This window comes from Neolamprologus brichardi, chromosome 13 (genome assembly GCF_056152115.1).
Source record: "Neolamprologus brichardi isolate AB-2024 chromosome 13, ASM5615211v1, whole genome shotgun sequence".
NCBI lineage: Eukaryota > Metazoa > Chordata > Actinopteri > Cichliformes > Cichlidae > Neolamprologus > Neolamprologus brichardi.
This window is the reverse complement of record NC_142116.1, coordinates 1,571,072-1,632,116: the sequence shown is the minus strand read 5'-3', so window position 1 is coordinate 1,632,116 and position 61,045 is coordinate 1,571,072. Positions and strand designations below refer to the sequence as shown.

General features: G+C 42.4%; 7 protein-coding genes, 1 long non-coding RNA gene and 1 pseudogene across 9 annotated transcripts; 1 reads left to right on the top strand and 8 right to left on the bottom strand.

The window, feature by feature from the left end:
• Positions 1-2,506: 2,506 nt before the first annotated feature.
• LOC148099867 (uncharacterized) lies at positions 2,507-3,133 on the bottom strand (annotated as a pseudogene).
• Positions 3,134-7,407: 4,274 nt separating this feature from the next.
• LOC102789262 (CD48 antigen-like) lies at positions 7,408-8,239 on the bottom strand. The gene has a single exon (XM_087849664.1). The coding sequence runs from the start codon at positions 8,237-8,239 to the stop codon at positions 7,463-7,465; it is 777 nt and encodes a 258-aa protein (XP_087705790.1). The 3' UTR covers positions 7,408-7,462.
• A 5,885-nt stretch (positions 8,240-14,124) lies between these two features.
• LOC102788963 (SLAM family member 5-like) lies at positions 14,125-14,847 on the bottom strand. Its single transcript, XM_006783934.3, has one exon. The coding sequence runs from the start codon at positions 14,845-14,847 to the stop codon at positions 14,125-14,127; it is 723 nt and encodes a 240-aa protein (XP_006783997.3).
• Positions 14,848-20,033: 5,186 nt separating this feature from the next.
• On the top strand, positions 20,034-22,699 carry LOC148099866 (uncharacterized). The gene is made up of 4 exons (XR_015719888.1): positions 20,034-20,496; positions 20,872-21,024; positions 21,397-21,486; positions 22,085-22,699. It is a non-coding gene; the product is annotated as an uncharacterized LOC148099866 (long non-coding RNA).
• A 2,265-nt stretch (positions 22,700-24,964) lies between these two features.
• On the bottom strand, positions 24,965-25,693 carry LOC148099865 (pregnancy-specific beta-1-glycoprotein 8-like). Its single transcript, XM_087849663.1, has one exon. It carries the CDS (start codon positions 25,691-25,693, stop codon positions 24,965-24,967), a length of 729 nt encoding a protein of 242 aa, XP_087705789.1.
• A 3,455-nt stretch (positions 25,694-29,148) lies between these two features.
• On the bottom strand, positions 29,149-30,466 carry LOC102788392 (uncharacterized). The gene has a single exon (XM_035904756.2). The coding sequence runs from the start codon at positions 30,208-30,210 to the stop codon at positions 29,416-29,418; it is 795 nt and encodes a 264-aa protein (XP_035760649.2). The 5' UTR covers positions 30,211-30,466; the 3' UTR covers positions 29,149-29,415.
• Positions 30,467-30,579: 113 nt separating this feature from the next.
• slc22a15 (solute carrier family 22 member 15) lies at positions 30,580-49,049 on the bottom strand. Of its 2 annotated transcripts, XM_087849954.1 has the most exons (13): positions 48,908-49,049; positions 47,647-47,793; positions 47,425-47,557; positions 46,149-46,313; positions 45,921-46,050; positions 45,180-45,240; positions 44,437-44,603; positions 39,278-39,418; positions 37,910-37,995; positions 37,098-37,206; positions 35,627-35,699; positions 32,716-32,874; positions 30,580-32,571 (listed from the first exon to the last, which is right to left on the bottom strand). In XM_087849954.1, the coding sequence occupies exons 1-13, from the start codon at positions 49,007-49,009 to the stop codon at positions 32,527-32,529; spliced, it is 1,518 nt and encodes a 505-aa protein (XP_087706080.1). In that variant the 5' UTR covers positions 49,010-49,049; the 3' UTR covers positions 30,580-32,526. The 2 variants fall into 2 exon arrangements, 1 of the variants encoding a protein (XP_087706080.1); XR_015719906.1 differs by lacking the exon at positions 30,580-32,571 and having other exon boundaries at positions 32,754-32,874; positions 35,499-35,699.
• Positions 49,050-50,204: 1,155 nt separating this feature from the next.
• LOC102795916 (uncharacterized) lies at positions 50,205-51,271 on the bottom strand. The gene has a single exon (XM_006783499.3). The coding sequence runs from the start codon at positions 51,087-51,089 to the stop codon at positions 50,205-50,207; it is 885 nt and encodes a 294-aa protein (XP_006783562.2). The 5' UTR covers positions 51,090-51,271.
• A 4,058-nt stretch (positions 51,272-55,329) lies between these two features.
• Positions 55,330-56,368, bottom strand: LOC148099864 (CD48 antigen-like). The gene has a single exon (XM_087849662.1). The coding sequence runs from the start codon at positions 56,366-56,368 to the stop codon at positions 55,547-55,549; it is 822 nt and encodes a 273-aa protein (XP_087705788.1). The 3' UTR covers positions 55,330-55,546.
• Positions 56,369-61,045: the final 4,677 nt, after the last annotated feature.

Genomic DNA, 61,045 nt, shown 5'->3' with positions numbered 1-61,045 from the left:
TAATCAGATGATCACCATTTGAGCAAGCGCCTGGCAGAACTATGCTCTGTGTGCTTTTAACAATCTAGAAAAAAAATAACTGAAATTATACTATTCGAGAAATCACCTGAGCTTTTGTCATTGTGGTCAAATTTATCACGCCAGAAATCACAAGGAGGATCCAGTCCTGACAAATACACTCGGCATTACTCACACAAACTAAATGTTTTGGAACAATAAAAACTAAACTGATATGAGCAACTATCTGAAACAAAAATAATGATGCTGTCCTGATCTTTCATAGTTCATCAGTCAAATCTGATTGTTTATTCTTAATGTCTGCTGGCATATTGACCAGGTCACTCTTGCAGAGAGATCAAACTTTATTCTTAAGTTTTATTCAGGGTAGTGCAGGTCAAAGAGATTCACAGATAAGATGGCAGAAAAAAGTAATCAAAAACAGAAAAAGCCTGAAAAAGATCAGCGTTTGAAGACTGATATTTGATATATGACACATGATTAACACTGAAAATAAAGCAAAAACTTGCATTTCCTTTTCAAACACTGGATTTTTCTGCCCCAAGCCATCGCAGGACTCCCAGGGATATCATAAGGCTGGATTTAGAAGAGATGCCTGTTTATTCTCTGTGGAAAACATTATTGATGGATTCCTGGGTTCTTCACCTCCAGGAAAACATTTCCACACGCTTTGCTTCCTCATCATCACTCTCCGTCATCCTTCGTCCATGTTTGGGGATTCTGGGGGAATCCGTTTTCTTTTAGTGCTTTGGAGTGCTGTGCAAAAGTCTTGAGCCAAAGTTAACACGCTTTGAGATAAAATAACACTTTTGCACCAACACACATTTACAAAGGTGTGCACCACGTTGTTAAAAAATCTGAGGAAACTGGACAAAAGAAGAAGTGTGAGGTCTAAAAACTTTCTACAGCAGATGAGCAGCGAAGGTCACGTCTTTAAGAAAGAGGAAAGCATCCAGCAAAGACCTGACACAGGACCTGAGAGACTTAGAGCGAAATTGGGTAGCTGGACCACAAAGGTGCAAAAGTAAAGAAGAGAAAACATATATGTGAGTGAAATATACACATGGTGTATGTGTAAGAAACACTGAAACAGAAACATTGTGGGGCTGCAGTCAAAGGCAGTTAATATATATATATATATATATATATATATATATATATATATAATATAATAAATAAATAATTAAGTCCAGTGAGGACAGCCGATCAGCTTCTCTGCAGTTCTGATGACCCTCTGTAGTCTCTTCTTGTCAGCTGTTGTGCAACCAGCGTACCACACAGGGAAGAATTCAAAATGAAGCAAAACTAATGAAAAAATCCAAACTATAATGATGCTGTCCCGATCTTTCATAGTTCATCAGTCAAATCTGATTGTTTATTCTTAATGTCTGTAGTTACACCAATGGTGTTCTTGGTGTTCAAGGTGAGGTTATTGTAGTTACACCAATCTGACAGATCTCATCTCTGTAGGTGGTGTCATCATCGTTGGTGATGAGAGGATCTGGACCTTCAGCTGATCGTCTGCTGTTCACTGAAGCCTCATCAGAAACGTCTCAGTGAAGGACGGCTGTCAACTGAAGATCAGAGGAGCAGGTCTGACGGAGAGATGAATCCACATCAGTATGGCTGTTGGAGATATGAATTATTAACACAGAAAGTTCCAGCAAACACACTTCAGTGCAGTGAAAGCACACGTGGACATAATAACACACCGCAGGACACCATCAGTCATGGAAGGGCCTCCACAGAGCCGACCTCAGCGTGACTGAAGCAGCGTGGGATCATCCTGACAGAGACCAGAACAAAGAAGAAGCCTGGAGACGTCATCCCGAGGATGCTGACAGAGCTGCTCATGACAAAGATTCACTTTCAAGCTTGTTAGACTTGTACAAACTCGTTCACCTTATGTGCTGCACTTCTGCGTTTGTACATTTCACTGAATCATTGCAGCATTTTCAAATTTTGACTCAATCATAGTACTTTTTCTGCTCTGTATCACAGTTATTTGGTACTTCTGTGTTTTGTTTTTCAGTTTTAATTCAAATAAATTCAGACAAACACAACAGACTCGTACTTGGAGGATGCAGAGCTGTAACTAAGCTGCCGTCTGCAGTGAGAGCAGCACCGGGTCTGTATGCATCTTTATATTTTGCAAACATTTCTGGTTTGTTTGAAATTGTTTCTAAATTGTTTTTCATTGATTTAAATACTTTGTTTTGCCAGTGAAGCTGTTTGAACCTGTATGTGTGATCTAGAGTGGAGCTGTTCTCTCTGTGGACACTGCTGCAGGAGAGGACTCTGTGTATAACAGCTGACTCCTCGATGAAGCCACACCAAGCTGTTACAACAGAAACCTGAGCTTATAAAAACAACCACAGCAAACAGACTTTATCTGATAACTATTTTGCTTTAAAAAGCAAAATATTCACTTTTATCTACACCAGAAATAAGGGCGGTGCTTCAGCTTCAGCTGTGTGTGTTTCTGCATTTACGAAGAGTCTTTCGTTTGTCCACAAACACACACGGAGCCAGGATCGCCAAGGATCTCATCACAGCACCTGAAAGTGTGACACAGAGTCCACAGTCGGGGTTTTTCTCCTGGTAGATTATCGATGGGCTCGCTGTCGCTCTCACTCACCAGGTTCTTCATCCTGCAGGAGAAAGTTTTCACACGCTGTTTCCTCATCATTTAGGATCTCCATCTTCTTTCCTGACTGCTCCCACTCTCCATCATCCTTCTTCCAGAAGTTCTCAACAGGCCCATTTTGATCAGTGTCTCCATCACAGCTCAGTCCTCTGAGTTCACGCCACACGCTGGCGGCTGCACGCTCACCTCAGGCTGGGGCACGTCTTTGATCTCCAGTCTGATAAACCCGACACTGGACCTGGTTGCTGATCTCCACTGAATACACTCCAGTATCCGCTGCAGTCATGTTGTGGATTTCCAACACCCCGCTGGTCGTGTTCAGGTCTGAGCCTGAATCGAGCCTTTCACCCACTCAGCCAGCAGGTTTTTACCGTGGGCCGAGGCAGGACTGAGGACCAGTGTGCCACCAACCTTGAAGTATGAGAGAAAAATCTGGGCTCCAGAAGAGTTCAGTGCAGCTAACAGCATGTCCACCAATCAGCACTGAAGTGACAGATGTATGCAAGGGCTTGAACCGCTCTCTGCACTGCTGTGTTTCCCTTCAGTGACTGCGGTGAGACGTGACGAAAACTGGAAAGAAGTCAAACCCCCAATTCAAATAGTTATTTTGTTTCTGCTTCAGGGAAACTTTGATGTGCAGCAAAACCTCAAGCTTCCTGGCCAAGCACCCCCTCACACTGAGCCCCACTGACGCTGCAGCATGCAACAACCTTAGCAAGAAAACGTAAACATTTTCACTTAAGACAATTCAATGCGCAAAAGGAGCTGACTGAGTTTGCACACTTGTACTCGGGTTTTCACCACTGCATGGCAGCGATTTACCAGAAACAGTTGCCTCAGTAAGATATAAGAAGGTGCAGTGTTCGGCTGAGATGCAGAGCTGCTGTGCACAGCACTGTTACCTTACAGGAGGAAGGGTCACTGTTCAAACTTCCTGCCGACCTTCCTGTGGAGCATGCACGTTCTTCCACTGTTCAAACACTCACGTAGGCTCACTGCAGAGTCTAGATGTCCCACTGATGACAGATCGAGATCCTCCACCCACAGCTTGGGTGATGCTGATCAGTCACAGTGGCAGAGGCTTCATTATAAAGCAAGCTGGCTTCACTTTTCAGACCAAGAAGCAAAGTCCACCTTTTATGTTGTGTGTGACGTGACGGCATCATGACTCACTGCCCTCTGGCTGGTATAACTTCTTCATGGTGGATTTGGGAAATAAACGGGCTTTTACATGCTGTGTGTGGACAAATAAGTGGCTCCCACAGCCCAGTACCACATAATTGGCTTTAAAACCTGTGGACTGGCTTCAGTAATCAAGTGCATGTTTGCTCCCCTCAACATCAGCAGTAACGGGACTTTGAGGTTTCCAGTCTGACAAACTTTTTGTTTTCCAGCAGTGAAAACTTGGTCTCATCTGGGACTTCAGCACTTTTAGACCGTTTGCTGTCCTCTTCCAACCAAGGTTATTATCGTTAACGAAATAACGAAAACTAGAAGTGAAAAAACATTTTCGATAACGGAAATAAAAATAAAAACAAAAAAAGGAAAACTAACTAAAACTATAATGAGTGTTCACAAAACTAACTAAAATTAACTGAATTTATAGCAAAAATGTGTTTAGTTTTCATTGATGTGTGCGTGTCATACAAGAGTCAAGGGTGAAAATGAAGTTTAGTTTACAGATTTTTTTCTTGCTGTGCCTCATTATGCCAGCAGGTGGCAGCACGTTAGTCGAGTCGTCTGTGTCGCTGCTCCGTCCACGCGCAGAATCTTGTCAGGAAAAGTCGGGAGCCAGAGTCCAATTTGGGATTACTTTGAATATGACTGTGTTTTGGATAAAGCAAGTGTCTTGTAGTGGAAAGACACAAATTATGAGGGACATTTCTAAACGGAAAAAAATCCCACAAACCTTAAAGTGCACTTGAAAAGCTCACACAAGAAGGCTAACCTAGCTTAGCTTGAGAAGGTAAGGGAGCACACTCAACCCTCATCCCCAGAAAACAGAAGCTAACCCCAGGCAAGGCAGCGTGATGCATCCCGAGACAACAGGACGGGGATATCTACACAACTGTGTGAGTCAATTACCTTCAAAAAGTTTATCAATTCACTTGAACCAAAATTACGAACACCCGGTGCTGCGAGAGTTAATAGTCTCATTGGGGCCAAGATATACATTTTATAGTTGCCTGGTATCAATGGTTGTTCATCTGCCTTTATTTATTTAAAGAACCCATAGGTGGGAATGTGAGTCTGTCTCTGCGTGTTAGCCCTGCGACAGACAGGCGACCTGTCCAGGGTGCAGTATGGTAGCTGGAATAGCAACATACCCAAGGATGAGCAGAATGACTGATATGATGAAACTGGGATTTTGTTACACTTAATTATTGCAAACACAACTAAAACTATAACTGAAACTAATCAAAACTAAACTGAAACTAAGGATTTTCAAAAAAATAAAAACTAAACTAAACTAGCAAAAAATTGGTAAAAACTAATTAAAACTGATATAAAATTGAAAATCTGAAGTCAAAACTAAATAAAAATAAAAACTAATGAAAATTGCAAAACTATTAAAACCCTGCTTCCAACACTGGGTTCACAGCGCCACCCTGTGGTATTAGATGATATTACACAGCAGTAGATGGTGAATGGTTGGCTTTTCTACTCTGAGCACTTGTAGCGCTTTGCCCAACGTGCCTCATTCACCCATTCACACCCGTTTTCTGTCTGTGTTTTCTATGTAAGTACTTTCTATGTCACATACATGCACAGTATGCAGCATCACAGCTGCTGGTAGCATTCTCCTGTAAACTACTTTGCAGTGAGTATCTTATAACATACCTGTCTATTCTAATACGTCTTATTTTGGAGGGTTTTCATGTGGTGTTTTTTAAAGCTGTGTCTGTACGCGTCTTTTTCCACATTTTACTGAACACTAAATGCAGTTTATAATTGAACACTCTAATATTAGCCATCCAAGCTGAAATATAAAGAGTGCACACAGCTGTGCATGGCGTTGTGATGACACGTCAGGAGCCTTTGTCTCGTATGTGCTGTAGGTCTTTGTAGTCCTGCAGTAAAGCTGCTTTGAGCCCACGTCCTGCTAATCGGGTCCTAATCCTGCCTCCCTCACACAGCTACAGCTGCTCTGGCTTTTGCTCTCCCAACATTTCAGAATTAGAGCAGATAAACAGATAAAGTTAAATGTGCAGCCACTCTTCCCTGGAATAATCTGCAAAGGAGCTGAAAGTCTTCAGGGTTACTTTAGGGTTCAGTTTTAAAGGTCTTGGTCAGTATGTGTGGCTTTGAATGGGTTTCAACTCTGAAATATGTTTTCGTTGGTACTGTGCATGGTGGTGTTTGTAAGTAGGTCGCTCTAAGCAAAACAGACGAATCAAACTTTATTTGTACAACAGGTTTCGTGCAGTTTAAACAGTTTCACAGATAAATGACGAGCTGATATATTATAATACATTTAAGTAAACCATCTGTTAAGAGGCATCAGATGCTTGTGCTGCAGCCTGCTGAATCTAAACTGAAAAACAGCAAAATGCTAAGAAGTGAGCGATAGCTGGAGATGTTTGCACAGTGCTGAACTTTTAGTTATTGTAATGTTTATAGCCTCAGTTTTGTGGACACAGCGCGTCTGAACAGATTATTGTGATAACATAACTGACAACATGAATGTGATTTCTCTTTCCTGAAACAGCAGAGCGAGTTTAAACGGTCGCTGCTCGTCTTTCTGTTTGCGTGTTTGTGACCCTGAGCCGCTCAGCTGGTTACAGGATTTCCCAGAGAAGCTTCCCAATAACACACACACACACACACACACACACACACACACACACACACACACACACACACTTGTGTTTCTGCTGCTGAATCTGCTTTGAAAATGCAAGAAGGCTCACAGGCAGCTCGTCAAACGAGAAAACGGAAAAGACGAGACACTTTCAAAATAAAACAGGAAACATGAAAAACACAGAGAAGTCTAAACACAACAAACGATTAATTATTTACAAGTCAACTCAAAAACAGGACCCAGAACCACAACAGCTTTAAAACTACAAACGAGCCACCATAGCTCACCCCCTGCTTGTATCCATCATCACCCAGAGCTCGTGACTACAGGTGAGGGTCGGATCAACAGGTATCTTTTTCTCTTCAGTGCTTCCTGTGGTTTCCTTCAGTAGATGTGCGGTGAGCCTCATCATGAAAACATTTGTGAAGGAGAAGTCCCAAAAACCTTTTTATCGTCCATCTGAATCAGCCTGTTCTCATTTTCTCAGACGCTGTCTTCTTCTTCCGTTGATGGCGCCGCCTTGACTGACCGCCATGAGATAACAGCCCCACTTTAAAGACCCACATTAGGAAGTTTGAGCAGTGGTGGAGACAGAAGTCACAGCTTTGTCACCTCAAACAGGAAATAGACTGGTTGCAAATGTTTCCAGGTGTTGCTTTAGTCAAATTTTTAAAAACCCATAATGATGTTAGACTGCATCACCAAGCATTTCTCTTTATTCTGTTTGATGAAGCAAAGACGCTGGAGGCAGAGACGACAAACAAACGTCAGCTTTTAATACTCACTTATTGAAAGAGGGGAAACAGACAAATGCAAATACTGTAAAAGGCACAAGAACAGAGAAAACTACAAACATGGCAGACCATGGCCATGACAGCCTGGTGATTATCATTGCTATAGAAAATAAGCAGAACAATTTTATGAGCAAATAAATGTGAACTTTCAGGACTGACGTGCTTTAGTCTTCACCAGGAAACCAAAGTTCATGGTCAACATTAAACTGCATTATTATGACCTTTTCTGTGTTTACAGACACAGACAGCGAGAAGTTTCTGGCACAAAAAGTAGACGACGGCAACAAAGAGCGCCACGATCGCCAGAGATCTCATCACAGCACCTAAAACTATGATCCAGTGTCCACAGTCTGCAGGTTTTATTTGGAAGAGTGGATTAAAGAGAGGTTTGCTGGCTCTCTCACTCACTGGGTTCTTCATCCTGCAGGTGAAATTCGTAACACGCTCATTATTGATGATCTCCATGTTCGTTCCTGACTGCTTCCACTCTCCGTCTCCGATCCTCCAGAAATACTCGACAGGCTCAGCAGCGCTGACGTCTCCGTCACAGCTCAGTGTGCAGCTCTCTGAGGTTGAGTTACACAACAGCGGCGTCACATTCACCTCAGGCTTGGGCACAGCTTCGATCACCACAATCTTATGAACCCAACTCTGGAGCTGGTTGTTGATCTCCACTGAATACACTCCACTGTCCGCTACAGTCATGTTCCTGATCTCCAACACTCCTGTGTCAGCGTTCAGAGTGGTCCGGGGAATAAACTTGTTGGAATATATCAGAGGAATCTGGTCTTTTATCCACTCAGCCAGCAGGGTCCTGTCGTATTTCCACAGGACTCTGTAGATCCGTTCAGAGACCGGCTGAGGGCTGAGCTGAAGTGTGTCACCAACCCTGATGTACTTCACAGTCTGATCCTGAGAGAAGCTGGTTGCAGCTAAGAGCAGCACAGCGAGGAGCCAGAAACCAGCCGACGTCTCCATGTTCACACATCAGTGCAGGAGTGAGTCTTTGCAGCAGTCTTAAAGCTTCCTTTTCTCTAATCTTTGTGGTTTTCCTTTGTGGTAAGCATGATCATGGAAACAGTTGTGATAAGGAAGTCAGCCCAGTGCACAACACACATGAGGACATGAATATCGTGTCTGTGATTATATGAAGAAGTAGACTGAGTAGTCTGACTGCCCCACTGTAAATGTTCCTGTCTGGTGCCAATCCCGAACACACAAACCAGATTAAGTTCTACTGGTTGTAAAAGTGGATAGAAGGTAATTTGATGTTTGTTGCATGTTCCTTTACATCAGTATGTTTGTGGTGGGGTGTGACTTTTGGCTCTTTGGTACTACAGTGTTTTTAAACTCCAGGAAATCCCAATCCTGAGGGCTGTTCAAACAAACACAGCAGGAGTTATTAGATCAGCTCTTGGTCGAGTCGTGTTCAGATAACAACTTCCAGATTCGATCCAGAGATGTTTGGCATGAAGCAGTGTTCACGGTTTCAGAATAAGCTGTGAGTAACCTTGAAGAGCTGCTGGAGTTAACCAGGCGTTTGAACAAACGTCTAATAAAATATTTTATTCCTGTGCTCGGAGCAGGCAGCAGGCCAGATACACAGACAAATGCTGGTGGTCAGTCCAGAGATACTGAGAGGTTTGAGGACCACAGTGTCGCCAACCTTACAGCACTTCTTTACAGACTGAGAGAAGCTGGTTAAGCTGATGTCTCCGTGTTCACAGTGCAGAAGTAACAGCAGCGTCAGAGGTCCCGCACCCTGTTCCTGTTTTTTAAGCCAGGAAGAGACGACGCTCCTAAATAAAAACCAGTTCATGAGCAAATCTGTTCCCAGGAAACACATTATACGTCCAGCTGTTTATCCTTTCCAGGTTCGCAGGGAGACACAGACAGACACTCACACACAGTTTCTAACTGCATGCGTGTCTGGAGTACCCGGAGAGAACCCACGCAAACACGGGGAGAACATGCAAAGTCCACATAGAAAGATCCTGGCCTGGTGGAGGACTTGAACTCAGGACCTTCTTGCTGTGAGGCAACAGTGCTAACACCCATACACTGTTAATTACATTATTCAGGATCTCCATCTGCTTTCCTGACTGATCCCACTCTCCATCATCCTTCTTCCAGAAGTACTCGACAGGCCCGGCTTCGTTAATGACTCCCTCACACACCAGTTTACATCTCTCTGAGGTTGAATTACACAACAGCGGCTGGTGGCACTGCTTCGATCTCCACAATCTGATATACCTGACTCTGGACCTGGTTGTTGATCTCCAGTGAATACAGTCTAGTGTCCGCTGCAGTCATGTCCCTGATCTCCAACACTCCTGTGTCAGTGTTCAGAGTGGTTCGTCCTTTAAACTTGCTGTAATATGTCAGAGGAATCGAGTGTTGAGGTGTCCACGTTTTACAAGCTGAACTGTGCTGTAGTCCACAGGAATCATCCTGTTTAGTCCATATTTATGTCTTGTAGAGGTGGGAATCACCATACATCCCACGATACGATATTATCATAATACTTAACGCACGATACGATATTATTGCAATTTTTTAAAATATTTTGCGATATTCAGATTCTGTACATAAAGGTAAACTTTATCAATATTCATTTTCTCTAATATCAAAGTCTCACACTCAGTCTTTCTCTCATTTCAGTTTGATTGTTGACAAACTGAACGGTTTGTATTACAGTCTAGTCCAACTTAACTGAATCAACCATCTGGTACAATTATAGCTATTCTGAACTATGCAGTTTATGAAAACTATGCAGCCCCTTCAGCAACTGAAGAATTTGAAAGTAAATTAAAACAAAATATAATTTTACATTAAATAAAAAAGTTTTAAACTTAGTTAAAATAAAACATGTCTTAAATTAAAATAAGTAAACTGTCATGTTTATTGCTGCCATAAACAAGTTAAACACATTTGGACAGTGAAGGAATGTCAGGATTCTTGCTCAGAAAAAGGATCAACATGCTCTGAAGTCAGAGCACAAAAACCTTTTTGTAACAAAATATCGATTTCTGCTGTCCCTGTATCCATACATTATTAGCAAACAAAATATCACCATGCTACACAGTATCCATTTTTTCCCCCACCCCTAATGTCTTGTACACACATTTAACACAACTTGTGACACAAAGCTTGCCTGCTACTGTCACAGCTAAAAAGACATGCAAAGATTTACAAAACTAATAAAGGAGTGTGAAAAAGAAACGAATGAATCACTGCAGGCTGGATCATCCACTAACTCAGGTAACTGTGATCCAGCACAGAAAAACACAACTTCCACTTGCATCACGTTATTTTTTTTTAACTTACTTTGAGATTTAATATTACTTAATCTAGCTAGCAGGTCTATGGAGTGCAAAGAGTGCCAAAATCAAAGTAAATGCATTATTAAAAAAATGAATTACAGGTCTCAATAAATAATTAAAATAGGAGTCAAATATTCAATCATATATTTAATAATAATAATATTTAATTTCATATATAAGTAATCAATTCCATAAACCTGTAATCAATTAATACAAATAGTATTTGTTATGTTTAATTATTTCACTAATATTTCATGGTTCATGGCTACGGGTTATTACCATCTGATAGTTTATCCTGCACAGCATATTAAGACAGACTGATCCCAGGTAATAGACTGATGCGAGGGACTCGGAGCAGCAGGAATGTATTTAGAATGAAATCATAACTGTCTGTGACGGAGCAAAACACCCAAAACTGCAAGAAAAATTTGAAACTGTCCATTTCTGGGTCACCAAATACTCAATTTATTTATATATCGCCAAATCACAACAACAGTTGCCTCAAGGATTTTTATATTGTACGTGTTACACCGCTGAAATGATGGGAAACTCATCTCCCATGCAACATATTTAATTTTACAGAAAACTGTAAAGACAGAAAAATGTCTGATTAATCAGTTCTTTCAGCAGGCCGTACGCTGCCTCTTCACCACTGACACACTTCTTCTAGTGTCGACAACATTACTTTATACAAGTAACTTATACAGTTTCATATTCATATGCACCACTTCTGTAAACTGCTTAAATCACAAAAATACATTTTACTATACGCATGAATAACATAGTGAACTCTCATTAGTTTTATCTTGTTTTTACTACTGTTTTAATCTATTTATGAACCTGTCTTCTTAACTGTATTTAATAAACTAGATATTTTTCTTAACATATTTTTATAGCATTCACTCTTCATGAACTAAACATAAAGCAATTCACATTTTCTCTTATTGTGCAAAACATATATATTGCGACTTTAACCCAAAAATACCTGCACCGAGCTCACAACCTTTCGGTACAGTCTAACACTTGGATCGGCACAGGCTAACCACTGGACCAACTTGGAAATTAGCTCTTTAGCTTAACATTCGCCACACACAAGACATTTATCATTAATCGCCACTGCTGTCTGTCACTTTTATAACATCTGTTTATATTATCAACCACCCAGCTTACCTGTAAAGACAGAAAAATGTCTGATTAATCAGTTATTTCAGCGCGCGGGCCGTACGCTGCCTCTTCACCGCTGACACTACTTCTTCTAGTGTAGCGTCAGCTACCGATGCGTACAGGACTGAGCGCCCTCTGCTGGTGGAACTTATACAACAGTAAAACTGACATTACAGCGGCCTTACTAAAAGAAAATGTCTCTGAGCGTCAAATAAAATGGGGGGCTACTATTTTCATGTCTCTGTCTTTAACATAGTGCCACATATGGTCAAAACCGTACAATGAGACAAAAAAAACAGAGAAAACACCAAGAATCATGTGTTCATGCTCAAATGCACTTTTAAGGTTTGCTTAGGCGAGAGTCTGGTGGTGTAATCATCAAACATCTGGTCAGTTTGTCAAGACAGAGCTGCAAAAGTGCTCGGATGTTCCCCAGATGTCAGGTCCCGTCAGCCGAACAACCAGCGATCAGCTGACCGGCGGTCAGAGCTCACGAGACCCTCTGTGAACAGCTGGCTCCCAGCACACTGACCCTCACCTCTCAGTGGAGGTAAACACAGGACATGATTCACTGAGGTGAAGCAGGTGATGTTTAGTTTACTTCAGGGTTTATTTGTTCCAGTTTGGCTGAGACTGAAGTCGCTTCATTCGTTCAAATATTTACAGCTGAAATATCTCGAATGTAGCTGACTAACGTGAGGAAATCTCTTCTAACATGTTTATGGTCACTTATAAAACTTTAAATTGGAATTTAATTAGAGGATCATCAGGGGGTCCTTTTGTCCCTCTGTGGGGGGAAACTCCCACTAGGTTTAAATCTGGGACTCTCCACCATTTGACCTTAGAACTGAAGAAGCTTCTCGGATGAAGGTGAAACGTCTTCAAGTAACTTAAAGAAGTCCAGACGCTTTTCTTTGCAAGCTCCTTTGACTACAATGACCTGGATGACTGAGAACCTTCACAGACATTTAAATTGGAAATGCTCACACAATCCAGAGTTTTTCTGTAAATCTCTTTAAATATTTTTATCCAGTAAAGTCAGAAATAAAAATCTTCTATTAAAGAGATTAAAATATATATATATATATATATATATATATATATATATATATACATATATATATATATATATATATTTATATATATATATATATATATATATACATATACATATACATATGTATATATATGTATATGTATATATATATATATATATATATACATATACATATACATATACATATATATACATATATATACATATGTATATGTATATGTATATATATATATATATAAATATATATATATATATATATATATGTATATATATATATATATATATACATATATATATATATATATATGTATATGTATATGTATGTATATGTATATGTATATATATGTATATGTATATGTATATGTATATGTATATATATATATATATATATATACATATACATATACATATATATATATATATATATATATATACATATACATATACATATACATATACATATATATACATATACATATACATACATATACATATACATATATATATATATATATATATATAGGCTTTTATAGCCCGTCAGGACATTAAAAGTTTGCTGAACATTTATTTTAAAAACATGAAATGATCATTAAATTGCTGGAAAAACATTTTTTTATTAAACTGAGATGAGGCTGTTGTTATCTTGGTCACTGATGTCACAGATCTGTAAACTTTGCCTGATCTCTCACCATATTTGTGTCTCCGTGACAGGTTACAGATGAATAATTACTTTCCAAACACGATCTGTATAACAGTCGCAGGAAGAAAGGACACTTCAGGCAGGTGAAGGTGAGTTTTAAATGCAAAGTTCAAAGAAATAAAAAATCATGGAAAATATTGAACCCTGAAGGCACTTCACAGAAAATATAAATAAGTACAGAGATGAAAAAAACAGTCTGACAAAAGAAAGTCAGACGTATAAAACCACAGACCTGAGGGGGCGAAACTAAGTGGGCGCTACGAACACGAAGGACGGAAAACTGACAAAAACAGGAAGTGAAAACATCAAAGGTGCAGAAAAACCAAATCACCATAATGAGTAATGATGAAAGAGGAACTAATATATCAATGACAAGTGCGGACAAAGGAGATACAAAAACTCTAAAAAAGACAAGAAAGGAAAAACTACAAACATGGCCGACCATGATGATCATTAGTGTGGAAATAAAGCAGAAACGTTTTACAAGCTAACAAACAGCTTTAATCTTCATCATCATCATCACTTTTACTACATTTACAGACGTGGCGCGTCTCTCGTTTCTGCCTCAACAGGTGGACGACCACCACAAAGACCCCCGCGACCCCAGAGGTCACAGCGCCTAAACTCCATTTGTAATCTGGGCCTTTGTTAGCGGTTCGCTCTCTGTATCGTCACTGACCGTCGTCGCTGATGATGAAGATGGAAAGCGAGGCATTTGGAAGAGTGGGTTAGGGAGAGGTTTGCTGTCTCTCGCACTCACTGGGTTCTTCATCCTGCAGGTGAAATTCGTAACACGCTGCGTTTCCTCATTATTGATGATCTCCATGTTCGTTCCTGACTGCTTCCACTCTCCGTCTCCGATCCTCCAGGAATACTCGACAGGCCCAGCAGCGCTGACGTCTCCGTCACAGCTCAGCGTGCAGCTCTTTGAGTTTGAGTTGCACAACAGCGGCGTCACACTCACCTCAGGCTGAGGCGCTGCTTTAATCCTCACAGCCTGATGAACCCGACTCTGGACCTGGTTGTTGATCTCCACTGAATACACCCCAGTGTCCGCTGCAGTCATGTTCCTGATCTCCAACACTCCCGTGTCAGTGATCAGAGTGGCTCGGCCTTTAAACGAGATGTGATCTCGCAGCTCAATCAAGTCTTTCACCCACTCAGCCAGCAGGTATTCATCACAATACCACACGATGCTGGTGATCTGTTCAGAGACCGTCTGAGGGCTGAGCTGAAGCGTGTCGCCATCCTCAAAGTACTTCTTTACAATCTGATCATGAGAGAAGCTGGATGCAGCCAAGAGCAGCACAGCGAGGAGCCAGAAACCAGCCGAGATCTTCATGTTCACAGATCAGTGCAGGAGTGACAGCAAACCACGTGTCAGAGCTTTCAAACCCTTTTCCACTTCCGTACAGCCTGTGGTTTCCTTCAGCGAGCGCAGTGCGTCTCGTCGTGACATTTTTAAAAGAGAAGGCAGTCTCAGTCTTTGCTGATTCCAGGATGTTCCTCCCACAGTTTCACCAAAATGACCCAAATGCAGCGAGCAGACAAAATAAACACAACGAAGTTTTAATTAAAGTGAATCTAAAACAAACTCCTGAACAGACAACAACAAATAAAAGAAGTAAACAAAGAGCAAAGCACAACAGGAAGTGACTGAACAGCAGAGCACAGAACCAAAGACATCGACTTAATGATGAGAGATAAGAAGACACCAGGAAGGCCGATGAAGTCTAAACACAATACTCTCTGTTAGAGAACTCCCAATAATCAGTTAGATATGTGATGACACATGGATACATATGAATATTACTGTTAATCTAGAATAATCATAGAAACAAATGATAACAAAACTCAGAAAAACAAACTCCGAACTCTCCAGAAGTTTATCAACAACTTCATGTCTAATTAATTTATGTTTTTGCTCCAAATAAAGATAGAAAACATTAAATATCTATGACGTGGTAGCCAAACACATGTACATTAGATATAACTGAGTCTGATCAGCAGCCAGGCAGCTGCTGCTGGTCGCTCTTCATCGTTGTTTCAGAGCCAGAGTTCAGTTAGAGAGATTATTCTGAGCAACACCTGCTCGGCAGCGTTCCTGGAGCTGTCAGTAAAGACTGCAGAGTGCAGGCGTCAACTTTAACTCGTGTTTGATGTTTCTGGTCGAGACAAAGTTTCATCATCGAGTTCGTCGTCACTTCCTCCTCTCCCTTATGAAGCGCCTTGAGGCGACATTTGTTGTGATTTGGCGCTATATAAAAAAATTGAATTGAATCCTTTAGCAGCTGTCTCCATCACTCAAAGCTTCTCTGAAGTTCACTCGTTTGCTGTCCCGGTGATCAGGATGTCCTCTCCTTACACCGACTCACTGCTTCATCATGTGGTACAACATGCTGTTAATACATGAACAGGAGCAGTGACATGAAATGGGAGCTGAAACTCCCCCAAATCATGCAAACCAAAAGCAACGAGCCTGCTTTGAATATCACTGATAGCCTCACTTCTATCACTGAAGGCTGATGTTAAATCAAATTGGAAATGCTCACACCGGGAACATCAGAGTTTTCCTGTAAATCTCATTAAGTATTTTTATCCAGTAAAGACAGAAATGATAAATGAGGCTCTTATAGCCCAGCAGGACATTAAAGGTTTACTGAACAATTATTTTAAAAACAGGAAACGATCATTAAATTGCTGAAATAGGGTGGATCCATCACAAAGCTGTTCTCTCAAACCTGTTCCATGTCAGGTTACTACGGAGCCCCGCAGGGGACATGGGAGAAAAAAAATTAAGACGGACTTTTGCAAGATCTCGCAAAAGTTTTGCAAACGTTTTGCAAGATCTCGCAAAAGTTTTAGCCGCATTCTTCCCATTAATTCAATTCAATTCAATTCAATTCAATTTTATTTATATAGCGCCAAATCACAACAAAAGTCGCCTCAAGGCGCTTCATAGATACAGAGAAAAGCCCAACAATCATATGACCCCCTATGAGCAGCACTTTGGCGACAGTGGGAAGGAAAAACTCCCTTTTAACAGGAAGAAACCTCCAACAGAACCAGGCTCAGGGAGGGGCGGGGCCATCTGCTGTGATTGGTTGGGGTGAGAGAAGGAAGACAGGATAAAGACATGCTGTGGAAGAGAGACAGAGGTTAATAACAGATATGATTCAATGCAGAGAGGTCTGTTAACACATAGTGAGTGAGAAAGGTGACTGGAAAGGAAAAACTCAATGCATCATGGGAATCCCCGGCAGCCTACGTCTATTGCAGCATAACTAAGGGAGGATTCAGGGTCACCTGGTCCAGCCCTAACTATATGCTTTAGCAAAAAGGAAAGTTTGAAGCCTAATCTTGAAAGTGGAGATAGTGTCTGTCTCCTGAATCCAAACTGGAAGCTGGTTCCACAGAAGAGGGGCCTGAAAACTGAAGGCTCTCCCTCCCATTCTACTTTTAAATACTCTAGGAACAACAAGTAGGCCTGCAGAGCGGGAGCGAAGTGCTCTAATAGGGTGATATGGTACTACAAGGTCATTAAGATAAGATGGGGCCTGATTATTTAAGACCTTGTATGTGAGGAGCAGGATTTTGAATTCTGGATTTAACAGGAAGCCAAAACAGGAGAAATATGCTCTCTCTTTCTAGTCCCTGTCAGGACTCTTGCTGCAGCATTTTGGATTAGCTGAAGGCTTTTCAGGGAGTTTTTAGGACTTCCTGATAATAATGAATTACAGTAGTCCAGCCTGGAAGTAATAAATGCATGAACTAGTTTTTCAGCGTCACTCTGAGACAGGACTCCAAAATGACTCCAAGGTTCCTCACAGTGTTACTGGAGGCCAAGGTAATGCCATCCAGAGTAAGAATCTGGTTAGATACCATATTTCTAAGCTAGCAACCTCGACCTCCCGTTAGCTCGAAGCTAACGGGAGGTCGAGACCTACTACAGCCGGGAGGAACACCGCTTTCCCGGCACATCGTGCCTCGACCTCCCGGTCGGCTTCAAGCCAGCGTCCGAAGAATGCGGCTAAAACGTTTGCGAGATCTCACAAAAGTTTACGGCAAAAGCTTACGGAGCCCCGCAGGGGACATGGGAGAAAAAAAAATTAAGACGGATTTTTGCGAGATCTCGCAAAACTAACTCGGGATCTGGTGACGAGCAGCGCCACTGAGTGACAGCGAGGTGCACAGTCTGCACCTCTGTAACCTCACAGCTGGGCGTCCTTCATACTGAGATACGGCTTAGAGAGCAAAGCCGAGTGCAGCTGAGAGCAGCAGTGCCAGGAGCTGAACGGCAGCCGACGTGTTCACAGATCAGTGCAGAAGAGATCAGAGATCTTAAAGCTTTTCTTCTTTTGAACACTTTGTGGTTTCCTTCAGTGAGTGTGGTGAGCTTATGGTGAAAGCAATGAAAAAGGAAGTCGGCCCTATTGAAGCAGCGTGTTCACATCCACAGACGTCACACTTTGTGATTTCTTCAGATGCCGTCTGGATCTCATTGTTTGTAGTTCATCTTTAAAGAACTACAGCTCCCAGATTACTCTGCTGCTTCTGTTTGATCGCGTTTAAGACCCTGATATGTTAGTAGTTGTCTTTACTCGCTTAGCCGGGTGCAGGTGGTTCGGCTGAGATCAGCTGTTCTGTCTCACAGTATAAGACTCAACTGTAGACTCTACTATTTTATTCTTTATCATGCTGCTGTAACACAACAACTTTACTCATGGGATCAATAAAGAATCGATTTATCTAGAAAATACACTCTTAGTGAGCAGAATTATATTCATTCCTATTAACATGAAGCTAACACAGAGAGAACTGGCATATGTTGGTTTTAACACTGTGACATCATAGCAACAAGGTCTGTGGTTCGAATCTTAGCCGGACTGGAACAGGTCGCAGCGTCTCCTCAGGTGAACTCCACTGTTGTACGTCCAGCTTTTTTATTCCTGTCACTGTGCATGTCAGTGTGCAACCTGTTCTCTGGACATTTATTCAGCTGCAAATCACAACCAGGCGCTTCATATTGTAAGGTGAAGCATTTAACCCGAGGAAATCAGCGCCCAGTTCAAAATGGTCATTTTCATCCAGCATCCAGTCAGAGCCCGCCAACGTTTCCTTACATGCCCTGTGGTGTGTCGTATGTGTCTTTAAATCCAAGCAGAAACCATCCAACATACGATTAACATGTTAAACTGTTTAAATCTCTACGTCCACCTCTGTCACAAAAATGGAGCCAGACTGAAACTCTGAAGCTTCAGCAGATGTTCTATGGGGCGCCGTTTGTAAAGTGAAACATGCTGAAATTAACGGCAACATTTTTCCACATTTAGCTCAAAACCTTACAAAAACATGTTTTTTCAAGTAATTTTTTACAACATTTAGTAAAGTATTTGTAACTTTTCATCAAATGTTAAATGTTAAATCTAAATATTTAGGCTAACATGCAAATTTATTGTACGGATCAACGGAAATACCAAAATAAAAGCTTCCTGAAAACCTCCGGTGCAAAATTGCGTCTGCTCTCCCCCTCACTTCTCCCCGCCATGTGCTGCTTCACTTCTTGCCTACGAGCATGTCCAGCGATTTTGCTGGACATGCTCGTGATCCGTGCAATAAATTTGCATGTTAGCCTAAACATTTAGATTTAACATTTAAAATTCTGTTTTAAATATGAAAGTTACAAATATTTTACTAAATGTTGTAAGAAAGGACTTGTTTTGAGCTAAATGTGGAAAAATGTTGCCGTTAATTTCAGCATGTTTCACTTTACAAACGGCGCCCCATAATGTTCAACATCTTTGTCTGGCTCACACAAAAACACAGCAGTGTTTGAAACCAGTGCTTGGACTGAAAAGAGCAAACCTGCACACTGACAGCAAGTCTGAGAGCTTTATTTACAGGATATGTAGGAAAGACCAACACAGGTAACTGCTGTAACTGCTTTACACTGACCTTGGTGAAGAGGTTTGTTTTGACGTCTCGCTTGACCGTCTGATCTTCCTCCATTGACCTGTGGACTGGTGCTGCTGAGCAGGAAAGCAGCAGAGAGCGTGCAGGCTGTGGACAGGTAACAACCAGGTGCTGGGTCCTTCAGCCACAAACAAAGAACGACTCCAACACACAGTAACAGCATAAAAGAGCCAATTACCACCACAGAGGCTGCTCGCTGACAGGCAGTGTTGGGAAGGTTACTTTTAAAATGTATTCCATTACAGATTACACACTGAAAAAAAGGCACTGGCCATCTCTTGGATTTATGTAAGCATCTTGCATGTATTTAACACAATTGCCTCATGTTTTAAAGATAAATGTAACCATATAGTGTAAAAACTACATGATATGCAGAAAGGGTGTATTAAATTGTTCATATCATGTTCAGGTGAAGTAAGTCAATAAGATAGCAACATTAAATCTCGTGAAACCACGCGTGATTTCATCTCGCGGGCTTTGGATCGTGGTTCAAAAAAGGCATCCATCTCAGTCAAGTCCAGCAGCCAACTCTCTACGTTTTTGGTATGTCTTGATTTTTTGAATTAATATTTACCATATTTCAGCCAAATGTAGTTAAACGTCTAGAGTGTCGCAATGTAACATGCTAAAAAAGACCCGTTAGCTTATTTGCTGTTTTATCTGTTGTCAAAGAATTGGCGCTTTTTCATTTGAATTTGTCTTTGGCACAAGAGCCGTAATATCACATTAAACCTAATTATGAGGCACTCATAACATAATTTGGTTTTCTGTGTGAATAGATTTGCCAACTGACTCTTCAGTTACATTGTGTATTTACTGCACCGTGGTGTTAGTGAGATTTTGGACATTGAACAGCTTTAGCTAATATCATTAGCGGCATTATGCTAGCTTACATCCCTACCCCTCCTGCCCTCACCTGCTGTCCTTTTGTTTCTGTTTTTTTTTCACATTGAGAGACGACCCCAATTCTGCATTTCACCAGGAGTCAGCTGATGGATTGTGGGTTCAAGGTGTTATGGTAAGAAAGTATATTCTATTTTCGCTTAAGGTTTCTATAACTTAATTATAATAGGTTTTGTATAATTATTAGGTGCATGCATACACCAATAGACCACCCTATTAATACAACTGAGAAATCCAAAATCTGCCATAGGTTTAACTTATACCTGTATGTATTGTCAGAAAGGTGATTACTGGACTCACATTAATGCACACTTGAACTAAAATGAGGTTGTAACTTGTGGGTTGTTGGGTTGCAAATCAGAGACAAACATCTTTGGATTTTTTTTAATCCCATAAGATCTGGAAACACAGTTTTTATTCAACAAAACATTACTGATTAACCAAGCACAGTGCCTGCTGTTATTTCAAAAATAATTTTATGTCATTTCAGATAAAATGCAGCATTCCAGTGCATCCCAAACATGCCTTTACAGTCAAGGTTTCTGACGGAGCTGAGTTTCTCGCTGACAGTCTGCTGAAAGTGTTTGCAAAGTGATCGGGGGAACAGGGCACAAAGCTAAAGGATGTAGCTGCCATGATGACAGTAAGAACTTTAAAATTCTTTAACTACAAAGTGTATATGTATTGCATTAGGTCAGTAAAAGAATTTTATGCTGCATCCATTGAAACAGTCAACTATTACCTGTGAGTACTGATTCCACTGAAAGGATGCCATAATTTTCATCATGCATTTACTTGCCCACTGAGAAAAATTTATCTTTTTTTTTAAAATATATGTTCTGGAAACTATATATCCATAAAGTTGATGTCAAACAGGAATTTTTGATATTGCTTTGTAGATGCTGGTGTTGCATGTTGACTGGTTTAAAAAGTCAAGAGTTTTTGTCTGGGATCATTTTCTTCTGTGCTACTGAAAAGTTCACAAATCTCTGTTTTCTTTGTTATAATACTTTAGGATGACATTAATGCTCAAAGGGAGTCCCTCATCAAAGTGCTCCGCATCCGTGTGAAAGACAATTGCAACATCTTGGTGCAGGAGTTCATGGTAAGTGTTTTATGAGTAGATTGTGGCTTTGCAACATTTAAAAATGCATTTAGTTATCCACTTGATCCTCATTGGACTGGTTAGGACCAGTAGTTCTCTTTAATAATTTGAAGTTCACATGAGGCCTGGTAGTGAACTCGGCCGCCGGCCCTTGAGGCCCCACCCCCACTCCTGTATTAGGGGTCACATTAGTGTGAAAAAACTTTAAATTTGTCATTCTAGTGAACAAAGGAAAATCCCACCAATATTTACATTAGCTTTTGTTTGAAAAAAAAAATGACCAACTGACCAACGGCTAACCAAATTGTGGGGCTGAAAGTCTAAATTCTAACATCTTCTGAGTGACATAACCTGGATTTCTGATGGGCCGGTGTCTTTCTAACAAAAACTAATGTAAAGCATTTGAAATTATTATGTTTTTCACTCTCTCTTAGAAACTCTGTTAGACCATGAATGGCAGCATGGCAGGCCACTCTTTGGCTATAGCTATTTACTATGTTGCTTTCATTGGTTTAAATTACTCTGACATTAGAACTGGTAGATTCGAAAGAGATGAGTTTAAAAAGGAATCTTAAAAAAATGTTTTGTGTTTAACCAGGACTTGACTGAGGCCACTGCACAGATTGAGAAAACCACAATGAACATCTGTCTCCAGAGGATACACCAGGCAATGACTTTTCTGATGTTGGCATCATCATCAAGGGTATAGCAGTTCTTCAAGATCTGGATAACGTGACCTTTGCAGTAGCCATGCTGTTTGGACCTTTTTTATTCCTTCAATATGAGTTACCCATCACAACTCTGCTACACTTTTGAGGTGATTCAAAGGGTGGTAATGGAGTTGGATGCAACTCAGCTCTCAAGAAAAGCTCACAACTAAGACAAAACTGCTCCTGCAAGGAAAGCTCACTGTTATGCATGCAAGGTGATCAGCTCTAGGTGAGAGGACATTTAAATCTCACACTTGTTCTGCTGCATTTTTGAAGCTCAATTCCAGGAACAGATCGCAGGGTTCATTTTTATATACTCTGCAACTGCCATGAGGATGAGCCGTTTTTTTTGTTGTTGTTTGTTTTTCCTTTTGCTCTGTACAAGTTCTCTGTTTGTCTGTTTGGCAGCATTTTTAAATTTCTCTTTGTATTTTTTCTTTCTTTTACTAGTGAAGAGATGTAGTGTGAACAGTTATACAGTGTAAATATCCCATATGGGTCGTGTGAAATGGTATTTTCAGTTGAAGTAAAGAACGTTGAATATTTCTAAGTGTGCTGTTTTGAACCAGGATGTCACAGTATGATCAGTGCTGTAATTTTTGACAGTCACTGTATCAATGTTATTTTTCAGTCTCTTGAATAAAGTTTTTGACCTGCAAGTGCTAATTTCTTTAGTTATTGGGGTAAAATGGGTAATGTTAATAGGAAGGTGTTTGCCAATTCAGTAACCTAATTTAATGTTAATGGAAACTAACATTACCTCAAATTGTTTAGTTATAATTGTTGCTTAACTGAATCTTGACATCAGAGGCCTTAAATAGAATGTTTTGTATTGTCCTGTAACATTTTTAAAAGAGTCTAATTTCTTTGCTGTGATTGATTCCAGAGAACACGGAAGAACTGACAGTATTTAACTGTTGATTTATATAGATTCAGTGGAGGAGTGATGTCAGTTTAATTCTTTACCTACTTTCAATGCAGTGAAATTAGACATTTTGTTTTTAAAGGTTACTGGTGGATGCCAGCAACCATCTTGGAAAAGAACAATACAATCTGTTATAAGGCCTCCATTTGAAAATTGTGTATTTGACACTAGAATATAATAGCAAAATGTAATTTGAAGATAACATGTAGTATTTAAGTGACCAAGTAGTATTGGGTAAAAGTTATTGAATGGTGTTGGGATAAAGTGAAAAAATTGTGAAGGATTAAAATATTCCATGAGCTCAAATTACTTCATCAGAACATGTTTAAGTCACATTTTATCAACACAAATTGCACAGGTTTATTGAACATGAATAAATTGTGTTAATTTAACTCAATTGTTTAAGTTGCTGCCAAAGCAAAACATCTGTGTGCAACAAATGTCCACCATTGAATTAAGTAAATCCAACAACATATTTTTTTCAGTGCAGATTACATGTCTCAAAATGTATTCTGTAACGTATTCCGTTACGTTACTCAATGAGAGTAACATATTCTGAATACTTTGGATTACTTAATATATTATCATGCTGTTTACAACTACATGAATGTACTATTGCTGTGATTTATTACTGCTACTGAAGGTCCGCGGCTCCGAACCGTAGTAAAGGGACCTCTGGCTAATACGGTGGGTTCTGTGTCGGGCTCGTAGCCGAAAACTAGCTTTACTTTGTTGTCTGGGTCAACTTTGCTAGCAGAGACAGAGAGAGGCGTTGAAAGGCTGCTCCAACAGAACTTATTGTTTCAGAGGAAAACACGAACACGGTGTACAGTCGAGTCTTAATAGCTTACTTACAACTGGGCTCGTCAGGCTCTCTTCTTGGCTGCAGTGGTTATTATTATATTTACATGCTTCCAGCTCCCGTTTCTGCTCGATGACAGCTCGTACTTTTCCTTTTTCTCCCTCCCTCGCTCACAGACACATAACGGGTATGACAGTCCATTCTCCCTGCAGCACGGACTACACTGCCCATGATGCTACATTCTTTAGAGCTATACCTGTAGCATTCTGCCTGTTAGCTTAGCACAACAACAACAAAAAGGCCTCTCTCACCCAGGAAACACGCAGAGAGAGAGCGTCACCCTGTAACCATGGCAACCGTAACGCTGCCGCCTGGAACAACAGAACGTAGCTGTCAAACAAAACCCAAACAGTCCTGACCCGCCACAATATGAAACAGGGAAGTACCGCCGTGTAATCCATTTATTTCAACAAAGTAACTGTATTCTAAATACCACCTTTTTAAACGGTAACTGTAACGGAATACAGTTACTCATATTTTGTATTTTAAATACGTAACGGCGGTACATGTATTCCGTTACTCCCCAACACTGGTGATAGGAGATGAGACTGAAGCTCCGCCCAGCGAGAACAGCCGGCCCACAGCTCGACCTGAGAGAAAACAGACAGCGAGAAGGAAAGAAAACCCAGACGGCGGGATCGTGACAAAACAGGAAAGAGTTTCAAATGTGAGAGAGTGCAGCCAGAGATGTTGAACAACACAAGATTTTAATGTTACTTTGAGTTCAACCTTACAAAGAAATCAAAGAAAACAGAAACAGATCAAACAAAAATAAGAATGACGTGTAGATAAATACATTTAAAGCTATAAATACACCGAAGTAGACGGTGAAGCAAAGAAATCCCAAAGAAAAAAGAACTACAAACATGGACGACCACACTGGTAGAACAGTTTTACAAAGCAAAGAAATGAGCTGCTCTTTGAACTTCAGTCTTCATCAGGACTTAAAGTGCGTTTTCATCGCTGTCAGCAGTTTTTCTTTTACAGTTTCTGAAACAAAAAGCAGACGAGCACCGCGACCACCGCCAGGACGGCAGCGCCTACAAGCGTGAGGATCCACCATCTATAGTCCAGATTTCTGTGCTGGTGAAACGGGTTAGTGATGGGTTCGCTGTGTCGCTCACTCACTGGGTTCTTCATCCTGCAGGAAAACATCTTCACACACTGTGTTTCCTCAGAATTATTGATCTCCATGATTTTTCCCAACTGTTCCCACTCTCCACCTCCGATCTTCCAGAAATACTCGACAGGTTCGGCGTCTTTAACGTCTCCGTCACAGCTCAGTGTGCAGTTCTCCAAACTCGAGCCGCACATCGGCGGCCTCACCGTGACCTCAGGCTGAGGCACTTCTCTGATCCTCACGGCCTGATGAGTCTGACTCTGGGGCTGGTTGTTGATCTCCACCGAATACACCCCAGAGTCAGCTGCAGTCATGTTCCTGATCTCCAACACTCCTGCGTTCGTGTTCACCTCTGATCGGCCTCCAAACCTGCCGTAATATGTCCGGGGAATCACATCTTCCACCCATTCGGCCAACAGTTCTCCGTCCCGCTTCCACACGATGCTGGTGATGCGAGCAGAGACCGAGGCAGGTTTGAGGACCAGCGTGCCGCCGAGCTTGAAGTACGAGCGTATAATCCGGGCCTGAGCGAACCTCACTGCGGCTGAGAGCAGCACTGCCAGCAGCAGAAAGCCAGCCGATGGCTTCATGTTCTCAGATCAGAACAGAAGTGAAAGAAAATAATTGGCAGAGATCTTTTTCCTCTTTTCTGCGCTGGCAGTGATTCCCTGCAGGGAGTGCGGTGAATCTTGTCATGAAACCATTTGTGAAAAGGAAGTCAGCTCCCTGTGTGGTCACACTGAACTGGCATGTTCTCATCCCAGTGCGTCACACGCTGACATTTTCTCACCTCCTGATGCTTACAACCATGTGAACGACTTTGGCGGTCAGCTGCTTCGCCCTGATGCACACAAACACACCACAGTTTGTGCTGGTTGGTGGCAGGTTGCATCCAGTGAGTCACGACCCCATGGCTGGTCACAACCATGACTTACAGCAGAACTCTGTAAGAGTTTTCTTCTTCTTCACCTGCAGGATCCACATGTTGGTGGTGCACATTTGTCTTCCTCGTAGCTGCTTCTCACACCGATCGGGTGGCGGCGCTTGTTACCTGAGGGACGCCCTTAAATGATCCCAAATGAAAGACTAATAGCCTGATTTTAATGGCCAGCAGCTGGGGTCTGTTCACCTGCTTGGTCTGAGTGCAGCCTTTGAAACTACATCTCATAACATCTTAGAGCAGACGAGCTTCAAGTGGAATTATTGACACACCCTTAAACTGGTTTAAATCTTATCTCTCGTAACAAACTCGGCTCATTCACTTAAAAAGTCAAATTCCCGTCATTTCCAGTTACTTCCAGCATTCGCTGAGGATCTGTCTTGGAGTCTCTCCAGTGTGTAAATCTGTGTATCTACTTCCTCTTGGTCATATTTTCTATACTAAGTATTTCCACTGACAGAGACACAGAAGACACAAAAACTCTTTAAAAACAAACAAGAAATGATCCAAAGAAAACTACAAACATGGCGGACTATGATGATGTAAGCAGTTTTTCAAAGCTAAATGAAGTAAAGCTACATGACAGAGACAGAAAACTACAAACATGGCGGACTATGATGATGTAAGCAGTTTTTCAAATCTAAATGAAATAAAGCTACATGACAGAGACAGAAAACTACAAACATGGCGGACCATGATGATGTAAGCAGTTTTTCAAAGCTAAATGAAGTAAAGCTGCATGACAGAGACAGAAAACTACAAACATGGAGGACCATGATGATGTAAGCAGTTTTTCAAAGCTAAATGAAGTAAAGCTGCATGACAGAGACAGAAAACTACAAACATGGCGGACCATGATGATGTAAGCAGTTTTTCAAAGCTAAATGAAGTAAAGCTACATGACAGAGACAGAAAACTACAAACATGGCGGACCATGATGATGTAAGCAGTTTTTCAAAGCTAAATGAAGTAAAGCTACATGACAGAGACAGAAAACTACAAACATGGCGGACCATGATGATGTTAGCAGTTTTTCAAAGCTAAATGAAGTAAAGCTACGTGACAGAGACAGAAAACTAACCATCAGAGTAAAACAGGAAGTGAATGAAATGAATAAAGTTATCAGACACAGCAGGTTGAGAAACACTGAGCGCACAAACTGAACTCTGTAACTGTGACCAACACATTTCAGATGCTGATGTGACTTTCAGACGGCTTTTAAGGTGGTATGCATCTTCAGAATACACAGCACAGACACACAGGAGAAGTTTGAATGTTTAGCGTATGAGAGTTAATGTTAATGCAAACTTCACCGAGTCCCCCCCTCACATGTTTACAGCTGAGCCCTGCATGTTTCTGCTCCTCAGGAATAGACGACAGGTATTTTAATGCAGAGCAGGAACATGCATGTGAGCACATAGCGACTTTCATGGAGTCTTTCTGTAGATCAGAGATCCTATACGCCTGAGTCTCGGTCCTCAGACCCCACACAGTCCAGGCAACGTCCAACAGAGTTTGTTATAGCATGAAAGACATTGATCCTCCTGCAGCTCCGGCTCATTGATCTGAACTGCTTCTCTGTTTTCAGAGAGAAAATCAAAGTGTTTCTGATATGACGGCAAACTGTTTTGTTGGTAGCTGATGAGGCTTTTTGGGCTCTCGGAGGCTGAGATCTGAATTCTGGAGCTCAGGACTCACCCATAGAGGCTGCTCAGTCATAAATGAGCCTCTGCTGTAAACCTGGAGTCTGTGTGATAGCTGAGCTGTGGCAGCATCATCCATCATCAGCAGAATACTGCAGCAGCTTCCTGCTCTTTAACAACTGGCATAAACAGAAGTGACTGTGTGGTGATGCTGCAGCGGCATGCAGAGGGACCAGCGCAGAGGGTGTACTGGTAACCTTTGTCAGCAGCAGAGATGGGCAGTAACGCGTTACTGTAATACGATTACTTTTTACAAGTAACGAGTAAAGTAAGGGATTACTGTTGCAAAAACGGTAATTAGATTATCGTTACTTTCCCGTAGGAACGCTGCGTTACTGCGTTACTAAAACCGTGATTTTTTTGCGAGAATGTCTCATGACAGTGACGTAAGCGAGTGCGACGTTCGTGACAACAGCTGTGTGCAGATCAACAATGGATCATATATCGAGTGCAGAGAGAGTATGAGCGTGCAGCGTTTAAAGCGTGGAAGTACTGACCTTACTTTGAGTTTGATTCCATAAAAAGTGACAAAAACATTAGTGTCCGTTGTGCGTGGGAAGAAAACTTCTTTTTACAGCGAAAAAAACCCCTAAACTTCCAAACAAGCACCGAGTAGCTACGACGTAATGGGAAACTCACAGAGAAACTCACGGATTCTTCCACTGACCGCTGCACACCTGCACCAGGGTAACCCTCCGCCTACCACACTCCTGCTTTACAGGTGAAAATAGAGCAACAGGACCGCTAGTCTTTGACTTTACTTATTTTCTGCTGTGTTTTACTTGCATCTATTTGAAAGACTGAGTGTAAACACAAATTATATACATATATATATATATATATATCTCACATGAAATATATATATTTTATTTTATGTGCTGGAATGTGCAGAAAATAGGTTTAAATGCTAAACTAATTTCTTCCAGTCAGAGAATGTTGCAGATAATTAAATGTTTGTTTGATGCATAAAGTTAAAAGATTAAAACTAATAAAACAAGTTTTAAAAAGAGACTTTTCCATTTGATTACATTTTGTATGATGATTATGTAGAAAAAGTAGAATTGGGCTGAAAGATCTATCACTTTATCACCTATTCAGGTTGTAAATCGTGTTTTTAAAAAGTAACTTAAGTAATTAACTAAGTAATTAATTACTTTTGAAAATAAGTAATCAGTAAAGTAACGGGATTACTTTTTGGGGGAAGTAATCAGTAATTAGTTACTGATTACTTTTTTCAAGTAACTTGACCAACACTGGTCAGCAGTCATGCTTTCACTGGGACAGCATGCCCCCTATTGGTGGCAAGCTTTACAAAGCAAAACATTAAAAATGCTTCTTAATATTGGCGCTTCCACCTATGTGAGGATTCAGGAATGAAAATCTTTGGAAGTTTCAGACGCAGTGACAGAGACAAATAAACACATTTATTACAGAACAGCTCACATGACAGAGATAATGTGACGGTGTGTCACAAAATAAGACAAAAAGGACAAATAAAGACAGAGAAGACCAAAGAAAACTACAAACATGGCTGACTACAACTGTATGCTAAATTATGCTTACTGTAGAAATGCAGCAGAGCAGTTTAACAAAGCTAAACATGAACTTCCCTCTCAGTACAGCTGATGTGCTTTACTCTTCATCAGGAAATCAAAGGTGACAGTTCATTTTAAACAGCATCATCATCACTTTTTCTGCATTTACAGCCAGTCTGTAGTTTCTGACACAGAAAGTAAACAACCACCACAAACAGTGCGAGGATCGCCAGAGATCTCATCACAGCACCTAAAGTTATAACCCAGAGTCCACAGTGCAGATCGTCACTGTTTGCTGGTTTTATTCGGTAGAACACATTGAAGAAGGCTTTGCTCTCTTTCTCACTAAACAGGTTCTTTATTCTGCAGGAGAAAGTTTCCACATGCTGTGTTTCCGCATCATTGATGATCTCCACGGTGTTCTCTTTAGACGTTGCCCACTCTCCTTCATCCTTCTTCCAGAAGTACTCCACAGGCCCGGCTTTGCTAACGTCTCCCTCACACACCACTTTACATTTCTCTGAGGCTGAGCTACACGCAAGCGGCTTCACTTCCACCTCAGGCTGGGGCACATCCTCGATCGCCATAATCTTATGAACCCGACTCTGGACCTGGTTGTTGATCTCCACTGAATACAGTCCATTGTCCGCTGCAGTCATGTCTCGGATCTCCAACATTCCCGTGTCAGTGTTCAGAGTGGTCCGGCCATTAAACTTGCTGTAATATGTCAGAGGAATCTGGCCTTTCACCCACTCAGCCAGCAGGGTCTTGCCGTATTTCCACACGACGCTGTAGATCTCTCCAGAGACCGGCTGAGGGCTGAGCTGGAGTGTGCCACCAACCCTGATGTACTTCTCCACAGTCTCGGCCTGAGTGAAGCCGACTAACAGCAGCACAGCGAGGAGCCAGAAACCAGCCGATGTCTCCATGTTCACAGATCAACACAGAAGTGACAGGTCTGTGCAGACGTCTTTGGTTTTGTGATGTCTGTGGTTTCCTTTGGTGGGTATGGTGAAGTTTATCATTAGGCATTTGAAACAAGGAAGTGAGCCCTAAAACAGCTTTGCAACCCTTTATGGTCATTCTGAAGCAGCATCCAGCGGCGTCACATGACAGCCTGTCTCCTCAGTCGATCCACCAACGACCTGTAACAGTCCTGTTGTTAAAGACCTGCTGGGAAGCAGCATCAGGACACAAACCAGAACATTTCTGCTGTTAATGAACCTGAAGTTAAACCGCAGAGTGAAACAGATAATCATCATTTATCTGCCTCACGGTGAAAAAACGAGACGAGGAAGTTTAAGTGTTTACCGTCTGTTTACTGTCAGAGAGAACAGTTCATGAGCATCATTTACCGTCTATGTACAGAGTGCACACGGTGCTTACAGCAGAGAATCAAACATCTGCAGTCAGATGATGTTTAACACTTTCCAAAGTGCTTTTTCACAGTTAAAGGCTGCAGTCGAAGGCACGGCAGGAGGAGGAGGAATGCTGGAACACTTTACATTTACATTTAATTACCATCAGCTGAAGGCGAGGACCCCGACGGCCTCTTTCAGCACGAATACAGACGTTTGTTACACACACCAACATCAGTAAAACAGGAAGTAATCGCTTACTTTAAGAAACTTTGCAGAACACAGAGCTTCTTCCCTTTTTTAAATATGTTTATAGATCATGTCGCTGCAAGTTTTCCTCCAATGGCAGCGTCTCTCATGTTACAGAGGAAACGAAGCAGACTGTAAAACGACTGCATCAAACTGGCCTCACAGTCCTGAACTTCAGAGGAAACATCTGAGGACCGGTTTCAGCTCCTGCCCTATCTCCAGGCTGCAGAGCTGCAGTGTGCAACCTGTCCTTAATTTATTGTCCCTCACACCGAATCTACAGCTTTGCCTTTTCACTCGTTTAACAGTTCATATCATCTAAAACCTGGAAACGAAACAGATTCTTAGGACATCAACTTTTCTTGCTTCTGGTTTTCTAGGTTCACCATCGTCATCGTCACATCTGAGAGATGTTTTTTCAGACTCTCACGGACGCTTTAAAAGTAAAAAATCAGCAGATAAATTACTAAGTAATGAAAACAAGGAAAACATCTGTCCTTGACGTTAAAAACACCTGGTGACTTTTCCCAGATCAACACATGAAAACACTCTAAGCCCACAGACGATCACATGATCACCATCAGCTGCTGTTTGGGAACAAGCTCTGCACTCAGACGCCAACATCAGTGTTTTAATGGCTTAATAATAAAAACTATTATGATTAATGCAAATTAAAGTGATGGGAATATAATCCATTCATAGTAAACTGAGCTTCCTGAAGATCGTCCACCATCAAACCCAAAACCAGTGAAAACATGTTGAAAGCTGCTGTTTTAAAGGGTCGGGGGGTTAAAGGCTCTGTTTATGAGGGGCAGCCAATGGGAAAGATGTGAGCTTTAGTTTGGTTTCTGCTCTCATCACGTCGGGAAAGAGGCGAGGTGATCCAACAAGGCTTCTCATGAGCTGTTCAAACTTTCTAAATGACCCTTTGAAAGTCGCTGCTCGGCTGAGTCGTGGTAGAAACACAGAAAGCTGAGCTCCAGCTGCTCCGTTCATATATTTACACTTAGTTTCATTGTTTAATCCATTAAAATGTTTCTGTAAACCTCTAAATAAAAGTGAGTTTGATTATTTAGTTAAATTAAACCAGCCTGGTTTTTATTTGTGTTTGAATAAATCGAGGTAAGAGAAGCTGATGGATCGTCTGAGCGTGAAACATGTGGACGTTTCTGACCACAGAGAAACTTTTCATGACTTTCTTTTAGATCTTTTTCCTGACGTCAGAGTAAACATAATGATAATAGTTCCTGGAAGAAAATCAGAGCCGACATAAATAATCTGATTGTGTAAACTGTAGTGACTGTAAGCTGGTTCCTCTGGTGTGGAGAGTCTTTAACACTTTTCCTCCTGAAGCAGCAGAAGTCTAAAAGCGTCACTGGAGGAAAGGCTGTCGGGCTTCAGGAGCTGTCAAAGCTTCTTGGTCCCTCTTGTCAGGATCTGGAATGTAAAGCGGATCATGACTCTCAGCCCTCGGTCTCTAAATTCGCCACCGCAGCGTTCAGGAATCGGCCGCGACGCTGCGTCTTCCTACGAGGTCAGCTGACGACGTCTTCGCTTCCTGCAGCGAACGACGGCTCAGAAACCGTTAACTAACGGGACAGTTTGCGGTTCTGAGTGATGAAGACGAGGCCGCCGGCTTCATTTGTGGGTCGATGCACAGCTTTCATCTTCGTACAACAGCGGCTGCAGACAGAGAGGAAACAAGGCGATGAGCGAGAAAACACAATCTGTCAGACTGAACCGTCTGGTTTTATGTGACTTGATCGTCGTCGTGTTGGTCGGCTGTGGCTGTAGAAACAGAAACACGAACACCCGGCGGCGCCTCACCTTGCTCTCCAGCACGCGGCCGAGCCCCGGGCTGCCCAGCTCCTCCAGCGTCTCTGCTGCTGGTCTGTTCAGAGTCTCCGGCAGCAGGAGGCCCAAACAGCCCGCCGACAGGCCGCTCAGACAGAACACGGTGAAGGGCATGGAGGTATGGAGGGCCCGCTGCGACACACAGACACACAACCAGGACCTTTTACTGTCTGAACCCTTCAGCCCGTGTTTACAGTGTCTGAATATTTACACACTGATCAGAGGGTCCAAGAGTGAGAGCAAAACATAAATCAAGAGAAAATTGTTTGAAAAGATCCTTAATTATGTCCTGCTGGGATAAAATAAAAAAAGTGTGTTTTTTGAATAAAGAGGTTGAAAAAGAAGCAAAGCAGCATCAGAGCTAACAGAGGAGGACTGGTCCTCGACCTGTGGAGAGATTCCTGCTGTCATAATGTTGGCTGTGCCAGCACAGATCAAGTCTGCACTCAGACTCATTTGGAGTTGTGTGATGTTTATTGGGGACAAAGTACAAGTGCAGGTAAGAACGCAATAACTAAGATGTGATTCGTGTCTCCAGTTCCTACAAAAACACTCCAAGGAATCGGACGTCCCACACGATTACTGAGAAAATGAAATCATATCCAACTGTGAAACTAAATATTTGTTTCTACTTTGTTGAGCCATCTTCAGCAAATCTCTGGATAAGACTGACACAGATCTCTACTTTCTGCAGAAATCTCCCCACAGGTGCGACTCGTGAGCACGAAAAACGATGGGAGATTTTTAAAAACACGCCGGCCTTTTCCACAACAATGAGAGTCGCTCGTGTTTCCCCTCGTGCCAACATTTCCTAATGTAATCTGTCTCGTATCGTTTGCTCCTCCTGAGCTCAGGTTTCCCTGCATCTGTGAGTGTTGCCTTCACATCAACTACTGAGAAGCTTTGTGGGTAAAAAGCCGACCTTCATCCGTTCAGATCCACAGCCTGGATGTGCCGTTTGATAAATATCTACTGCCACGAGGACGCGATCAACACTCAGTTTTATCAATCGTGCTTTTATGGAAAGAAAAGCTCTTCAATAGACACGATCGACTTTGCTTTCACAGCTTCGGTATTTTGTTTTTTAATTGTTTTTGAAATGCATATAATAAATAAGATGAAAATACTGTAAATTATCTGCCACAGCAACAGGAAATGCAGCTGTGACAGAAAGTTGCAGGAGATTACATATGTTTAAAAGAATAACATTAAGAGCTTTTTAGCTGAGATTTCTGTAAACGCGTGTTCATTGAGCTTCCCTGTATCACCACTAGAGGTCACTGTTTATTTAGGTTTGGAGTACATGACAAAACGAGGTCAAAGGTCAGTGTGACACATTAAAAGAAGAAACCGAAACCGTCATTTTCTACTTTCATGTGTCACATGTGACTGTTTAACAGGATTTTATTTCCCTGTGAAACTAATATGTTTACACACTTTGATCTGTTAGAAATTTAACTCGTGTGAAAGCGAAACGCAGCAGGTACGAAGTTCACGAAGCACAGTGTGTGTTTATAAATCAGACCTGTGGTTAAACAAGACAGCAGGACGGTGCACGAGGGCGGATAAATCGTTACAGATAAACTTTCAGGCAGGAATACCTGCAACACGTTAATCAGGAATGTGTGAATCGGTGAGGTCATTAATAAAACTGCATCGGTCAGTGAATGCAAACGATTTCCTGGAATGAGGTCGTGTGACCTCGTCACTCAGACGTGCTGCATGAACTCCATGTCCTTATAAGTTTGCAGAAACAGCCTAACACAGCAGGACAATAAGTCCAGCAGACTTTCCAACATCACAGCTGCGTTTTCCAGCATTTTTGGCCTCTGACGTCTCGCACCCAGCAGGGTGTAGTCAGGGCGATACTTCAGCAGTCAGTGAGTCATTAAAATCTCCAAACAGATTTCCCCCTCAGCGTATCGATGGTTTCACTTTGGAAATGCTTCACTTATTGTCACGTAACAGCGCAGGCCCATGAACTCTGAATGCCTCTGCGGCGCCGCGCCCTCTGAAGTTTAAGCAAAAACACAGTTTCCTTCCTATTAACAAAAACGAGCTGCACCCACAGAGACGACGGGGCTGGTGGAGGGGATGTTGGCACACTTGAGGTTTCACCGTCTATTACTTTTTAAAATTCGCCCGCTTTGTTTCAGAGTACAGGAAGCATGGATGTTTGACCACAGGCTGACATCACGCTAACACTTACAGGCTAACAGTAACCGTTCTCTCAGCTCACCACGCCCTCCAGTATAAATAACTCAAGACTTTAGCAAGAAGCCGATGAGCTGTCGAATGCAAAGATTCACACTTTAAGAAACCTGAGCCGGAAACCCCCACAGGCCTCGCTGTTACTTTTATTATGTATGAGGCATAAATGCAACCGCAGGAAGCAAACGGGGCGACTCAGCGCCTCGTCCTCTCGCCCCTGCACACACCAGCTAAAATATTTATACCAAGATGCACAAAATACATTTCAAAATAAAATCTCCTAAAAGAACATTTACAAGCTACCAGATCCCCTTCTTCATCATCACTTTCCCTCCTTTTTGATTATTAAACATGTTTTTAATGATCTGATCTCCATGCCAACAACAGCTCCAAACAGGAAATGCTGAAAAAGGAAGTGATACTGTTTCCACTGCACGGGGAGCTGGTTGCTGCCTTTTCAGGCTCACAGCTTCATGTGAAAACGCCAGCCTCCCACAGTCACAGGTCACGCTCACATATTTTACTGTTTTGCATTTTAAACTCACATTTAAACGTCTGCTGGTTCCTGAGAGCTGCTGAGTGGCTCTGAAGATCAGATCGAGCGCTTCCTGTTGCTGGCTCAGGCTTTTTCCAGAGCATTTACTCCTAACCTCTCTCACACTCACAGCCTTACCATGGAAGGAACAAACGGTGCCAGGATTCCTCCGACTCTGCAGGACATGGAACAAACTCCCAGCCCGGCATTCCTGAAACAAACAATCCGTGCACGTTAAAATCAGTCCGAGCGCAGAGCTTTAGGACACGCTGACTTTGAAAACACAGAAATTATCATTTCATTGAAGGTCCCGTCTGTGCCAGTGTGACGCTTTTAATCTGGCTTCAATCGAAATGAGACATTTACAAAATCTGGAGGCATCTCAGCAGTAGGGCTGCCACAAACGATTATTTTGATAGTCGACTAATCAGATCATCATCCATTGGACGTAAAACGTACAGCTTATTGCACCAGCAGCATCTACTCTTATATAACTATCATTAGCTTACAGCTGTAAGTGTTTAAGGTATGTGCTAACTAAAAATAAAGACAAGAGGATAGTTTATTAAATTTTAATGAAACAATCTGCAAACTTCATTAAAATTTAATAAACTCAGCCGTCTGCTCCTTGCTATCTAAAATATAACAGGACACCGGAGTAAATTCTCGAGCATCTCACACTTCTGATAATCAGCTGTCTGCTTGATGTTTATTCAGCTGTGTAAAAACTATAACTTTAATCTCAGCCAAACCAATTTACTCAGGAACAAATAAAATACTATAAAAAGCCAAACAATAACATTTTTAAGTTATCTAAGTGACTTATATATCATGTTTAACCTGAGTAGCGAAAGACGGCGGTGGGTTTGGAAACGATTAGCCGGGAGTCCGGTGTTCACACGGCTCTAGTTAGCCTAGCCCCCGGCTAGCTATCGAGCTAGTGGCTAACAGACGTCTCCGAAAACGTCGGAGCGCTTTTGAAAATATGTGGTGTCTTGATAAACTGAGCAGATATTTGAGGTTTACACAGCTACATTCTCGCCTGAAAATATGTTAAACGTTTATTTTGTGACCCAGAAAGAATAATAAGAGTAATATTAAAACTAACTAGCTGCCGCCATTGTTGGAAACTGAGCTGGGCTGCGCTATGAATTCTGGGACACAGCTTCTTCTTCTTCGGGGTTTAACGGCAGCTGGCATCCTTGTACATGCAGTGCTGCCCTCTTCTGTTTCAGTCCGTTATTACACTCTTAAATCCTACTACTTATTCCTGCGTCTTTTGTGATCTTACAAAGCTTCAAACGACGCGTCGACTATTAAATTAGTCATCGACGATTTTGATAGTCGACGTAATCGTGGCAGCCCTACTCAGCAGCTTTAATCCCGTCGGTTTCAGATTAAAAGAGAAGACGTTTCCTAAAAGTTTCTGCGTTTGTGTTGATGCTACAGTTAGCTTTGACCCAACATACAAAAAAAGAAGACGATGCAGAAAAGGCTCAATATTTTGTTCCCGGACGCCGACTGAACGCCCACCAGGTCTCATTAACAACGTTTTTATGAATGTGACCAACAGAAACTAAGTAAATATGCAGACGTGCACCCGGCTCACCTGATGACTGTGGGGTAGAGCTCGGACGTGTAGACGTAGGCGATGTTGAACGCTGCGCTGACCATCAGTTTCCCCACAAGCGCCAACGACGTCACACTCAGCAAAGCTCCTGCCAACACAAACTCAAACTGAGAGTTTGTTCTGATTGTTCACCTCGCAGTAAAAACTCATCTCATTCCCTCCCCGAGGAGCTTAATGATGTCACTAACCTGCAGCTCTGAACCCTTAAACTGACGGCTACAAATCTGCAGCACCAAAACTGTTTTCATGCAACCTGTGGTTTATTATTTACACAAGACAATTTATTAAATATTACAATAAAATCTGCTTCATGTTTAAGAACGCAAGCAGTTTATTATCTGATGAAATGTGCATCAATTCGCCCGCTATTCCAAACACAGCATGTGTAACAGGCAGCAGAAAGGTGCAAAGATGTGCTGGTTTAACCTGTTTCATGTCACTATGTGAGCCATAACTATCTGTTCTGCTTACACAACAATCACACACTGTCAAACTTCCACCCATGCATATGGAAATCAGTATTTTATGCAAAGTGTTTAACACCTAAACAAGCCTTTTTTTCTCCACTGGACTGAAATATGTTGCAGACGCAGGTTTCATCTCACTTCCTCTTTACTTCAGAGTGACGTCACTGACTTGTCAGGCTGACAAAGGCTCTTTCATACATGCACTGGCAGAGCTGCACCTTGGTAGGTGTTACCCAACGTGAGCAGTGCAAACAAGTCTGAAGACGACTACTTCCTGCAGCTGCACGTATTCCTCTGCGGTGCCGTCGAATATCAGAGCCTCACCTGCATTTTCAGGAATGAAGGTGGTGCAGAGGCAGGCGGAGCCAGCCAGGCACAGGAAGCTTGCCATGCTTTTCCTCCGCCCAGCCCTGCAGGACGAGACAGACATTCATGCAGGAGTTAGTGAGTAAGCAGCAGGAAGACCGACAGAAAACAGGAAGCAAAGTGAGGTTTTTCACACAGGTTCCACAGAAGCTCGAGCGCAGCTTCAAAAAGTTTGACTAACAATTTGAAATCCAAACAGGCTGTTTTTGGACGAGTTGCTCAGAGCTCATCCCTGAGTCAGACACCCTGTGGAGGAAGCTCATTTAATGCTTGCATCCTCAGTCTTATTCTGTCGGTCACTACCCACAGCTCACAGCCACGGCTGAGGATCGTAGATCAGCCAGTAAATCCACAGCTCCACCTTCACTCTCTGACCAGGCACGCTGGTGTATGAACCCTAGAGAGCTGCAAGGGGTTTGGCAACCTGGCTGATCCCAGACCTGCTTCATTAGAAGCTCCTGATAAAGTCTCCTAAGCCAAACTGGTCGCTGTGAAAGGCTAAACATGATCTAAAAGACCTCTCATGCTACCACACAGGACCAGGAGGAGCTGCACTCATTTGTCATAAAGCTTTAATGGTGAGACTGAACAACAATAAGTGCTGCATCAGTATCAGCTCCGAAGCTGGAAGCGTACACCTACACGAGCCTCTGAATGTCTTATTTTAATTACAGATAGCGTTTTATCGGCATCTAAAGTTACAGTGGCATTAAATAAAATTCAATTCAATTAGACAGCCTCTTTTGAGCAAGCACTTGGCAAAAGTGGGAAGGAAAAACTGCCTTTTAATAAGAAGAAACCTTGAGTAGAATCAGGCTCAGTGAATCAGTCTGAAAGTTTCACACAAATACCACACAGGAAGTTACAAAAAACCGCACTCAGCTACATGCTGGACAGATGGATGAGACGGGGAACTATCCAAAGAAGCTAAAAATAGTTTTTGTACCAGGGTGTAAAAACATGCTTATTTCTATATTATTAAGTAGGACCAGGATGAGCCATCACCCACCTCCAGGAGGGGCTGCGAGGAGGAGGGTCGGGCAGAGGCAGCGGTGCTTCTCTCGGTTAAATAAATAAAATCAATGAACCCTGTTTGATGAAGGATCTATTTTCAATTATTTTCTTACTGCTGTCTACATCCATCAAGTAAACGCAGCAGCTCACATTACAGCTGAGCGAGGACGCCAGCTCACAGCTACAGTTACACCAAAGTGTGGCGGGAACCATCCTCGTCACATGTTTCATAGGTCACAGTTAAAATCACACAGCAAGTGTGTGTGTGTGTGTGTGTGTGTGTGTGTGTGTGTGTGTGTGTGTGTGTCTCACCAGTGTTTGTTGATGAAGTAAATGCAGAGTGGGTATGCCGGCAGCTCCACGAGGCCGTACATCGCCACATTAACGTAACGGCTACCAGACGTCTCGCCGGCCCCCAGAGTCAGCCCGTAGTACACCAGACTGCAGGCGTACCTGACACACACACACACACACACACACACACACAAAATGTTTGTTGATAATATTTTAAAAAGACAGAAGAAACAAACGAGTTCATGAACCTGAAACTGTTCAAACTGCAGAAGACGACTCGTTAACAGAGCAAAGAAACACGAACATCAGTTCTGCTGACTGTGCAGACGCCTGCTTATTTGAGGATTTCTTCATTTAGCTACTTCTTCTTACTTCTCTTTAAACTTCTTTTTCTGTGATGCATTTTATATTTTTGGAAATACTGGAAAACCTCCAGTATAAGACCTTCAGATCATATGTTTCATGTGGTTGTTTAAGTGTATTAGAAGAAAAAACTGATCATTGGTATCAATTTCAATGACGCCGTCCTGCATCATTTCTAGTTATTTTATGGTTAAATTCAGATTTTGCTTGTTTTAATTTAAGGGTTATTTTGTCTTTATTCCTTATAATCCTTCAGAAATGTTTTCACATCACTGGGATCTTCTGGAGAACGTCAGCAGGTCGACTGCGTGCGAGTCATTAAAAGATGTGTTCACAGGTGAAAGGTGAAATCCTGTTTGTTGTGCTAACTCTGTACGTTCAGCAGCTTCGACCTTTTGCTGTTTGCTATAAACACGTCAGAAGACGCAAAAGGTCTGAAGTGTGGGAACATCAGTCAGCTGAGCTGCAGCACTGAAGCTGTAACTCAAACCGAGCACAAAAGCAAAAGAGATGAAGTCTGTGAGCGATACAGAAAGTGTAAAAGCTGAGCAAAGATCAGCGTCAGAGCCTTTTCTCAGGGACGAAGGCAGCAGGTGTGACGCACGGATCCAAACATGGCAACAAACCCCAAACTGCAGCGGCTCAGTTATGAACGTGTTTATTTAAAGGTTACGCCGAGCAGCAGCGGAAACAACAGGTTCAACTGTTACTGCGGAGAAAAGAGGAAATGCAGGAGCGTGCAGAGACTGACACATGAGGGCACAATCATCATGTAGCGTCGCCCTGCACCGCCCGACCGAGTCTGTGTGCATCAATCAGTCAAAGGAGATGAACCGAAGAGAAGTGAGGAAGAGGAGCAAAGCTAAAGCAAAAAGAGGAGCGAGCTGGATGTTTGGAGGTGTGGACTACCTGACCTACATGCCTCTACTCCCATGAGATAACCTATGATGGCATGACTGCGCTCTTTGTGTTTTGGCCTTGAAGAGGTGCTCCTATCAAAGCGCTCACACTCTGTGGAATTTCCAGAAGTGCCGGGAAACACAGACTTCCTGTTCTTGTTGTTAGAATTTCCAGTGTGACACAGCCTACGTGTGGATGCTTAAACCCACAAAGTTTCTCTCTGCCTCCAACACAAGCAGCTTCTTCTTCTTCGTGCTCTTTATTCCTTCACAAGAGGTGAAAGCAGCCCGACAGCCGGGACTCTACCACAGAGATGTTTTCTCTAAAGATTAGCTAAAAAACCACAACAGACAAAAAGCTGTAACAATCTGCTAAGCCTAAAAATCACACCAGTTCCTTTCTAGGCATTTGCACAGGAAACATCTAACGGCCTCCGCCTTAGCTCGCACCCTGCAACCATGGCCACATACAGGACTCACCCTGGGCTGGAGTTTCACCATAACACCATAACCATCCAAACTAGATCCAGCCAACACACATGAGACGACCTTTAACCTCTGATATGTCCCTAACAAACATTCCCTTTGCCCCACATTAGGTTTGTTCGGGTTAGGGCTGGGCCATATGGCCTAAAATTCATATTGCGATATAATTTGAAGCATGTGCAGTAACGATATATATCACGATATATTCTTTTCTTCTGTATAACGTATTTTCCCCACTATAAGACTTAAAATCCTTTAATTTTCTCAAAAATCGAGAGTGTGCCTTATGTATGAATTCTGGTTGTGCTTACTGGCCTCGAACCGATTTGGGCAGAAATCTCTAAAAGGTCCCAAATCAAATGAACACACAGTTAAAAACGGTCTAAATTCTTTCATCTTTAATTAAATCATCAGCGTTGCTGCTTTACCAGGTGTAACAATTAAGTTTAACATCCATGAAAACAGAATTTATTAAATTTAACGGAGTTAGAAGTTAGCAGGAAGTTAGCTCGCTAGCTTCCACCTAAACATTTCATAGCATGTTCTGACTGAGAGATTTTTGAAACTAATTCAAACGTACAGCTCTGTTATCACTTCCAACATAAATGAAGACAGAAAACTAAACAGCAGTGACGTTTGCAGGGTTACTGAAGTTGGACTACCTGGTATATAATGTTGTGCTACGTGATTGCTAGCGACACAGCTATGTTAGCATAACATTAGCACAGTGAAGCTGGAGGATGAACGCCAACTTTTTTCCACTCGATAAAAGTTAACGTGAGGGATTCTTTTTTTTTTTCTTTTTTTTTTTAAACTTTATTTAACAAACAATGAGTATACAACATACGAACAGATACGTGAGGGATTCTGGTGGTCAGGGACAAATACAATCGCATAGCAGGATGCTATACACGGGCCAAACTTCAGTCAGGAGAACAACTGAGATTATTCATCCACAATACGAGGTTAGTTATTAATATACTGCAACAACATGGGAATAGAGCAGCTGCGAGAGGATTCAACATTAATGAATCAATGTTACAGAAGTGGAGGAAGTGCAGTTTTTGTCTTTCTCCATATTTCAAAAGTGCTTCATCTCTTTGCTGTGACTGTCGCCCGCCATAATTTGCAGATGATAATGGTTTTAGCCGCTGCGATGCTTTCGACCAAAACAGGCGCAGCTTGATGACATCATCAACATGCGCTATCGCGATATAGTCTCTCTATCGTTGGCCAAATTTATATCGTTTATATCGCCCACCCCTAGTTCGGGTCACCCAGCAGGAACGCAGTCGCTGCATCCAGACGAATCTCTGGGATCCAGATTAGTTTTAAATATTTCTCCCGTTTCTTTCTGACGTGCATTTAAAATGACACATAAGAATAATCCTAAAAACAGACCGAGCTGCACCTCAGGAGACAATTTCATGAAATCTGACTAAATGTGTCAATGAACCTGCTACTGTCAGTGTGATAAAACATGCTGATCAGCTGATCTTTAGGACGGTGACCTGTAAACAGGGTCCATACCAGCTTTAATGCCCTGACATCTGAGTTCATCTCTAAAGCAGATGGAATAACTCTGAATGGATTACACAGGCTGACGATGAAGCTTCTGCAGATGAAAGTAGGTGTTGGTGATACGAGGAAGAAAACCTCCTAAACTTGGACAAAAGATCACAAGTGAACAACCTCCTCTGTGGAGCAGCAGATCATCCAGGAGAAAGCACTCTGGGTTTGGATGACATTAACAAAGATCAACCCAATCACATCAGCTCCTCAGGAGATAACAGGAGGACAGAAAGCCCTGAAGACTTCCCGGCCTGTGCTGACAGCAGAGAGCACGAGAGAAGTCGTGTATTTGAAACAGAATATTCAGTCACTGCTGTTTCACTTTCAGTATCAGCAGCATGATGATGATAGACGTGATAAAAATATGAGCGTCGGTCACAGCGACACTGACGTTACTGAGCCTGAAATACAGACCGACACCAGAGCTCGCACACAAACTAACAGAATAAGAAACGATGCATTTACTCAACTTATCAACTATCACCCACTCACTGTTTGTTCATAGCAGCAGGATTTAAACCAGCAACCCTGTGCATGAGTCATAATCTCTGACACCTGCAGGATGTCATCAAGCAGGAAACGCTGAGTGTGACCCTGAGATGAGGACGAGGTCAGATGTATTTATAGAGCAACAATAAAACAACGAGAAATAAAAATGTTTAAAAGTCAAAGCAGAGAATAAACGATGACACGCTGGAGCCGAACGCCAAGAAGAAATGCTTTAAGATTTAAAGGAGGCGCCGTCACAGCTGTGTGGGTGTGGACATTATTCCAAATGTACGAGCACGCGGCAGATTCGTTATTATAAACCCATCACTGATCAATAATTGCTAATCAGTCACACTGATGGAAAAATGTGGCACTGCTGGATCTTTCATGGGAACATTTGAGTGAAGATGAGGCTGAAATGACTTTAAACTTAGTTCTTACTTAAAACGTATCCCTCAGATGGTCTGATTGTAATCTGATTACATTTCACTCATTAAATCATGTCAAACGTTTAACAGCCACAGTCTGAGTCTGAAAATGACCTGAAACCTCTCAGAGGCTCCACCCAGAACCAGATCCGCCCCAAAGTGTCACAGCCTCCATGACGGGTCAGTAAACACTTGTTATTAACCTCTGTCTCTCTTCCACAGCATGTCTTTATCCTGTCTTCCTTCTCTCACCCCAACCAATCACAGCAGATGGCCCCGCCCCTCCCTGAGCCTGGTTCTGCTGGAGGTTTCTTCCTGTTAAAAGGGAGTTTTTCCTTCCCACTGTCGCCAAAGTGCTGCTCATAGGGGGTCATATGATTGTTGGGTTTTTCTCTGTATGTATTATTGTAGGGTCTACTGTACAATGTAAAGCACCTTGAGGCGACTGTTGTTGTGATTTGGCGCTTTATAAATAACACTGAATTGAATTAAACCACGTCCGGGTCAGATCCCAGGGTGGTGCTTAACTCAGGAGAAATAAACTCGCAGTTAACTGAACTAACTCTGATCAGCTGATGTGGAGCAGAAACAGTTTCTGTTCAGTTTACTTTTAAACTCAGTCCTGCGACGTTAAAACGACCAAATTCACAGCAGAACTACAAAAGTTCATTTCAGGACGGCCGTCACAAACGGTTTAGAAAACAGGAAGTGCAGGGTTTAAATCCCAGAAGTTACATAGAAACAAAAGAGCCAACATGTGCGCTTCGCTCCTGACTCTCAACTTATAAAAACACGTCTAAACTCTAAAATTAATTATACTTAGTAATTAAATAGGACATGAAAGCAGGAGAAACCTGCGCGGTATTAAAAGTGCTCCGACCTGCAGTTCCTCTAAAGCCAGTCGAGGGTTAAACCCTCCAACATCTCTCCTCATACTCACCACACATACATGAGCACCATCGTGCGCAGGCGGAGCACCGGGTGGATGATCAGCTGCAGGACGCCGGCGCCTCGGCTTTTGTGGTTACCGGCTTTAGAGACGCCGACGCGCTGCAGCATCAGGTGCTTCACGGCGTTGCCGTTCCTGCTCGCCATAAAACGCAGGACCTACAAAGCAGAACACAGGATCAGCCACGTGATGCTCGGTGTTGCTGAAAGTGAGCAAAGGAAACGGGACGCGCAGACCCGACGAGTCGATTGATCTGACTTTACTTTAGCTCGCACTTCTCTGCAGCCTTTACAGGGAAAGTGTCAGGATTCGAACCTGGAGTCTGCAGTTCTGTCAAATGCAGCTTTGCAGGTTTATCTGCATTAAATGCTTTCACACTTAAAGTTACACTGTGCAGGCCTTTGTCAAACCCCTCATTCTCACTCCCTTTGCTTCCTGCTGGTTTTTCCCCACTGAGGTCAGACGATATCAGCGTCCTCGCCCAAACCTCCTGAGTGTAGGAGGAGAAAACATCTGATAACGTGCGCTTCAGACTCCAACCTTTGGAGAGCTTACTGAGGCTAAAAGCTGTTTCTCAGCTCACTGAAACATGTAAAAGCACCTGATGCAAAGAGTAAAGGAGGGTCTGTTCTCAGTTTTAAATATCAGTGATTCACACAAACATGCAGAGGTGCATTTTTCTAAATCCCGGGAGATTCCCGCAGAGCGGCTCAGGAATGCTTCATCGCGTTTACCTCCTCAGCTCGCTCCGCCTGGCCCTGGGAGTACAGCCAACGAGGGGACTCTGGAAGAGTGCTGCAACCACAGAGGAAGAGAGGAAGACGTCACTGGGTGTGTTTGCTTCGTTTTACAGACACAGCGAGTGCAGAAACATTTGAATGTCACAATCAGAAGCAGCCAAAGCATTTATTTCACACAGAGTCATTAATGTAAACACATTTACATGGTGATGAGGAAAAACTCGAACATAATAACACAAGATCCACTCTTTGTGCACGATTCCCAGTGTATTTATAACACGCAGCCTCCCATCCACATTCCTTACATTCATCCTAAATCACACTTCCAGCTCCTGCAGGAGGGTCCGGAGCTCATCTCAGGCCAAGCAAGCTGCATGTAATCTCTCCCAGTCTAACCCAGGGTCTCCTCCCATTGGCTGCAGCTGGAAAACCTCCAAAGGGAGGCGCCCTGACAGCGCCTGAACCCGTTTGGACCATCAGTCTCCACGATCAGAGCTGCAGGAAGCTTCACAGCCTTTGTGTGCAGAGCCTGGATGCTGTTCTCTCTGTGGTGTTTACAGATTAACAGTATAAAGCTGAGCGTGTCTGTTAACCTTCCTGGTTTAGAGGAGAACACGAGCTCTGTGTGTTTAGGACGTCGCCCTGATGGGAAATGCTTCCAAGCATCCAACAGTTTACTTTACTGGTTTTTCGTGGCTGTGTGGGGAGATGCGTCTCTCTGGGGTGTGTACTCACACAGACAGCAGGAAGAAGAGCACGCCGGACGAGTTGGCCGCCGTCGCCAAGCTCCTCCACGGCTGGATTAAGTAGCCCAGAGCGCCGAACAGGGCGATGCCGACGGCAAACGTCATGCTGGTCAGCGTCCCTGAAAGAAGGAAGACGAGGAATAGAGATTATTAATCTTTAACACCTAGAATAAAGCCCTGCCAAGTAAATAATGTGACCGTGCTGGTGGTTTCCTACCCGTCATGGCCCAGTAGGACTTGCCCACGTACTCCTGCGTGAGGACGAAGCAAACGAGTCCGATGCCGCCGTTCATCAGCCCCACCAGGAAACGAGAGGCAGCGAAGACCTCATAGCTGGGCGCAAAGGCGGTCACGTAGCCGAAGACGACCTCAAAGAACAGGCCTGTGGAGGAGGAGAAACACACGAGAGATGAGGAGGAATTTAAAGGATTTTAATATATGTGGTCATGTGCAGACATGTCCAACAAGCCTCCGAAGACACAGAAGAACTCGTCTGACTCGAGGCAAAAACTCAGATTTAACGCTTCTATATCTTATTTTTAAAAACAGAAGCGTATGAACAGCAGCACTGACACAATCAGACGGAGGCAGACACACAACGAGCAGGAGACAAAGGTTTAATGATTTATGTTGTGGCACCGAGGACGGAGTCTGCAGCCAAATTCATGCAAATAAAGATCAAAGACTAATGATCTGGTGATTTTCAGATGAAGCTGTGGTCGATTAGTCGTTAACAGATGTGCCATCAAAGATTACATTTCAATTTCTGACAGATTTCTGGAGAATCACTGAAAAAAAAAAAAAAACAAGAAAATAAGTCAAACTCTCTTCAAAATGTGCCAGTTTATAACACGACTGACTTCCTGTTTCTTCCTTTATCTCAGTCGTGCTCAGTAACATGTGAGCTCGTTCAAAACATTTTTGTGTCCAGTTCAGGGACTCTAGCAGCTACAGCTACCTGTCAGTCAAAGAGGCCACGCCCCTAACCATGCAAACCTAAAGATTCGATACATTTGAGACAAATTAGTTACAAAAACTTGTGACAGCTGCAGCTCTCTGATCTTTCCAATTCAATTTAATTTACAAAGCAACACAACAGCTGTTGGCTCAAAGTGCTTTAAGGTGAAAACAGAGAAATCCAACAAACCGTCTCTCACTGCAGCCACTAACAACACAACACAGCTGGAAACAACTGTCGCTGTAAACTGGAGCTCTATAAATAAAGTTCAACGTCCTGTGAGCTTCCTGTTGGTTTGCAGCCATGCGAGAAAAGAAGCACGCCTGTGTAGACTGATAACCTTCTCTAGATCTCATTTTATTATCAGTCATAAAACTGTGGCCTCCGGGCTACGAGAGGAAAAACAAGAGCGGCAAACAAAGAGTTTCAAGCTTTAGAGACAAATACAGCAAACCTATAAACAGCAAAACATTAACGCTCACTAACATCACAGACGTATTCATGAAAAATGCAAAAACATCAGCCTCAACCTCACCTGTCAGGTAAACGGGTCTCCGGCCAATCTTATCCGATAGAGGCCCAAAGACAACGTTCCCGATTAGGAGCCCGGCGAAGAAGAGCGACCCGGCGAGGCTGACCTTGTAGGCCTGCTGCTTGATGAGGAACCACTGAGGAAACACAGAGACAGGAGGCAGGTTTCACCTGTGGGCTCTCAGGTTAGCCGGATGAGCATCCTGCAGGAGTCTGCCGCTCTCACCTCAGTCACGATGGAGTCGACGTTCTCTGTAAAGGTGACGTGCTGGCTTACAGGGACGCCGTCCTGCTGCTGATGCTGATGCTCGGTGCGGTACTCCGGTGTAAAACCAACCAGAACGATGAGCATGGACTGACAGGCCATGTACACCTGAAACAAACAGACACAGTCTGGGGTCATTGCAGGCAGACTTTTTATTAAAATTAGAGGCTTTGTTAATGTGGGGTTAAAACTGTTCACACATACAAGGACCGAAACCTGACTTAGACACCTGAGTCACACAGGGGTAATGTCCCTGCTTACACAGGTGACAATAACAGGCCCTCCCAGTTGTAACACACACTTATGAACACAGGGATGGCTTTTAAAAGGAATGTGACATGGCTAACTGAAAAATCTGTGAAGCACAATAAACAAACTATCAATGTAAACAATATATGGACATATATCCTATACAAGCATCATACCAGGTATGTCAGCTTAATCAGTGCAAATCATTAACAGCGTCGGTGCTCAAATAAATCCTGTCAAAATAATGGAAACTGAGTTTTTCTTCAAACCTGAGTAAACTGAAGTACATCTAGCTAGCTAGATGGAGGGTTAGATTAACGCTTAAACCAAACTCCACTTAAAAAAAATCTAGTCCGTCGTTAAATGATTTTTACGTAACTATATATCAAAGTGTGGATATATTTTTTCTATACTGGGATACTTTGGGTGCTTAGAAAAGAGTCGGCTTTTGTTTGAGCAGTGTCTGCGCTATTTTGGTTGAATAATCGTGTAAAACAAATAACAGGTGCCTGTTAGCGTAGCCGAATCACAGCGGCAATAAAAAGGCTAGCCACGATTATTACAAGTTTAAATACTTGGCCGAATTAAAGGGTGGCTGGAATAGATATCTAAAGAAAATCAAAATATGACTAGGAGTAAAGTGCAACTTGACATGAGACAAGGAAACATTATTTTAGTAGTTTCTTGCAGGCAATCTGGAGAGCACTTCACTGCCTGGAAAAGCAGCCCTTCTGCACTCGTACATCGCTAAAATGTGAGCTTGTAGTTACAGCTCGATGTTGTAGTGTTATAGTAATGAAACCGTAATAAAAATGTGTTAAATTAAGTCATAAATGTGTCGTTTTGTTGAGGGTCCACAGTTAAATCCCTGAAAGCCACGTATGCGCTACTCAAGCTAACTGCTACTACGTTACCGCGCGCACACTTGCTGCCATTTCCCGCGAACTAAACGCTAATTTTCACATCCGCTCACCTGAGTCAGGACGAGGACAGCCACCGCTCGTTTCTGGTAGGGCCCAAACTCTCCGACGAGCTTCAAAGCTTCTTCTAAATCCATCACAGGTGAGACAAGCATGCAGCTGTGCGCGTTCCTGAGAGGAAGGATCTGCGCAAGCTAATATTCCACCGCGCACTTCCGGCTTCGCTTGAGCCGGGCGTCCATTTTATCGCGCTCGGATTTTAGGAGGTAAAATAACACACCATGAGTCTGTGTAGCACTGCCAGGTTTATTTTGAAAGGCACCACAGTTTCTAATAAATAATCAAACTGCCAATGTGTAAAGAAGCTGATATGACAGAGTCGGAAGAAACAAGAAAATTCGCCCGTGCAGTGCTTTAAAAACAAACTTTAAAAAAAGTAAAAAGGACAGCACAGAGTGTAGAGCCATGTCTCACTCATAAGGCATTACAGGAGTTCATGATTGTGAGATGCGCTTCATAAAACGTCCTCCATCCTCTCAGGTGCAGAGAAGCAGGGCTCCAGAGTGGATTTAAACACGCGTGATCCAACACAGTGTGAGTCCAGTGTGCCCTTCAGCCCCCACGGCTGTGACGGGGCATTAAAGGCACCTTTTTCTCACTTTGTCTCCATAACATGTGACCGCTGCACGTGCACATCACAAACGTCCTTTTCCACTTTCTGAAACAGTTCTGCACATGTTTGTCCTCAAGGATGAAGCTACTACAATATGCTAAAAACAAAGCTAACAACAGCACACATTTACAAAGAGAGAAAACATGACATCTCAGTAAGTTATCATTCAGAGGCTTTAACACAGCGATGCACACGTTCATGAATAAATGATTGCCTCACAACAACAGCACTGAACTCAAACATCACATTTTTACTGTTCTGGCATTGTCATAATCTTATATTTCAGAGTGGATCTATTCTACTTTTATCATACGTGTAAAAAGGTGGATGTGGACACGAGCTAGTCTGCTTGTTTCAGGCAGAGGATGAAGTGAAGGGCTGTTAGTACATAAAGGATTATTATTGACCTGTGAATCATGCAAAGCCACCATAAAAGATTCAGAGAATAAACATGAGCAGGACGGATCCACCTTAAGAACACTTTTATACACACATATCTTGTAACTGTACTTCCCAGCTGTGATGGTATTACTTCAGTATGAAGACACATTACTTCTTCATAAACTGACAGTTTGTACACTGCAGGATTATTTTCCTTCTCTCTCCAGATGCAGGCAGCTGTGGAAATCTAACATTTCTCATTTCATTCCTATTTTATGAATAATATGGCCACAGCATCACTGTGTAGTGTCCGGTTCAGCCTTCAGTGCAACCGTCTCTCCCTTCTCACTCGCATTAGGCTGAGTTGTTGTTGCGTTTGCTGCGTTTGTTGATTTCTTGCAGGGCAAATAAGGATCAACCTTGTTCTTGAATGGTTTCGAAATAAAGTAGAGGAGTAAAGGTAGACCTACAAATAAAAATAGGATTCCGAAAAAAACAATCACCCCAATCAGCCCCGGATGAAGTGAAGATGTCTCCTCGGTCGTTTCCACCCGGTAGAAAGGATTTCCTAAGGCTTTGCTCTCTTTCTCACTAAACTGATTCTTTATTCTACAGGAGAAAGTTTTCACACGCTGTGTTTCCGCATCATTGTTGATCTCCGCGGTGTTCTCTTTAGACGTTGGCCACTCTCCTTCATCCTTCTTCCAGAAGTACTCCACAGGCCCGGCTTTGCTAACGTCTCCCACACACTCCAGTTTACAACTCTTTGAGGCTGGGCTACATACCAGCGGCTTCGGTGCCACCTCAGGCTGGGGCACATCCTCGATCGCCATAATCTTATGAACCCGACTCTGGACCTGGTTGTTGATCTCCACTGAATACAGTCCATTGTCCTCCGCAGTCATGTTGCTGGTCTGCAACACTCCCGTCTCAGTGTTCAGAGTGGTCCGGCCATTAAACTTGCTGTAATATGTCAGAGGAATCTGGCCTTTCACCCACTCAGCCAGCAGGTTCCTGCCGTATTTCCACACGACGCTGTAGATCTGTCCAGAGACCGGCTGAGGGCTGAGCTGAAGTGTGCCGCCAACCCTGATGTACTTCTCCACAGTCTGGGCCTGAGTGAAGCTAACGTTAGCCACCAGCAGCAGCAGCAGCGCTCCGAGAACCACAGACCGACCCATGTCCACTGATCAATACAGGAGTGACAGAGTATCGATGATCACATCAATAAAAACTCACTCGTCGAAATCTTTTCAGGCAGGTCAGTAAAAACTGAAGAACATGAGGCGGTTTGAGTCGCTGATAACGAAACAGACCTCCGCCCTTCTCTTCCTGCTGAGCAAAATGTCGAAAACCTGCAGCGTCGCTCCCTACTGAGGGGCGGAAACTGCCGGTCACCTTCATAATAAAAGCACAATAAAATACTCCTGATGCATTTCAACCTATTTCTACAGTCATTGGTTTAAAGCCATATATTCTAACCAGTTTCGGTGTTAAATTAAACATCTGTTAATTTTGTAATATTTCTTAATAAATTAATAACATTTTTTTCTTTTCTTTGTCAGAAGTGTCAAAGTTAATTCGGAGATCTGTGAGGTGAAAGTCAGTAACAAAAACTCGCATCGGTTGTATAACGTTGGATCCAACTGTTGTCCATGGGAGTTATGGTTTCCCTTCCTAATCCTTAAAGGCTCACAGGTGAAAGTGATCAACACAGGTGAATACAACACTCAAAATAACGCCTCAGCACCACGAGGAGAAGAAATCAACCTGAATGCGAAGATGAAAGAATAAGAAAGAGGCAAACAGCTTATATTTACAGCTATATGACACTGCTGTTAGTGTGAGCGTAACATCAGGTACCAATTTAATAACGTCATAATCAAGAAAATCCTCAGGAACATGTAAAAAGAAAGAAGAGTTTATCAGAGGCGCTGTTTGAGCTTTTACTGCTTTATTGCTGCAGTCAAAACAATCCTCGCTGATATCGTATTTATATTATTAACATGACAATTCATGTTTTATATGTGCAATGAACCAGAACAGCGACGCAACACGGCGCTTTATTTTGAAAAGCACGGAATCGAGTTTCCTTAGAAAGTGAAAGTAACTCTAAAGTAGGCCTCGGTCTTATTGTCCGCGCGCACTTATTGTAAAATACGTGTCTGTAGCCACATAACGTCTGTATTAAGAACTAAATCAGTCTTAAAGAATAAAAGCGACAATTTGACAGCAACCCCGAGAACCACACACACACACACACACACACACACACACACACACACGGGGCTCCACGGGGAGGTGTCTGACCTCCACGGGTGCCCGAAGTGTTGCAACCACGATCAGAGCAGTTTGAATTCTCACATAGGAAAGAAACCTACGTGCTTCTTAGGGACAGAATGTGTATGTAAATACATTCATGTATGTATTTATATATGTTTATATGTTTAGGTTTACCTATAAACATAAACATGTTCAGTTCATCCACACAGTGACTGCAGGAAGTGTTCAGGGTGAATTTGATATTTACAATAAGAAAAGCAGAGATGGTTTTCTGGTTTTCTATTCAGAGATTAAAGAACAATGGGATGGACACAAGTTCCAAACCGGAAGCGAGACAGTGAGTGAAAAAAAAAGGTTTATTTCTCCCCACAATTAAACACAAGCCAAATCAAAACGATGCCACTAACTAGTGGGCGCGCCGTCAAAACTAAGTCAACTAAAGGTAAACTAGACAGTTCTAGAATGCAGCAGAACAGCTGTGGCAGTGGGAGGAGAAAACTGGGCCGGAAAAGTGCTATGAAGTGAGCGGGGCACTGTGATGAGAGGAGAGCACAGTCAGAGGGGTCCAGCAGTCAATCAGCGATCCTTCAGTTAAACTGAGTTGCCTTACTTGGTTTCAGGTGGAGGGGACAGGTGGGGCGCAAGGCCCGCATGAGGTCGAGGCGTGGGGAGGCAGGCAGGTGAGAGGGGGGCTAGTTGGCAACGTTGTGCCAGCAGCTGGTGGCCCAGGTCCAGAAAAGCGGGGATAACTGAGGCAAGAAGCCCACTCCAGGAGCCAACGCTGAAGACAGGAACGTTTTCACACAGGATCTGGACAAAGCAATTACACACCACTGACTAACAGCAGATACTCAGGCGATGACTGATTGAGTGCAGGTCTTATATGCTACCGGAATAATTGCCCACAGGTGGTCAGCCGGGGAGGAGCAACCGATCTCCACCCAAAGGAGGAGGGCTGCTGTTGGAAACCTGCAGGTACCCACCCAGACATGACAAAAGCCTCCTCTCCTGCCTGAATGTGTTCCTGTAAATCTTTGCACATAGGGCCTGTTCTGTGTCTGTTTCCTTTGGAGTCTGTTCATATCTTTTTATTTATTTTTTGCCATCAGCTTAATAATAATGAGAAGAAGGCTAGTGCCCTGTATTTGGGTCCTCTCCTCTCCCGTATCCATGACAGAAACATCTTTACAAAACGTGTAAAGCTGTCTCTGATGCAGTGGAATTATAAATTATTATTAAATTTAATTTAAACTTTTACAAATGGATAAGTGACATAATGACTTCATGCGCTTGTTATTACAGTTTTTCTCAGTTGCTTTGGTGCATTTCTCACAACAGAATTAAACTTTGCACAATAGTTAGTTCAACCTCCACAACATGTAGTTGTTTTGGCACAACCTTGTGGCGGTTTCATGTTCATTTCGTGCAATGGCAAATGCCTTTGGACATGAAGCAGTTGAGTAAGTACAAATATCTAAAGAATGGTCACTTTTGACTTGCTATTCATCACTATCTCGTTGCTTTTATCATGAATGTCACAATTATTTATACTTGTACCGGCTGAATACTCATTGTCCTTACAACTAATAGTCTTCATTTCATTGCTTGTGTCAGTGCACTCAAAATTGTTGAACATCTTGTCAAACAATTTGTACACCCATTTTGAAAACCCTATTTTTAAGGAGTTTCCATGAAAATCTCCATAAATTACTTTTCTCAGGTGAACCTTGGTGAACCAATCGGACAATGTATGTAGTGGTTTGGGATAATGTTAGCTTCCATCACTCTGCTGTAGTCAGGCAGTGGTTTGCAGCACACGACAGGATGCTTATGGAGTTTCTTCCTCCTTACACTCCATTCCTAAATCCAATTGAGGAGTTTTTCTCTTCCTGGAGGTGGAAGGTATATGACAGGCATCCACATACCCAAATGACCCTGCTAGCAGCTATGGATGCAGCTTGTGATGACATCACAGCAGAGTCCTGCAGAGGGTGGATTCGACACTCCAGAAGATACTTTCCCCGATGCATCGATAGAGCTGACATTCGCTGTGATGTTGATGCAAATATGTGGGCAGACAGACGGGAGCGTCTAGATATCAATGATTGATATGCAGCAGTGTCTGTTTTTCAGTTTGTTTGTTTTTGTTTCATAACTACTGCAGTAAGGTTTACTGTCTAAGTGAGTTTGTGTTTGCTGTAAAATGTTTGATTTACTGTATTTCCCCAGTTGCACAATGCTGTGAACAGTTTCAATTGAATATTATCAAGAGTGCATATGGAGTGTCTTGATTTTCCTTTACAATTTATGGTTTTCAACATGCCATTCATGCTGTCCAGACTTGACATGTCATTGGGAAGCACCTACAAAGAAATCCGTCACAATGAGAACATGTTCAAACCATTTGATTTTGTGACCAAAGGTGCTGGTGTTATGACTTGTAATTGTGACAGCCCTGACACTTTGATTGATATAAGTACTTGCTTTTGATGAATATATTATCTGTTTTGATTAAGGGACTTGCTTTTGAAGCATTGACTACTTATTTTGAACAACTGACTTTTTGATGAAGTGACTCACTTTTGCAAGTTATCCACCATGTTTTGCAGTTTGCACTAATTGTTTTGAGAAGAGCCTTAGTAGTGGTGCAAAGTTTAATTCTGTTGTGAGAAATGCACCAAAGCAACTGAGAAAAACTGTAATGAAACTGGCTGCTGAAGGACAGATGATGCTGTAAGACCTTCTTGTTTTTGTGGACACTGAACTGTAACACTGTATCATATATGCTGTTCGCCTGTTATGATCTGTGGTTTAGGTTCCAATGTTTTTGATTTGTCTTAGAGGTTTATTATTATTATTATTATTATTATTATTATTATGATAGATAGATAGATAGATAGATAGATAGATAGATAGATAGATAGATAGATAGATATGTCCAGGACCAAACAGCCTCTTTCTATGCTCAAGTGCTTTTCATCTAACATTCACAAACATTCATACTATGATGGGGAGCAACCTGAGAGCAGCTCAGAGCTGAGGCGCTGGTGTACGATAAAAGTTGAAACTCTGACTCATGCAAAGCTGCTCCAGAAGAATCAGAGGACAGAAAACAAGGAGATTTTTTTATTCCTTTATTTATCCAGGTGAAAATCTCACTGAGGTTAAAAATCTGTTACTGGAAGTTCAGCAGTTTGTTTTCACTAAAACACTGAACAGTTCAGAGTTCCTGCTCAGACAGAGGTGGCTGTTAAATAACAAACGTTCATGATGCCGTCAGTTTATCTGCATGTTTCTCTCCTGCAGCAGGTCACAGTTTCTAACGCACAAACAACAAACGCAGGCTGATGATGCTTTACACAGAGTTACACGTCACTGACATCTGTGGGACAGAATTCCTGCCTTCGAGCTTCTTAATGCTCTTCCGGATAAATTCTCTCTGACAAAATGCAAACAGAGCCACAGAAACCAGGGCAGCAGCTCCAAAAGCTCCGCCCACAGTGGCCGCCACACCTGTCCATCCTGCAGAGTCAGGTGGGCTCCTGTGTCTGTAAAAAGGATTATTGATGGGCTCGCTGTCTTTCTCACTCACTGGGTTCTTCCTCCTGCAGGAGAAAGTTCTCACATGGTGCAGCTCATTAACATTGAGGATCTCTATCTTCTTTTCTGACTCCTCCCACTCTCCATCGCCCATCTTCCAGTAGTAGGTGATGTCCTCAGTGTCTGCAGTGTGTCCATAGCAGTGCAGTAAACACCGAGAGGAGGCCTGACTGCAGCCCAGAGGTGTCACAAAGGCCTCAGGCTGGGGCACCTCATCCACGGCTGCAGCTCTGTAGAGCTCGCTCTGAGGCTCGTTGTTGATCTCCACTGAAAACACTCCAGCGTCCTCTGCAGACGCAGCGCTGACGCGCAGGCGTCCGGTCCCGGTGCTGAGCTCTGACCGGCCTCTGAACCCTCCGTAGTATCTCACCTCACTCTCTCCCTCCGCCCACTCGGCCAGCAGCTCGTTGTTGCGTTTCCACGCCACGCTGGTGATGCGTTTAGTGACCGGCGGCACAGGCTGCAGAACCAGGGCGTCTCCAGGCCGAAAGTATGCCTGAATAAGCCCGGGCTGGGAGAAGCAGGGCACGGCCAGGAGCAGCAAAGAGAGGAGGCAGAGATCAGCTGATCGCTCCATGTTCACAGATCAGAGCAGGAAAAACACGGACACCAGCTCCCAACCCACCTCCACACCTGACACTGAGAGAATGAGCTCATCCAGAATCCACAACAACAAATAAAGGAACAAACCGAAAGTAACTCTGGGGGCTTTCCGTCCGACCTCAGAGCTACAAGATAACGTCACCCTCCAACACTGCCGCTCCCTGCGAGCATTAACAACAGTTTAAACTATAATCACGGTCACATGACCTCATTTATTCACAATTGTTTTATTTCACACTTCAAACTCCATCATTTAACTCTGGATTGTTTTTCTTCTTCTTAGATTTAATGTCCGCACGCGCACACACACGTACACGATATACTAATATAAATATCATATTTGTATATCGTTTATATAAGCAGCACAAATATTACTGTAAACAGGACAAGGTCAGCGACAGTACCACCGCGCCATCAACAAGCACGCGCACTCTGCACGTGATCAGAGGGGGAATTCCGCGATGACGTCATCAGAGGAAAACCGCAGTAAACTTTGGTGCTTTCCTCTCAAAACACATAGACCAGCCAGACTTCTTTTTCACTCGTGGAGTTCTCGGGGTTTTTCTTTGGTTTCTCTAAGCATGCGCAGTCTGACGTCACGGTACATTTGCTGGGATGTCCACTTATGAATGAGGACTACAAACTGCCCGGAGCTGCTGTCTCCACCTGTGAACTCCCACAACTTCTGCTTTTTAAAATGCGTACTTCAAGCGTGCAGACCCTGAATTGGGACACAGCGGTTTTGGTTCGTGTAACTGGTCCGTCCGGTTATTGTCTCCCCAGAAACATTTCCGTTGTCCTTTTTCCTATTTCCGTTGTGTTGTGTGCGCTTTTGCAGCTGTCACTACCCGATCCGTACCGGAAACCCGATCCGTACCCCGCATGCGCGAAAGGTGTCTACTTCCGGTCGAAGCGTTTTACGATAGTTACGGGTCAGAGTATCTGTTAAGATGTTAAGAATAACAAGTATCTCTTAACATGTTTCCAATAATGAAGCATTTCAATATAATGTAGACAAAAACGAAAAATAAAAAGATAGTTACGGATCAGGACTCCCCGATCCTTACTGCGCATGTGCAAAGTCGGACCGTACAAATCGGGTCTACCCGATCCGTACCGCGCATGTGCAGAGGTTTTCTTCTTCTTCTGTTTGTTTAATGGCAGTTTACTCCCCAGTATAAGAGGATACTGCCACCTGCTGACCGAGCGAATGAACCCTATTCTAAACTGAATTAGCGTCATTACAAACGTGTGTTAAATTTGATTTAGTGATAGTCGAGTGTGTTTATGCTTGTCTGTGTGGAGAAGATTGATTGGAATAGTGATGATGATGTCCGCTCACACTGTCAATTGTCAGTAAACACTTAATCTGGCTGATGAATCTACACGTGAGATATTACAAAGTCTGTATTATTAACTCTGTAATTAGGCGCCATTCTTCTTATTTTACGGCGCTTTTGTTCAATCGGGAAACGCTCTCTGTTGAGGAGAAAAGCGTGAATTTGTTTGTATACGGATTATCCATTGTTTAAATGTCCCGGGCAGTCGAAAAGGAGGCAGAGCTGTTGAGAAATGCTAGGAGCTAACTGGGCGCTAACCGTATCATTCAAATATACTGAATGTCGCAATGTTGGCAAAGAGAGGAAGTGACGTAAGATTTGCGCATGCGGGGTACCGATCGGGTTTCCGGTACGGATCGGGTAGTGACAGCAGCATTTTTCTTTTTGCAGCGTTTTTCTTTTTGCAAGTGTTTTCTGAAGTTGCAGTCCGTTTGGCCTCTCAGGGCCACCGTAATTTGGGGATACTAGCCCTAAAGAGGGTCTCGTACATTTACGAGCATCAAATTTCCTGGATTTCATGGTTTCAAAGTTTAATAAGTCTTTGAACTTCATAATAAAATTGAGTCCATTATTAGCAAAACGAATTTAAAAAAGAGCAAAAAAAAAAAACTTAATAAATAATAATTGTTTTAAACTTAAGCTTTGTAATTGTAGCAGATTTCATTATGTGTGTAATTTTTTATTTAGCCCCACAGTAGTAAAAGCCATAAATGGGAGTTAGATTTATTACTAGTATTTTACACAGCATTCAGCTATAGTAACTAGGGATGCACCGATACCGATACTGGTATCGGGTATCGGGGCCGATACTGTAAAATGTGTGTGTACTCATACTCGTAAAAGTTAACCGATACCATGAACCGATACCAACTTATTTCATTAATCAGAGGGTGGCTTGTAATTTCTGTTGTAGTTTTTTAGATTGGCCACTAGGGGGGCAATTATTATTTTATTTATTATTTATTTTATAATTTTTTATATTTTATTATTTATTTAATAATAATAATTTTGTTTGTTTGTTTACAATATGGACACTCTGCAATAATTTAAAAGTTCATTTTATTCTCAAACCTAATTTGTATTTATTTTATTCCAAACAGAAGTGTTTATTTATTATTCTGAAAGCTCGAGACAGTGCCAATAGTTCAGTGATATTTTGTTAAATTACAATGTGGAGACTCTGCAATAATTTAACAGAAGTGCTTATTTTTCACTTGAAATTTTTTTGTGGTCATTTTTATTAAGATTTTATTTTGTATCAGCAGAGAATATAATAAAACCTGTCTTCCAATTAATTGTATTTGTGTGTGTGTGTGGTAGAAGTATCGTTTTTTGTACTCTGTATCGGCAAGTACTCAGATCCAAGTATCGGTATCGTATCGGTTTGAAAAAATTGGTATCGTTGCATCCCTAATAGTAACATGTTCTGCATTTTCCTACTTCACCATCTGATCTGAACAGCTGCACTTTCTTAATAAATTAATAACCAAACATTTCTCAGTAACCAATAACTAGATGGGACAGCACAGTATCTAAGAGAGAGACCAGACAGTGTTTGAGCTAAAGAAGCTGTGTGTTTCTTTTGGGGGCTTTTTGCACACTGATTCACCACCGTTTTCCTACAGTACAATGCATATCTGGTAACATTACTGCAAACGTGACCAGTAGGTTCACGTTCAGATCAGAAAACCGTTCCAGCTGCAGGCATCTACTGCAGTAATTTAAACAAAACCTAAGAAAAGGTTGCAGAAGGACAGAAACAAACTGCCGTGTACGTTACAGTATGTAAATTCAAAAACTGTATAGAGAGAATGGCGCAATGAAAACAGAATAAGATAAGATCAACTTTATTGAGTAGAATATAGGCAGTAAGAGTTTTGTAATTAACTTTTAATTACGTTTGCCAAAGACAATGACAGTAAATTAACCCAGCTCTACCTGCTTCTCTTTTCTCTAATACAGTAGAGTCTGATCTACTAAAAATCCTCATACTTGACAACACAATAAAACACAAGAAAAATCAGAATATGTTTGAGATTAGGATTTTTATTTGATGGTAAATCTATTTTTTTATGTCAGGTTTTTTTTTACATTTCATTTTGTTTTACTTTGGTGCTATAATAGATTTTAAAATTCAGTTAAATCTAAGATTATATAGCATCGCAGCAAAACAAGAGTCTCCTCAAGGTGCTTTATAATGTAAGGTGAAAACCCTACAGTATTAGCAGGAAAATACCCAACAATCAAAAGATCCCCTTTGAGCAAGCACTAGGCGACAGTGGGGAGGAAAAACTCCTTTTATAAGGAGAAACCTCCAGCAGAACCAGGCTCAAGAAGGGGCGTCCATCTGCTGCGACCGGTTGGGGGTGATGGAGAGACAATATAGGGAGACAAGATGAAATATACTTCTGTTGGCCAATTACATTGTTTTTGAATAAATTATTGAATGCTTCGAGATCTTTAAAGAAGCATTGTAGTGTGTGTGTGTGTGTGTGTGGGGCGGGGGGTCAAGCTGGTCTTTTAGTCATCGCTGCTGCCCTTAAAGCAGCTCCTAAACGGCTTCATTAAAGCTTTCCCCACTGCTCGAAAGAACCTTGTAATTTTAGACTTCAGTGTGGGTTTGAGTACAACCTCAATAATCACGTCCAGGAGATCCTGAAAAAGTTCATCAAAAGTGTAATCATCTGGTGCAAGAGCCGAGTGTAGAAACTGATCTGCAGAGTCAAGCTCCTTTATAAGGGCTTTACTCATTTTCTTTAGAATCCGCCGTTTGTTATTTTTAAGAGCACTCAGATATCCTGGGATTCTGACCTTATCTAGAAGCAGATCTGTAAGACGCCTGCTGATCGCTTCGTATTTTTCTATATTCAGAGTCTCTGTGTCGAAACTACATTTCTCCAGGAGCTTATCTAACAGACAGTTACTGAAGTCTCTGACAATTTTCTCAGTCTCCTCCTGTAAGTTTTTAGAGGTCGATGGCTGACTTTGAGCTTCTGTAAGCCCAGCTTCAGTGATTGGTTCAGGCTCAGGGCTGTTTTCTGGGCGTGGGCCCTGCTCTAGTACACTCACGCAGGAGACTGTTTCATTTTTGGGAGGACAATCTGGACATGACTCTGGTTCAGACAGTCTGTCATTTTCTTTTTGCTCTGTTGGAGTCAGTGCTCTTAAAATCACATCCTGGATGTCTCCCACGGCACCAGAAATCTTGTCACTTTGGACAGTTTGATCCAAAGCATCATTCTTTAACCACAGAAGAGTGCTTTGCAAAAACTTTTGCACTGAGTCTTCTACAGTCACATAGAGGACCTCGG

Excerpts from the sequence above, each read along its gene's own strand:
- LOC102789262 (XM_087849664.1), bottom strand. The coding sequence starts at position 8,239 with ATGGAGACGTCGGCTGGTTTCTGGCTCCTCGCTGTGCTGCTCTTAGCT.
- LOC102788963 (XM_006783934.3), bottom strand. The coding sequence starts at position 14,847 with ATGAAGATCTCGGCTGGTTTCTGGCTCCTCGCTGTGCTGCTCTTGGCT.
- LOC148099865 (XM_087849663.1), bottom strand. The coding sequence starts at position 25,693 with ATGAAGCCATCGGCTGGCTTTCTGCTGCTGGCAGTGCTGCTCTCAGCC.
- LOC102788392 (XM_035904756.2), bottom strand. The coding sequence starts at position 30,210 with ATGGAGACATCGGCTGGTTTCTGGCTCCTCGCTGTGCTGCTGTTAGTC.
- slc22a15 (XM_087849954.1), bottom strand. The coding sequence starts at position 49,009 with ATGCTTGTCTCACCTGTGATGGATTTAGAAGAAGCTTTGAAGCTCGTC. Across the intron at positions 46,051-46,148 it reads GTCCTACTGGGCCATGACGG|GGACGCTGACCAGCATGACG; the intron begins GTAGGAAACCAC and ends TCCTTCTTTCAG. Across the intron at positions 32,572-32,715 it reads GCCGCGTGCTGGAGAGCAAG|CCGCTGTTGTACGAAGATGA; the intron begins GTGAGGCGCCGC and ends CTCTGTCTGCAG.
- LOC102795916 (XM_006783499.3), bottom strand. The coding sequence starts at position 51,089 with ATGGGTCGGTCTGTGGTTCTCGGAGCGCTGCTGCTGCTGCTGGTGGCT.
- LOC148099864 (XM_087849662.1), bottom strand. The coding sequence starts at position 56,368 with ATGGAGCGATCAGCTGATCTCTGCCTCCTCTCTTTGCTGCTCCTGGCC.